The 64,465-nt window shown below is 36.5% G+C and overlaps 4 protein-coding genes and 1 long non-coding RNA gene across 5 annotated transcripts; 4 read left to right on the forward strand and 1 right to left on the reverse strand.

Annotated features, from left to right (window-relative positions):
• Nucleotides 1-5,739: 5,739 nt before the first annotated feature.
• LOC128558796 (migration and invasion enhancer 1-like) lies at nucleotides 5,740-9,239 on the forward strand. The gene is made up of 4 exons (XM_053549011.1): nucleotides 5,740-6,357; nucleotides 7,249-7,346; nucleotides 7,693-7,769; nucleotides 8,459-9,239. The coding sequence occupies exons 1-4, from the start codon at nucleotides 6,164-6,166 to the stop codon at nucleotides 8,546-8,548; spliced, it is 459 nt and encodes a 152-aa protein (XP_053404986.1). The 5' UTR covers nucleotides 5,740-6,163; the 3' UTR covers nucleotides 8,549-9,239.
• Nucleotides 9,240-14,317: 5,078 nt separating this feature from the next.
• LOC128558797 (uncharacterized) lies at nucleotides 14,318-17,388 on the forward strand. Its single transcript, XR_008371926.1, has 4 exons — nucleotides 14,318-14,799; nucleotides 15,206-15,309; nucleotides 16,013-16,089; nucleotides 16,582-17,388. It is a non-coding gene; the product is annotated as an uncharacterized LOC128558797 (long non-coding RNA).
• Nucleotides 17,389-20,421: 3,033 nt separating this feature from the next.
• On the reverse strand, nucleotides 20,422-29,317 carry LOC123555466 (uncharacterized). Its single transcript, XM_045346079.2, has 6 exons — nucleotides 29,157-29,317; nucleotides 25,200-25,506; nucleotides 24,219-24,372; nucleotides 23,404-23,583; nucleotides 22,332-22,532; nucleotides 20,422-21,486 (listed from the first exon to the last, which is right to left on the reverse strand). Exons 2-6 carry the CDS (start codon nucleotides 25,494-25,496, stop codon nucleotides 21,311-21,313), a joined length of 1,008 nt encoding a protein of 335 aa, XP_045202014.2. The 5' UTR covers nucleotides 25,497-25,506; nucleotides 29,157-29,317; the 3' UTR covers nucleotides 20,422-21,310.
• Nucleotides 29,318-30,297: 980 nt separating this feature from the next.
• Nucleotides 30,298-45,755, forward strand: LOC128558535 (uncharacterized protein DDB_G0283697-like). The gene is made up of 2 exons (XM_053548147.1): nucleotides 30,298-30,359; nucleotides 43,504-45,755. Exon 2 carries the CDS (start codon nucleotides 43,510-43,512, stop codon nucleotides 45,538-45,540), a length of 2,031 nt encoding a protein of 676 aa, XP_053404122.1. The 5' UTR covers nucleotides 30,298-30,359; nucleotides 43,504-43,509; the 3' UTR covers nucleotides 45,541-45,755.
• On the forward strand, nucleotides 32,312-33,700 carry LOC128558536 (zinc finger X-chromosomal protein-like). Its single transcript, XM_053548148.1, has one exon. It carries the CDS (start codon nucleotides 32,319-32,321, stop codon nucleotides 33,687-33,689), a length of 1,371 nt encoding a protein of 456 aa, XP_053404123.1. The 5' UTR covers nucleotides 32,312-32,318; the 3' UTR covers nucleotides 33,690-33,700.
• Nucleotides 45,756-64,465: the final 18,710 nt, after the last annotated feature.

Below are 64,465 nucleotides of genomic sequence, written 5' to 3' on the forward strand. Positions count from 1 at the left end.
TTAAAATTTGCAAAGTTACTGATTTCAAGTTGCAGCTCACTGAACGGCCAACGGGATCAAGGTAAATCAAGGTATATCTTGCTATGGTTTATGTCATATGTTAGCTTTTTAAATGTTGCTTGCATTTTTGATTATAATAATAAGAAGAAGTAGAATAAACTCGTTACTTTAAGATTATAACTCGTCAAGACAATACACTAAGAGCTCCCAAGTTCCCTTGTGCAATATGCAACAAAGCATGCAAATGGACGACACCTTGTGTTTGTTGTGACACATGTGACTGGTGGTACCACCAGGAATGCATGGGGATGAATGATGCAGTCTTTAAGGCCCTTGCCAACTACACCTGGGAATGTGTCCAATGTGGTCGGCCAAACTTCTCTACCGGTATATTCGACACTTCCATCTTTGATACCAGCAACAGCTTCATCAACCTAAGAAACGCTACTGATACAGATAGTGAGATCAGCTTCAGCTGCCCAAACGCTATATCCTCGCCACAACGTCGGCACTACAGCTCAACCACTGACGGCCAACCGGAAAGACGACATGACCTTCCATTGAGAGTACTTGTAGTCAATTGCCTGGCCACCAAAAGCCCCGGGAAGAAGGCACAACTGGAGAATATGGTAACTTCAATCCAAGCCGACATTGTTGTCGGAACTGAATCCTGGCTTGATGACAGTATCAAATCATCCGAGGTATTTCCCCGGAATTTCAAGTCATACTGTCGAGACCGTAGGGTTAGTCAAGGAGGAAGAGTTTTTATACTCGTAGCAGACAATTAAGTACGCTAGTGAAAAGCCAGAAGAACTGATACCAGATGGGGACTGTGAGCTCGTATGGAGCAGAATCAGAGTAAAGGGTGCTCAAGACCTGTACGTCGGCTCCTTCTACAAGCCTCCATCTAGGACAGAAACTGAATACCTTGAACAGCTTCAGACAATCCTCTCCAGAATACCAAGAGGCGCGCACTTGTGGTTAGGTGGAGACTTCAATCTTGCTGACATTGATTGGGAGAGTGAATGTCCACATACCCAGGCTACACACAGGAAGCAATGTCAACTGCTCATTGATGTATGCCAAGATACGTTCTTAGACCAGATAGTCAACTCACCACCCGAGTCACAGAATATACCAGTAACCTGCTCGACCTTTTCCTCACGAACAACAAGACCCTCATCAACAAGTGTGAAGTCTTACCGGGAATAGCAGAGTCTAGCCTCCGACTAATGAGAGTGAAGAAACCAGCCAGGAAGGTCTATATCTACAGGAAGGCAGACTATAGCAAGATGCGAGATGAACTCTCTTCATACTTCGATGAATTTTCTGACATCACACGAGATATGAATGCCAACAACTAGTGGGTAACCTTCGAGCAGAAGCTGAAAAACCGGATAAACACGTATATTCCATCTAAGACGGTCTCGGGCAACAAAGAAAAGAAACCATGGATCGACAAAACTATCAAAGACACAGGCACAGGAACAAACTATACATCAAGAAGAAGAAATCCCGGTCCGCCAAAGACCGACAGCGATACGTACAAGCACGTAGCTCATCACAGAAACTGGAGCGTCGAGCATACTGGAAGTATGTTGAAAAACTTATAGAGTTTGGAGACCCAGATGTAGAACACCGGCCAAGTAAACAAAAGAGGTTTTGGAACTACATCAAGTCCCTGAGGAAAGACAGCTGCGGTGCGGCACCATTGAAAGATAAGGGAAAATTGCACAGCGATCCAGTAGACAAGGCCAATATCCTCAACCGACAATATCAATCGGTCTTCACTCAGGAAAGCACTACATCAGTACCAACACCAGATGGCGGCCCCTCCCCCATTATGCCAGGCATCGACATCTCTACAGAAGGCATCCTCAAACTACTCAGGAAGCTCAACCCGCATAAAGCAACAGGACCTGATATGATGCTTGCAAGAGTCCTCAAGGAACTAGCAGATGAGTGTGTCCCATACCTCTGCAGCATATACAGGAAGTGTCTGTCTAGCGGTGGGATACCTGATGTCTGGACCAAAGCAAACGTTTCGGCCATTTTCAAGAAGGGAGAGCGTTTCAAGGCCAGCAACTACAGGCCGGTGTCCCTTACATGTATGTTGCAAGATGCTCGAGCGCATTGTAGTCAGCAACATCATGCGGCATTTCGACAAGTACCAAATCCTGACTGACTTTCAGCACGGTTTCAGGAGGAAGCGAAGCTGCGAGACACAGCTACTGACTTTGGTGGATGAGCTCATCAAGGCTCTAGACAAGGGTAAACAGCACGACCTTGCAGTTCTAGATTTCTCCAAAGCTTTCGACCGGGCACCACACAGGCGTCTCCTAGCCAAACTCAGCCATTACGGGATCAGAGGGAAGACATGGATTCAGGCCTTCTTAACAGGCAGAACGCAGCGTGTGATCGTTAATGGGGTATCATCCGAGCCGGTACCCGTTACTAACGGCGTACTCCAGGGAAGTGTTCTCGGCCCCATTCTCTTTCTTGCTTTCATCAACGACTTACCCCTATCCAAGTCACGACTCTTCGCCGATGACTGTGTGGTATACCGCGAGATCAACACTGAAGCCGATTGCAAAATACTACAGCAAGATCTACATAACCTTGCGGACTGGGAGAAGCAATGGGATATGTCATTCCACCCCGAAAAGTGCAGTGTCTTACGAGTACACCAGAAGAGGTCCCCAGTCATGTTTGACTACACTCTCAAGGGCCATACACTCAATTCTGAGACATGCACCAAGTACCTGGGAGTACACTTGACACAGAGCCTCCCCTGGAACACCCACATTGGTAAGATCACCAAGAAGGGGAACAGTACCTTGGGTTTTCTCCATCGGAACCTCAGGATTAGCAATGAGAAAGCCAAGACCACAGCTTACATCTCACTTGTGCGTCCAAACCCAGAGTACTGTTCCACCGTATGGAACCCCTACACTAAGGACCAGACTAAAAAGTTGGAGATGGTGCAGAGGAGAGCAGCACGCTATGTCACATATAGGCACCACAACACCAGTAGCGTCGCCACCATGCTGGACAACTTACAATGGGATACAGAAGAACTAAAGCCCAGCCTACCATGCTACACAGGATTGTCAACGACCTGGTAGACATCCCAGCCCAACAGCATCTTACTCCTTCTTCAAGCCGTACTAGATCTACAAACAGCAGAAAGTACAGGCAGCCATCATCATCTACATCCTACTACAGGAACTCCTTCTTTCCCCGGACCCTCACCATATGGAACAGCCTACCGTCGGCGACCGCTGACGCCCCTGACTTGGTATCCTTCAAGCAGGGGCTATCATCACTAAAGTTCTAAATAGGACCGTCCCAGTTACAAGTACCGCCTGATGATTCCTCGGGCTGTGCCGGCCGCGGCCACCGTAACCGGAGAGGCTTGGGTTAAAGGGGCGAAAACGTAGCTGGGTAACACTTTTTCTACTTCTCTTTTTTTACCTGTCCCACTTTTCTAACTATCTATCCTTTCCATCTTTTCTCTAGACCAAACCACCCGTCGCGTGATAGTCAAGTGATTGAGTCGACGTACGATGTAGATGTAGACTATGCATATAATAATACGACTTAGTTGGGCCTGCTTGCCATACAGTGCCCGAAGGATTTGGACCTGCGGCCTTTATGACTTTAGGTTTACCATCAGCATGGCTAGGAGTCACACCAGCCGTTTATTGGCTGTTTTTTTTGTTGTTGTTTTTTTTAAATATTATTCACTATCTCTTTATTTTATTCTTTCATGGGTTTTCGCAAACTTACATGTATCAATAATTGCATTGCTTTTTCGTCGATAATGTCATCAATATTTTTGAAACGAACTAAAACGGCTCGTAAAAATGTAGTCCTATGTGATACCATGACAACGGCTGATGAAACTGGTCGGTTACACGGCGCATAATATTCTGTCCGTGCTAGTACACAGCTAACAACAAGAACTTATATTGTCTTGTGTACGTTTATCTTGGCGAAATGTGAAAATTTTGGAATATGTATTACATTTTGTATTACGTTTACAGCGGTTACATCGGCGAAAAAGTAAAATATAATTGCCGTGTAGTCACAGTCCAATAAAAATTGAAATACTCTATGGGAAAGTAACAATTTTTTTTCAAGTTGAAAGCGGTCAAGGGGAAGTAATTAGATCGATTGTAGTTAATCTTGGATTGATTAATCTCCCTTGTCACTAGTAATGTCTAACGTAAAAAGCCCAACTTTTCTACACTGATATTTTGCCTTCATTCTGCTGCTTGTGGTAATATTATAGTCGGAAATAAAATCTAAACAAGCGGGCCATGATAGCCCTTGATGGTATAACAAGCGGGCCGTGGTTTTACAAGCGGGCCATCATAGCCTTTGATGGTGTATTTAAACTGAGTTTTACAGCTTTACAGAGATAAAACGCATATGGAACTAGCTCCGCACTCTAGCAGCCATTTTGCTTGAACAGTTGCCTTAAATAATTTTGAAGTAGGCGACATACTAAGAGATTTTCACAGTATTAAGAGAAATCAAGTCAAGAGGGCAATGGATGTCCTATCCTTTTTCTTGATGAAAAAGGAAAAATCCATGTACGTATGAATCGGATGGTGAAATTACGAGAGTCGAACGTAGAACAACGATGCTGAAAACAATGTTTAAAGTTGAAAGTAGAAACCACAATGGTCAAAACACGAAATTATAATTGAGCCGTGCCATGGGAAAACCAACATAGTGGCTTTGCGACCAGCATGGATCCAGACCAGCCTGCGCATCCGTGCAGTCCGGTCAGGATCCATGCTGTTCGCTAACAGTTTCTCTAATAGCAATAGGCTTTGAAAGCGAACAGCATGGATCCTGACCAGACTACGCGGATGCGCAAGCTGGTCTGGATCCATGCTGGTCGCAAAGCCACTGTGTTGGTTTTCACTTGGCACGGCTCATATCGCATTTTCATCATCGCGGTTTACCACCATCGCCGTTTCGTCTATTCACCATTGTGATTTCGACTTTCATAAACGTGAATTCGACTGAACATTGTTGTTTGGGGTCAAAAATAGAAAGAAATAAAAACGCGATGGCATTTTCATATTTCTTCTGTATTGCCACTACAATACTTGTTTGTATTTGTATTTGTTTTTCATCATGTCATCAATATAGTTGGCACTGGCCTCTAGGTCGCACGACAACAAAAAGAAGAGAAAATATTTAGATATCAGGAAATTATTGCTATATTTCTTAAGAAGGCTTTGAAATCTAGTAACTGACAGATTGTATGCAAAGAAGTACAATGTATATTTCTTATAGCTCTTTGTTGTATGTTATGGAAACACATGAGAATTAGTTGTTTTTACTAATTTTTACATTTAAAATTGAAAAGCGTTTGCAACGGGATCGAGAAGGGAAAGTGCGTAAATCATCAATATTTATATTTAACAACCGTACTCCGTGGTGTATTTGTCAAGATCGCGGTACAAATTTTTTGTCGAGGCGGTCCAGGTTCGACTTCCGACTCATATTTTCCCCCTGCTTTTGCATTTTAAAGATAGTTTAGAAATTTCATGTTCTCATGTTCATAATACGAACAAACTCGATAATATTTAGCCGAAATCTGGAGGTCACTGCCTTTAAAATGACTTACATTATTGCTGACCTTTACCTCTGCTGTCTTTTTATCCTTTTCTGCTTTCATACAGCACCTTAAGTTGTAAAGAACGTTTAAACATCAAATACTAGACAAATCTATCAATTGATGAAATCGATATTTCTTTTTGAAAGCGTTAAATATGTTTGTCAATAAAAAATCGGAAAACATCTGAATAATGCATGAAAAATAAATATTTTAACCTTTATGTTTAAAGATTTAGATCAAGTCGCTTTGAACATTAATTAAAATCTGGACCAGTTTGTGGATTTTATGTAAACTTATGTTAATATGTGAATTTCTTTAAAAAGAAAAGATAGGATCTTGAAATATGAACAAGATATTTTCGAAGACTTTTAAATAGTTTTACGAAGTACATTTGGAGTATAACAGTGAATAATTATAAGGGAAAAAAGAGAAGTTTATTACACATGGCGGTAAAATTTAGATGATTTATAGACATGTCACAAAATATATAACCGATTATGTCTACTCGCTCAAAGAGACATAATTATGTCATATGAAAAGACGAGATACGTCACAGGTATTGGGGACTATGAGGATTATGACGCTATTAGAGACGCCAAAGAGAAGTTCTACCGTAGTCCAGAAAAATACACCACAGAAAGAAGTTACCGTAGCAGCCGTAACAGCGAATATAGCCGACGTCAAGCCAATGAGAGAGTTCAAGTCGTAGTTGAGCACTGGTAAATAATTCGAAATATAAACAAAGAAATTCATAATTATTTAAACAATAAATAAGTGTTAGGGACGGATCTGTGGACCAGTGACGAGACGCCGGAGTACAAAAGCATGATTGTGAATTTTAGAGCTTACGCACCTCCGACTAGAATAATCAACATTCGTGAACAGATCTATGTATTGTCCGTCGTTGAGAATTAGTTCGATATACCAGAAATTCCGATATTTACCTATGAAATTATTTTGTGGAATCAATATTATTTGCTTTCTGTTGAAGGCTGCTTCTGTTACCGGCAACTGAATGAAAGAAAACGGACTTAAATAGATTTCTGCGGACTTGCATTTATAGTAGCATCATAATGAAAACTAAAAATAGGTTTGTTTCACAATATCATTCACTACTTAACAAATAATCAAGGCCTTCGAGTGGTTTATCGTCTGATTTACCACGGTTCAGAGTTCAGATGCGTAGGAATTGAACCCGAGTGGTTAAACGCTGAAGCATCTGAACGATGAACCGTGGTAAATTAGACGATAAATCACAAGAAGGCCTTGATTGTTTTCATTCTGACATGCTCATTGATATATTTTGATAAATATTATGCTGGGCTTCATTTACGCGAGGAGTAATGTATCGGACGTCATGCGGCAATTTGACGTCATAATGCTCTCGCGCGTCAACCGTTGTTTATCGCAGAATATACAGAGCTTGATTTTCTTCTTTGTTTAACTGGAAATCAATTCGAGCCATGTTAGAATCTTCTTTAAATGGTTTGTGAGAAACAATGAGCATACAGCAGTAGACGAAGAAACACGGATATCATGTTTTCTGCGACGGGCTACATATATTTGTAAAAGTTCAGTAGAAATAACACGATATTGTTTGTTTATTTCAGGGCAGGGTGCACAGGCGAGCGATTGACAAACGATATAAGATTTGCATTAGAAGATTATTATCCTGATGTGAAGTTTAAAGACTTCTACGGCAGAGAACGTAAGGGAATATCTTTGTTTAAGAGACTAGGTATAGGTAGATTTATGCAAGTCTTTTGAGAGAGATTTATGCAAGTCTTTTGAGAAGACTTTTGAGAGAGATTTATGCAAGTCGTTTGAGAGAGATTATGCAAGTCTTTTGAGAAGTCCTTTGAGAGAGATTTATGCTAGTCTTTTGAGAGAAAGAAGGCGTGTCTGTGGGGTGGGGGGGGGGGGGGCTGAGGTGGGGTTTGTATAGCATGTAAATAGACAAATAATATTTCAAAACATTTTGGCAATACTGTATGTTCTTTCAAGTTTCTACCTAAATATTATGACGTTGACGTTATTTTTGTCATTGTTTACAGATTCTTACGAGGTATTTGTCAATGGAAAACTTCTGTATTCCAGAATCATGCATGGGGGATATCCTTATGTTGACGAGGTATGTATCCCTTGTTATTACACGGTAACAACAAAATCTTTCATATCCGATGATATCGTATGGCGGTCTTTACTTGTAGGTGCATTATCATACAGGCGTCAGTATTGCCCGCAAAATAACACGAGTTATAGTTTCATGTATAGCCTGGGCAATACAGTTTACGGCACCATAAAATACCGTATCAGTTACTCTGCTGGCTGGCGTGTGATAATGCAACTATATATGAGACAAAATGTTGGCAAATAAGAAGTAGTTTTCTTTTAAAGTGATCATGTAATAATTATCCATAAACGTGTTTTCATAGACACAAGATATGACATTCTGGCGTTCATTCTGCGGTCTCAACCTCGAAGTCGATAAAAAAAACCACGTTTTTAAACATATTGTTCATATTTTTGTTTTCTAAATCGCGTTAGTTTGTAGTCTTTTTTTTTTCGTCATTAGTGCAGTCTGAATGTATTGCTAATAACAAAGTACTATCTCATTGAATACAACTTCAGCATCAATTCGAGTCAACCGCAATATACACATCACTAAATATTACATATACATGTAATTAAACATTTAGAGAATACTTAGAAATGTTGATTTTTTTTGCGCTGAAATGTTAACTAAAAGCAGTTGACATTTTGTCTTTTGTAAACGCTTTTAGATTTACAACCAACGGTCATTTAATTTGTTTTTTATAGGTTCTGGACGCTGTGTGGAGAGCAAAGCGCGGGAAAGAAATATATCAAATAGAGAGATACGGTGGATCTGACTTTTGTAACATTTTGTGATGTCAAAATACATTCGATTACAAAGTTTACGTCATTACGTCATTAGTTAAATAACGTCCGAGTAATTACAAAAGTGGCAAATTTTGAAAGACACAAAATTAGGGTACTTGTAAGTGAAAAAAGTGCCATTATGTATGCTCAGCATCATTCAATTGAAGTTCTATGTGGCACCGTGTTGCATGGTGATAATATTGACCTCAGTAGGTCTGCATCTCGTTTACATGCAGACGACATGAACAGACACACTTCTTTTCTCTTCAGCACAATGATGGCACATCTACCGGCTAACGTTTGCTCAACCTTTGATGTTAATGCTTTAAAGCAATAATATTTTTTTTATACTGCGTACACATGTTTGGTCATAAATTCAACCAGCCTGGAAAATTTGAAACAATGGTCTGTTGCATGAAGTGGTTAAATGTGCAAGTATATATGAGTAAGAGAATTTTCAAGTCTACGTTTGACCAAGTAGAGATTTTCGCAACACCGCTTGCAATGTGTTGTTGTTTTTTTTTTTTTCGCTTTTTGAGTGTAAATATTTATGTGTTACTATGCCATGTACATAAAGGACTATGGTACTTCTCCGAAAGGAGTAGTAAGTTATAATTATATTTTTTCTATTAAAATGTAGTACAACCTTTGACGAGCACGGCGTTACATGTACAAAATGTATATACTGTAGTTACTATTTATTAAAAATGCGATTGTTGTTAAGGATTAGTTGAAATTGATATTAAACCAAAGACATAAATTTTGTGTGTATATTTTGTATGGATGGAATGCAAAAAAAAAAAAACAAAAAAAAAAACACGTATATTTTCATGTAAACGACATCAAACGACCATTTCTGCGAAATTGCCCGCGGAATCCGACGTCATTTACAAAAAAAAAAACACAAAAAAAAAACAACAAAAAAAAAAACGATTTTATTTTCAAAAAAGAACTATAATTTTATAGATAAAACTAATTCTTCAGGACTATATGATGTTTCACTGGATTAATAAAAAACCAGGAACTGTATTTTCATATGACGTGGGCGGGTCTTTTCGGCTGTTCTATTTAGACATTTCCTGACACGTATTTGTAATCGTAAAGAGCAAACGACTTATTTTTATAGCAAGCTACTTAAAATGTAAATATAGGAATTGAATGCTATTTCGTGCGTTTATAAGAATATAAACCACACTTTGACTTCTTGCAAATCATCCAAGAATTACCAGCGCGATTCACTCCCAATGAGGAGTATACCCGTATAAACGCGCAAAAATAGCAATTTGATTATTAAATGTGTGCATAGGACACGAATGCCCCGGACAAGTGTGTGTCAGCTAGTCATTGCTCGTCGGTCTCAACCTTGGGGCTGTCGATATAGTTCCTGCACGCAAAACATCGTCTTGATAAAGGTTATCATTTGTGCCAAGGCATTTTGAAATTCAGTCAAGCACGAAACAGTTTCAAGCATCCTTGACATTGAACATTGAACTGGCAGCATGGTTTTCACACATTGAAGATTTATTGTGTCAATTTGTTACAAGGACGCCTGTATTCACTATTAATTATAAAATAAAAATAAAAAAAAAATGATCTAAACATGATTGTGTGACCATGATCTTTAGCTGATTCTTGCAAGTGGTAAATATTACGTGGATGTTTTACTAATTTATTTCAATATTCGCCCATAGGCCTACATACACAAACTACGAATACCTATATAGACCATTGATCTCTGAATGTGACATTGCTCTTTAGATTATGAATCTTGGTCTTTCACGTGTCACAGTCTTGTTTAGATGGATGTTTGTGCCAACTCATTTGAATATCGACCAACTCATATACAACTGATTACAGAGCGGACAAAAATGACGTTCAATATTTCATATGACACACTGACCTCTGAGCTTAGGGTACGGTGTTCCGTTTGGACAATCGTGACTTTTTATTTAATACTAAACCGCGATGCACGATGGTACGATGACGAAAACGAGATGGCACGATGATGAAACAACGATGGTACGATGGTGAAAACGCGATGGCACGATGATGAAATCGCGATGGTGCGATGGTACAATGGTGAAATGTCATCATCGTACCATCGCGTTTTTCACCATTGTATCATCGTACCATCGCGTTTTCATCATCGTACCATTGCGTTTTCACCATCGTGTCATCGCGTTATCATCATCGTACCATCGTGGTTTCACCATCGTACCATCGCGTTTTCACCATCGTACCATCGCCTTCCGGTTAGAAATGTGTAGTCACGTACACTTGTATTTTTGTCAACAATAGATAGAATAGAATGTATCTCAATGCATTTTGTGAGACGAAATTTACCATTTAGATTCTGCTGTTTTGCAAAATGTTTTACAAAATGTTCAGTGCTCAGTTCATTAAAACTGTAAAATCTTCAAGGCCACGTCCTTTGTATTTTATGTATGCATAAAAGTAAATAAAAAAGCTGGATGTAATAGTCACATGGTATTATTCAAACTCAGCTTATTCTTGTTAGGATGTAGAAGGTACATAGTGCAATGTGAATATGAGATTGTATCAAGCCTGTATTTTACTGACAAATAGACTGTACCACTGCGCATGACCACCGGAAGGCGAAGGTACGATGGTGAAAATGCTATGGTACGATGGTGATAACGCGATGGTACGATGATGAAAACGCGATGACACGATGGTGAAAACGCAATGGTACGATGATGAAAACGCGATGGTACGATGATACGATGGTGAAAAACGCGATGGTACGATGATGAAAACGCGATATTACATCGACATTTCACCATCGCACCATCGCGATTTCATCATCGTGACATCGCGTTTTCACCATCGTACCATCGTTATTTCATCATCGTGCCATCGCGTTTTCGTCATCGTGCCATCGTGCATCGCGGTTTAGTAATAAATAAAATGTCACGATTGTCCAAACGGAACACTACGTTTGGACAATCGTGACTTTTTATTTAATACTGTGTTCCGTTTGGACAATCGTGACATTTTATTTAATACTAAACCGCGATGCACGAAGGTACGATGACGAAAACGCAATGGCGCGATGATGAAACAACGATGGTACGATGGTGAAAACGCGATGGCACGATGATGAAACAGCGATGGTACGATGGTGAAATATCGATGTAATATCGCGTTTTGATCATCGTATCATCGCGTTTTCACCATCGCGCCATCGCATTTTCATCATCGTACCATCGCGTTTTCACCATCGTACCATCGCGTTTTCATCATCGTGCCATCGCGTTATCATCATCGTACCATCGTGGTTTCACCATCGTACCATCGCGTTTTCACCATCGTACCATCGCGTTTTCACCATCGTGCCATCGCGTTATCATTCATCGTACCATCGCGGTTTCACCATCGTACCATCGCGTTTTCACCATCGTACCATCGCCTTCCGGTTAGAAATTCGTAGTCCCGTGCGCTTGTATTTTTGTCAACAATAGATGAATGTATCTCAATATATTTTGTGAGAAGAAATTTACCATTTAGATTCTGCTGTTTTGTAAAATGTTTTACAAAATGTTTAGTGCTCAGTTCATTAAAACTATAAAATCTTCAAGGTCACATCCTTATTATTTTATGCATGCATGAAAGTAAATAAAAAACTGGATGTAATAGTAACATGGTATTATTCAAACTCAGCTTATTTTTGTTAGGATGTAGAAGGTACATAGTGCAATATGAAAATGAGATTGTATCAAGCCTGTATTTTACTGACACATATCATCACCTCAATGCAACAAAGTCGTACCTTATGATAAATTTATAATAAGTTAAGACTTTGTTGCGTTGAGGTGACGATATACTGTACCACTGCGCATGACCACCGGAAGGCAATGGTACGATGGTGAAAACGCGATGGTACGATGGTGATAACGCGATGGTACGATGGTGAAAATGCGATGGTACGATGATGAAAACGCGATGACACGATGGTGAAAACGCGATGGTAGATGATGAAAACGCGATGGTACGATGATACGATGGTGAAAACGCGATACGATGATGAAAACGTGATATTACATCGATATTTCACCATCGTACCATCGCGATTTCATCATCGTGCCATCGCGTTTTCACCATCGTACCATCGTTGTTTCATCATCGTGCCATCGCGCCATCGCGTTTTCGTCGTCGTACCATCGTGCATCGCGGTTAAGTTTTAAATAAAAAGTCACGATTGTCCAAACGGAACACCGTATTAGGGTCTTGTATTGCACTCGATGTGTCGATGAAACATTGGTTATTTTCAAGTAGGGCGGTGATTTCAAGTAAGACGGGCGATTTCAAGTTGGACGGAAGATTTCAAACAGGACGGCTGAGTAAGACGCGTGATTCCAAGTAGGACGGGTGATTTCGAGTAAGACGGGCGATTTCAAGCAAGACGGCTGAATTCAAGTAGGACGGGTGATTCAAGTAAGACGGGTTATTTCAAGTAAGATGGATGATTTCAAGTAAGGCGGGTGATTTCAAGCTGGACGAATGATTTCGAGTAAGACGGGCGATTTCAAGCTGGCCGGTCGATTCCAAGTAGAACGGGTGAATTCAAACAGGACGGGTGATTTCAACTAAGTCGGGTTATTTCGAACAGGACGGGTGATTTCAAGTAGGAGAGGTGATTTCAAACACTACGGGTGATTTCAGTTAAGACGAGGCTGAGTGATTTCAAACAAGACGGGTGATTTCAGTTAAGACGAGGCTGAGTGAATTCAAACAAACGGGTGATTTCAATTAAGACGAGGCTGAGTGATTTCAAACAAGACGGGTGATTTTAAACAAGACGGATGCTTTCAAGTAAGACGAGGTATTTTAAGGTTATAACGGGTGATTTCAAGTCGGACGGGTTATTTCAAGTAAGACGAGTTTTAAGCTCATGACGGGTGATTTCAAGTCGGACGGACGGGTGATTTCAAGTAAGACGGCTGATTCCAAGTAGGACGAGTGAATTCAAATAAGACGGGTGGTTTTAAGTAACACGGGTTATAAGGTCATGACGGGTGATTTCAAGCTGGACGGATGATTTCTAGTAGAAGTGATGATTTCAAACAGGACGGGCGATTTAAAGTAAGACGGGTTATTTCAAATAGGACGAGTGATTCCAGTAGGACGGTTGATTTCAAACAGGACGAGTGATTGTATACAAGTAGGACGGGTGATTTCAAACAGGACGAGTGATTGTATACAAGTAGGGAGGGTGATTTCAAACAGGACGGGTGATATTACAAGTAGGACGAGTGATTTTAAGCAGGACGGGTGATTTCAAGTTAGACCGGTGACTTCAAGTTCAAGCAGGCCGACAATAGTAAAGTTAATTGTTGGTTAAAGGTTGCTGATAATCTTAATGCAGAGATCTCTTTTAACCGTCTAAAGATATATCAAATTTACCAACCTCTTAAAGTTTTGATCGATGAGCTGAAAGTTGATTTGAAGCTTTTTTAATTTTTAGTCGTCAATACATATACAATATTGATCACAGATTATGTTTACATTTAAGTTTGCCTATAGAAATAAACCATATTGCTTCTTTTTCATCTATTTAGATTCAATAAAAACTTTGACGCAAATACAAATCACAGTAGATCTTGCTTTGAAATATTCTGTATTCATCTTTACAAAGTTAAGAATTTTTCTTTTCAAAACCTTAATAGAAACTTTTACACTATGTTAACGACTTATGAGACGATATTAAGTATATTGTGGAAAAGAACATCATACTTCGACATGTGTAATATAATTTTATATCTAAAAGTAAAGAAGTTTCAAAGGCGTACTTATTCAAAAGAATAGAGAATTATAAACAGAAAGGTTAATGAAGCTGAAAACAATTTCCTTTGGTGTTCTTTCGTTAATTCGGGGTATTCATCATGTGAAGGTTCGTCTTATTCCAGTATACTTAAAAATACATCAACATTAACGGTGACATTAAAAGAACAGGAAACGTTTCTAAATTATTTAGAAAACAAGAACCAAATCAAGATGGACTATTACAAGTATTCAAACAGATCTCGTTATACTGACAAGAATTATTATTTCACAAGACATGACGAAAGCAGGCACGGGGACTATGATATATTGCGAATAAACCACGACGAGACTGCAAGACAGCGTGGGGAATACATTGAAGACTCGGATGATTATGAAGATTATGGGAGGGATCGAAAACCTCGTACACGTGCTTCGCGTGAAAGAAAACAACACGTGCGGGTATTAATAACGCATTGGTGAGTTGTTGTTTTTTATGAGACAAACTAGTTATTGTTTACAAGTAATTTTTAGAATAACAGCTTATATCCAACGTAGAAGTCAACTTATTTATTTTCTATGCTTTTGCGGGGATTTGTCCTGCTGTAAACTTTTAAGTTGCTAGTTTCTGTAATATTGAATATTTAGTTTCATTTATGGAGTGCTCGTGGTACTTAGATATCAACAATATTGCTGTGCTTAAACATGACAGATGTCCAGTTTTGATGAGCGTGTGAGTTTACTTCATAAAAATGCCACTTCCTCTTTTTACTATATTAAAAGAAAGGAAACACGCTTCGAGAATGTATAGTTATATCAAATCTCGAACCTTTTTCTTCGGATTTGTTTTTGCTAACTTATTTCAATTTATTTTATATAAAAAAGGTCTGGATGAATAGGACAGGGCGTCTGTGACAATCTACGTCTGGCAGTACAAGACAACTATGAAGAATCCGATGTGTCGTTTGAGCAGAGGAAAGGCGAACTGAGTATGTACTTGAAAGTCTGTGAAAAGAGTTGTTTGAGCGTAATGATGGTCAGCAAATAATAGCAGTGCTCCTTAATGCAACTTAAAATTTCTAATTTGTTTTCCACTTGCAAAGTTTCTATTTATAGCGGACAAATGTCTTTTTACGTAAGAACAGTAATTACTAGCTACAGAGCTAAGCCCGGAGACAAACGTAATAGAAATCCCGTTCAGACCACTGATTGATTTTAAATATATTTTCATTTATTGGTTGTTTGCCTGGCTTTAAGTTAATGAAAACATGATTTTCAAGACGTTTTGATGCTTAACTCTTGAAGAAGACAATGTCATGAACAAATGTGCTCTGGATCACAGGTAATCTACATTTGAGCCGCACCATGAGAAAACCATCATAGTGTCTTTGCGACCAGCATGGATCCAGAGCAGCCGCGCAGTCTGGTCAGGATTTATACTGTTCGCTTTCAAAGCCTATTGCAATTAAAGAAACCGTTAGTGAACAGCATGGATCCTGACCAGATGCACAGTCTGGTCTGGATCCATGCTGGTTACAAATGCACTATGTTGGTTTTCTCACGGCGCGGCTCATTTGTAGTTCAGTCGCTTTCAATGTTTTCTTCATTTTTGAAACACGCCATGTTAATTGAGCCGCTTCTGAACGGGTTCCTTCAAATTTATTGAAGTTGTTGCCATCTTTTTAATTTCAGACTCTTTTGAAGTGTATATTAATGAAAGCTTGTTGTATTCAAGACTTCGTGATGGAGGATATCCATACGAAGATGATGTAAGTTGATTTATAATAAAAGTTACAACTGGTACTTTTCGATACTGAAGTGGTGACTTGTTTGCTATATAGCGGGCTTATCTATTTTATATGCAATTTGATCATAACAGAATATCTACATTCATTTTGTATTACTACTGAAACTGAATAGCCGAACTGACTTACATGCATTTTCCGTTTGCTTTTACGAATGAGCTGCTGAAAGAAAAACAATCAAAATTCCGATAGAAATATTTCAAACTGAAGCTGATATACGATCATTTGTGACTTTCTTTGTGTATTTTTAACATGTGGAAATATTCAAAACAATAAATTCAGAAGTTCAATAAAGTCCAGCATATAGAATTGCACACAGGGGTGCATACATGCACGCACGCATAATACATTTCTATCACTATGTATATAGTTGAAAGTGTTTGGCATAAAATGTTTTAGCAAAGAGAAGCACGCGGCTCTCTCAGGCTGACACTTCGTATACTTTGGTCATTTCAGATGTTGCTAGCAATCGAAAAGGCCAGACGTGGACATGCAATCAAACAAGTCCGGCACGGAAAGACTATTTTCTGCACGATTTTATAGGATTAATGATGTCACAGATGTCCAGAGTGAAAACTTAAAACGGTTAAGGTTGCGGATTGTTTTAACACAGTCCTGGAAAAATCTAGGACACATTTCAAATTAACAAATGATCGCTATTTCCTTCTAAAACATCAGTCAGTGTGTACATGCTTAAGAATGGCGATACCTGCGTTTTTAAAAAGGGGCCGTCTTAAAGAACAACGTCTCGGCTTTACAGTATAAGAAGATCCGTTATAGATAATTTTACTAAAACAGAAAACAATATACCTCATATATATATTTTATCAATTTGCAGTTAAAATAAAGATGGGACCAGACGACTCCCGTGTGTCAGTAACAACCTACATGTATAGAATAGAACCTGTTACTCATTCTTTTACACTTTGAATATAAAACTTTGGTAAATGCAGGCTCGAGACATTGTGTGAACGTGTTTTAAAACATGAAAGGGTGATATATGATAGCATGATAATAAGTTTGCATGGCTTTTAATGACGTTTTACGTCTAAATTTCCAAGGACGTGAGACAGATATGTGCTAATGTAAAACTTATGCTAATGTTATGTATATAATTCCACACATCTTTTCTATAACATTTGCATTTTTATTGTAAATAAACCCTATTCAATGCATCTATATCTGGCATATGTTTATAATCTTTTAAATGTACTATCTTGTTATATCTTGATCTGAAAATTAATAAAAGCTGAAACAAGTTAACGACATTAAACCTCTTTTAAAACCAGTGCTTAAAATACTGACGTTCTTTTTGCTTGTAACGTTAAATAAAAAATCAGCCAAACTTTTTCAATCTCGGAAGCAAACAGATTTTTCGATCACTTTCAGCAGATATTTATGATTTACTGCACGCACACGTACGCGCACACGTACAATTATTGAAATCGCAACCGTTCTAAGATAATCGAGGTCCTTTCTTGTATCTTTTCCATAACACATTTTCAAGATAGTTTAAGATACATTACGACAAATTTCGAGATTATCAGTCACAATTTAAACAAGAGCTGTCCGTAAGATAGCCGAGCTCGATTATTCGAAATATTGTCCCAGAAGCAGGAAAATTTACCCAAAATGTTAAAATATCAAAAGACTTTTAAGTTCAAAAGGGGGCATAATTTGCCCATTATACATGTCAGAGTTATGGGACTTGACCCAGTGAGGTTGGTAATTGATCTAGAAAATGAAAAAAATAAGTTTCAAATCTGTATGCCTTGAAGTAATAGCTGTATGTACTTGCACGCAAAACTTAAACCAGGATTTTCTAAGTCCAAAGGGAGCATTATTTGGCCATAATGCTGATCAGAGTTATGGGACTTGATGCTATCAACTAGTTTTATAACCCCGAAGACACATGTGAAGTTTCAATTCAATGTCTGCATTAGTTTTGGAGATAGTAACTTGCATGTAAAACTTTAAGCAGAATTTTCTAAGTCAAAAAGGGGGCACAGTTTGCCCAAAGTGCATGTCAGAGTTATGGGACTTGACCCAATGAGGTTGGTATTTGATCCAGAAAACAAAAAAAAAATAAGTTTCAAATCTATATGCCTTCTAGTAATAGCTATATGTTCTTGCACGCAAAATTTTAACCAGGATTTTCTAAGTCCAAAAGGGTACATAATTTGGCTAAAATGCAGGTTAGAGTTATGGGACTTGATGCTATCAATTAGTTTTATAACCCCGAAGACACATGTGAAGTTTCAATTCAATATCTGCATTAGTTTTGGAGATAGTAACTTGCATGTAAAACTTTAACCAGGATTTTCTTAGTCCAAAGGGGGACATAATTTGCTCAAAATACATGTCATAGTTATGGAACTTGGTCCATTTAGGTTGGTAATAGACCTAGAAAAAGAAAAAAATAAGTATGTACTTGCATGCAAAACTTTAACCAAGGTGTGACGCCGACGCCGACGCCGACGCCAGGGTGAGCTTAAAATGAAAATAGATTCTATAATATTAATTCTGTCGGTATTATTTTTCAAAATGACATAACACCACTTTATATTATTTTTTTTTCATGGTGCGGTTCATGTAATGCACAGCTTAATCGGACATAAAAAAACAAGAGCTGTCCGTAAGACAGCCAAGCTCGACTATTCGAAATATTGTCACAGAAGCAGGAAATTATTACCCAAAATGTTAAATATCAAAAGAGTTTTAAGTTCGACTGACTTACTGACTGAAAAATACATATCAGATTTATGGGACTTGATGTTATCAACTAGTTTTATAACCCCGAAGAAACATGTTAAGTTTCAATTCAATATCTGCATTAGTTTTGGGGATAGTAACTTGCATGTTAAACTTTAACCAGAATTTTCTAAGTCCAAAAGGGGGCATAATTTGCTCAAAATACATGTTAAGAGTTATGGAACTTGACCCAGTGAGGTTGGTAATTGACCTTGAAAAAGAATAAATAAGTTTCAAAGCTATATGCCTTTTGGTAATAGCTGTATGTACTTGCACGCAAAACTTTAACCAGGATTTTCTAAGTCCAAAGGGGGCATAATTTGTCCAAAATACATGTCAAAGTTATGGGACTTGGTGCTATCAACTAGTTTTATAACCCCGAAGACACATGTGAAGTTTCAATTTAATATCTGTAGTAGTTTTGGAGATAGTTACTTGCATGTAAAACTTTAACCAGAATTTTCTAAGTCCAAAAGGGGGTATAATTTGCCCAAAATACGTGTCAGAGTTATGGGACTTGACCCAGTGAGGTAGGTAATTGACCTAGAAAAAGAAAAAATAAGTTTCAAATCTATATGCCTTTTAGTAATAGCTGTATGTACTTGCACGCAAAACTTTAACCAGAATTTTCTAAGTCCAAAAGGGGGCATAATTTGGCCAAAATACATGTCAGAGTTATGGGGCTTGACCCAGTGAGGTAGGTAATTGATCTAGAAAAAGAAAAAATAAGTTTCAAATCTATATGCCTTTTAGTAATAGCTGTATGTACTTGCACGCAAAACTTTAACCAGAATTTTCTAAGTCCAAAAGGGGGCATAATTTGGCCAAAATGAAGGTCAGAGTTATGGGACTTGGTGCTATCAACTAGTTTTATAACCCCGAAGACACATGTGAAGTTTCAATTCAATATCTGCATTAGTTTTGGAGATAGTAACTTGCATGTAAAACTTTAACCAGAATTTTCTAAGTCCAAAAGGGGGCATAATTTGCTCAAAATACATGTCAGAGTTATGGGACTTGACCCAGTGAGGTAGGTAATTGATCTAGAAAAAGAAAAAATAAGTTTCAAATCTATATGCCTTTTAGTAATAGCTGTATGTACTTGCACGCAAAACTTTAACCAGAATTTTCTAAGTCCAAAAGGGGGCATAATTTGGCCAAAATGAAGGTCAGAGTTATGGGACTTGGTGCTATCAACTAGTTTTATAACCCCGAAGACACATGTGAAGTTTCAATTCAATATCTGCATTAGTTTTGGAGATAGTAACTTGCATGTAAAACTTGAACCAAAATTTTCTAAGTCCAAAAGGGGGCATAATTTGCTCAAAATACATGTCAGAGTTATGGGACTTGACCCAGAGAGGTTGGTAATTGACCTAGAAAAAGAATAAATAAGTTTCAAAGCTATATGCCTTTAAATGATAGCTGTATGTACTTGCATGCAAAAACTTAACCAAGGTGTGACGCCGACGCCGACGCCGACGCCAGGGTGAGTAGAATAGCTAGACTATTCTTCGAATAGTCGAGCTAATAAAAATACAAGCATACAATACAAGTTTAATTTGGTAAGACACTTCAAAAGACAACAACAAAGACACGTTTCAAAAAATTATGATAATTATATAATAAATTCTACAATGAACCATCAAATATTTTGCAAGAACTGCTATTTAGACATTAGGTATAAACTGACATCAATTTACTTAATCCATCACATATCTATCACTAGTTCACTACCTAAAAGTCGTATTTCTAGAAATCTTGTTAGGGATATATGTATTAACAACATTCTCAAATGTTTGTTATGTCAAAGTCCCTTTTTTAACTACCTGTATGATGAACACAATCTAACTGATATGTCCTTATGTTTTTATACACCGACGTTCATCTGTTTTCATACACCGACGTTCATCTGTTTTCATACACCGACGTTCATCTGTTTTCATACACCGACGTTCATCAAGAATATACTTATTCCAGCAGAACCTCGTTACCACCAAAACGTTTAACCTTAACCTGAGATTTCCATCTGCATATAGGGGACCTACAACCAGAGTCTAACATGTAAGACATTTAGTTTCTGGTCACATCGTTGATGTATTACTGTATTTTTACAGTCACAGACGTTTTTCGTTGGTAGTTAAAAGTTTTGTGGTTATTGTGTTCTTTTTTCAGATGAAAATTTGCGTAAATCATTACTTCTCTTGCAAGTCCAAGACCGCCATTCTCGCAAACAAGAGGTCCACCATGGTCTCCTAGTTGTTCGTAACGCGATTTTGACGAACCTCTGATGAATGAGATCGCCGGATAATGCCGATAAACAAAAACAGACAAACAAGGCTTTCATCCCTTAGGAATTAATAGATCCAAAATATTTTAGAAATGTAAATAACCATACTCATTGTTCATAGCGTTGGCGCAACTCTGACTTTTGTTACCACTCACAGATGGAGGTGTCAGCGTTTACATACTCTCTTTTATTGTTATATACATAATTCAGTATGTTGTACAATTTCAGGTCTTTCTGTTTTATGAATTGCCTTTGTCCAAATTCATCCGAACACAGCCTGATACCGTTGTTTCCAAATATGTTCAAACACGCCATACCCTCTGAAAATAGAAATAGAATATTTTTGAAATGTCAATATTGACAGGATGTATAGGGCGGTATATCTCGCTTCCGCGGTGTAGTGAAGTGCAGTCGAAAAAAGCCCTCCCCCACACCACCACACCCTCCCCCACCCCCCAAAAAAACAACACAAAAACCAAAAAAAAAAACAGCAGCAGCAGCAAACAAAAACTAGTGGTATTTTTTTTTCACTTCATCTGTGCATACTGGGTTTGGTACCTGGGTTGTGGCGGGTTAGAATAAAATAGTTTGGAAATGTCTTTTTTTTTTCTTTGTCCACTTTACTACACCGGACTTGCATTTCACTGTATGAAAATCAATCCCGTTGACAAGTTTCGATGCATATAGATATTTAGCCGTGGCGGAATACAGCTCAACAACTTATCGACAACCCTAAAAAACCTAGAATGACTGAATTTTAAGAACAGGTATATTTACTGAGGAATAGTGAACACTTAAGACGAAGCAAAAGAAATGAAGATGGTACGTATTAATTCTTGAAAAATATAGAAGAAATGAAAATACCAATATATGAAGTAAAGATAAGGTATATAAAAATGTCAATAAATGGTTGTAGGGGTGTCCAGTTATATGACACACCTAGTTCCATAATGGCTCTCAGGCGGTGGTCTAGTGCTTAAAGTGTCGGCCGCTAATCCCAGGGTCGTGGATTCAAGCCCCACTAGGTTCACGTCCACACTTAATATCACACCAGTATTTTTTCCAGGAAGCGGACTCGAGAGTGGTTCAAATTAGCCTGAAACTTTTATCATAACCGAGCTTAAATAACTAATTATTGTAAAAGCGAAAAGAAACAAAAACATACTTAACGTATTGGTGCTTCCAACGCCATTGAACCATGCCAATGTTCCAACAATGAAATATTCGTATTCGTTCTTCATTGTCTCCCACGTGGCATTCCCTACAGCAGATGTATAAGCATCCCGGATGTCTGTCACTGTCTGATTGTCTAAAATTCTCGCCATCATCATAAACCCAAACTCTCTTATTAGTAAATTTTCAGACCCTGAAATTATACAAATTATTGCTTGATATAAAAAAGAGCCGCAGAATGAGAACACCAACATAGTGCATTTACGACCAGCATAGATCCAGACCAGCCTGCGCATCCCCTCAGTCCATGCTGTTCGCCAACGGTTTCTCTAGTTGCAAAAAGCTTTGAAAGCAAACAGCAGGCTGGTCTGGATCCATGCTGGTCGCAAAATGCACTATGTTGGTTTTCTCATGGTGCGGCTCAAATTTCATTTGGTCTTGACAGTTTCGGCAAATTATGATCAAACTAAATTTGTGGTGAGAATTCTTCGATTAAAATTTTTCAGTGAGAACATCACTCATCTCTGCTAAAGCAAACTTTTAGTTAGAAGTATAGTTCAATTTATTATCGTTCAAGAAATTCTGGATTATCTAGGTTGCTGACAATGTACTAACGTTATGCACTTATTTAGCACTGTTTCAAACAGTTTACCGTCATAAATTACAAGATAGCCCTAGTGCTAAAAATGCAATCTAAGGGAAATAAATCATATCATGTGTGTTGAAAGTCTTCTGAAAGTTATCCCACATCGGGATTCTTGAAGCACTATGAATAGCGTAATCTTTGATTGCACGCCTATACCTATATCTTGCAATACAGCACAATACTGTCAATTTCGTAGACTGTGTGACGGCATCCTATATCTGACCTGATGATGATATTAACGTTTTACAAACAGATACAATCATACGGGCAACATTCTAGCGTGGAAAGGAGTGCCCATTTAGGTAGAACTACGGACATTCCCAAGGTCAGTTTTGTAACTTTCACCGAACCCTACACATAATCCTCAAAGCTATGAAGGAGTGTAGTAATTTGAAGAAGAAGAAGAAGAAAGACTTACCTGAAGGATTGAACCCTAGGCAAATGACGTTGGTCTCTACGACAAACAATCTAGAAAAATTCCCGTAAGCCCAAAGATAGTTAATAGAGTATTTTAAAGATTGGTAAGGATAGTCTGGTGTGGTACACCATTGATCACAGTCAACTTCTTCACCCCCTTGTCGCTGAATTCCACACCTTCCTGAAACAGAAATCCGGATATGCATACCACCACTTTTTTTATTTTACTAGTAACTTCACTTATTCATTACGTTACGAATATCACACAAGGACCGGATTTCTATCTATCTTGATTTCTGTCAGTTCGTATTTATTTGTGAAATATAAACCGTGCTTTTAAAGAATATTTACTGTTATTTAATAAAGAAATTGATATTCCTTAACCGAGATGTAAAAATCTATATAGACTGAAGATAATTCACAGAAATATGAAGAGCACGCACGTACTACAAGATATCAAGCCGAGGAAAAATAAACGGTAATATTGCTGGGCTATTGACCGGTGTCTTAAGCGTACCACAGTCGCACTTGCTTTGTTCACATACATTTAGCATACATTTCATGCCAGGCTTTAGGCAGGTAGGCAATCGGTAACTATTCTTGAACTAGTCATAGCCCCTACTCCGTCTAAACACCTGAATTCGGAGCTCTGTGTTTAGATCTATTCTTGACTGGCTGAACATATCAGAATTGCTTCAAGTGGGATTCGAAGCTTCGACTTCTCTAGTCGGATATGTTAACCACTAGGACATGATGTAAGGTTATATACTCTGGAATTGCACTGAATACGATCTGTTCATTTAATTGTAATATTACCTCCACAAATTGACGGCATGTTGTCTGTGAAGTCTGTAAATAGATTTGCTGGTAGTTGAATTGTAGGAAATATGCCCACCGTGTTTTTCTCGACAATCTTCAGATAGAGCGTACGTGGCATAAATCTAACCAGGAGATGTAGAAGTTTTGCAGCCTGCAACAGGTAACAGATATATAGTCAAATCATATGTCGATTCGTTTTATAAATATATTATTACATGAGTCCTTACATAAATTGCCAGTCCTTAGTTTGTACTGTTGACCAGTATATGTTCTATATTATGAAAATTATTTCTCATGGCATGTAACAAAACATTTACTAAATGACATGCCGGTCAATAGCCAAAACTATTGCCCGAGGTCTGAATGACCTGCTGGTCAAATGTCTAAAGGGTTTCATTTCTGTCCTCCGGACCCCAGGCAACAGTTTTGACTACTAACCGGAAAGCCATTCAATAAATGTTAAATAAATTATCTCCATTCAGATGATTAGCTCAGGAGCAAATAGTTTTACTTGTCAAGGGATCTCACGGGGGGAGTGGGGGAGGGGGGGGGGGATGTTCTCCGTGACAATCTTACGATCCCGCCGCTGATTCATGTGTGGATGTTGTCAGTTACTTGTGGAGAATAATTAAGTGCAAGTACCTCACCCGGAAACGCTGTGTACGTTACTTACTGATCAACGTTAATAAAATGAAGCAATATTTAAAACAAACGCAATAATTCGTTTGAAATAACTAACAAATTACATCCACTTACTGCTGCAGACGAGACGAAAAGTTATAACGATAATGTTTGATGAATTTGAGTTACACTATACTTTCTTACTACTAGGTTTATATTTCACTGTTTGCTGATGTCTGTGAAGTCAATTTTCTTCCAAGTTAGGTGAACGGACATGTTTCCCTTTATAACATAAAACCTCAATCTTTTGCTCATATTGACCTTATGTAAGAGAACATGCACTAAAGTATAACTTACCACCAGTGTCGCTCCGGGGAATTGCAGAGAAACTCCAAGAACCTGGACGCTTGGACCGTCTGGTTGCTGTACGTTGTCATAGCCACATTGCGTAACATAATATTCCTCATCAGCTGCGGTGGAGCTTGTCGTCTGCTTCTTTCGATTATTCCTATATCTGTTTCTAGGTCCAAGTTTGTTTACTGCACGTGAATATTTATCATATTCAATTGATCCTTCATTGTGGAGGTGGGAGATGTCGTCTGCTACAAGCACGTGTAGAAACAGGAAGAGCAAAACCGGTTGCAATGTACTCATGCTTAGCTATCTGAAATATTAAAACAAACAGTAAGTATCTGTGCAAATATATTGATACATTTTATATATGTAAAGGTCACTGTTAGCAAAACTAATTATATTTTGTGCAAATATATTGATACATTTTATATATGCAATTGTCATTGTTAGCAAAATCAATTCTATCCGTATTACACCTTTGACATCAAGGGACTGGGCGATAAAATTGTTGAAAAGTGGTTATAGCCGCAAAATGAATTATTAATACTATCAGAATTATTAATACTATCAGTCAATATGAAGGACTTGTACAGAAATTGCACAAGGTCCTCTGTAATTTAACCAATATTCAGGAGATAAAATTCAATGCAATGGAGGTAACGTTATACTGTACAATATTTAGGTAAAATATTATTTAATTTGCTCAAGCATTCAGTCAGATTTTGTAATATACGAATGTGGGCGAAAATAAATCATGCTAATAATGATTTGTTAAAGAGAAACTTGAATCTACCCACTCAAGTTCACACAACACAGAAAGTGGCTATTATAAATATTTTTGGTAAATCAGTTGAGATGGCAATCTTATTTTCTAATGCATTCTCTCACGCAGAGAAACTTTATAAAATATGAAATGAAAAGTTTGCTCTACCATAAAGATATCAATTGCAGGTAGGTTTTGCGATATTAAAGCATGTATTTAAATCTGTATATATACACCGTACATAGGTGAGCGAAAAGTACATCTTCTATTATATAGCTGAAATGAAACTAAACTATTAGTCTTTATAATTAGATGGCCTCTGGTCACATTTGGTATCTAAGGCAGATATGATTGTAATTAATGAGCGATTTTGGGTGTCGGTCACACGAAGAAATGGTTTCGGACGAACCCTAGTAACGGGTTTCTGACTGGCAAAGTGTCATGGTTTTCAGCGTGATTTCGGTGTTACTTATCATCATCGAAAACGAATGTAGGTTGGCATTTCACAGAACCTGGACACAAGTGATATGTTAATTCAATATTTGATACATTTTTATAATATACAACATATGTATAATGTTGTGTACAGTTGGTTAATTAGATTTATAATTATTATAAATGATATTTATCCGAATGCACTTATAAAATTCAAAAATAAATTCCGTCGGTTGTTGCTACATTAGGCATACTACGGCATCTAAATTTATTAACTCTTAGCCTGCTGCAGGCGAATTTAACAGCCTTTGCAAACAGCTTGGAACCAGATCAGACGCCGATTAAATCGGCGTCTGATCAGGTTCCAAGCTGTTTGCTACTCTGACAATATTTCTTCCAATTTTGGAGCAAATTGAATGAACTTAACAATTTTAGCAGACGACATTTCCAGCAGACGACAATTTACCTAGCATGCTAAAGGTTAAAACAAACAGCCTTGGATGTTTTAATAAGTTTTAGGATTATCGTTTTTGTTGAGATGGGTCAAGAATACGGATATGAAACCAAAATTACTTGAATAAACAAATGAGCCACGCCATGAGAAAACCAACATAATGGCTTTGCGACCAGCATGGATCCAGAAGCGAACAGGTTAGATCCTGACAAGACTGTGCGGATGCGCAAGCTGGTCTGGATCCATGCTGGTCGCAAAGCCACTATGTTGGTTTTCTCATGGCGCGTCTCAAATTGTTTCTACAAATCGCTACTTATAAAATGTCTTTGTCCATTTCGTTTTTGACCACCCGAAAGAATAACCTCCGATGAAACAGTTTCTCACGATTCCGAAAGAAATTTAGTACAAACTGGTAATTCGGGTTTTTTGTTAAAGGTATCAAAAATGGCCCCGGGTATTGAAACTTTCAATTCTTTTTCTTTCGCTTTCAGTAAAAACCGATTAAATACTTGATAATATAAATACCTGAACACATGTAAAAGAGAGTAAACAAGTAGAAAAATGAATAATGTGTATGTTTACATTTTCATATTAAAACTTCGTAAAAATAATTCTAGTCTATTCTGCAGAAGCTTCAAACCCTAAAAGAAAAGGTAGGATATCTATATGAAATATATAGACGTTCAGGAAATCCAGGTAGATTATGTTTTCCGTTTTCAAAAGACGCACCATGAAGAAGAAGTCTATTAGACTTGTCTTCCATTATTGGTATCTTTGATTACTGTATACAGGTGTATTAATGTATGAACTTTATTTTGGGAATAAATATATTAAAACTAAACATATTAATGTCACCGATTTTTATGCCCCCGAAGGGAGGCATATAGTTTTTGAACCGTCTGTCTGTCGGTCTGTCGGTCTGTCCACAATTTTCGTGTCCGGTCCATATCTTTGTCATCGATGGATGGATTTTCAAATAACTTGGCATGAATGTGTACCACAGTAAGACGACGTGTCGCGCGCAAGACCCAGGTCCGTAGCTCAAAGGTCAAGGTCACACTTAGACGTTAAAGGTCATTTTTCATGATAGTTGGGCGTGTCCGGTCCATATCTTTGTCATCGATGGATGGATTTTCAAATAACTTGGCATGAATGTGTACCACAGTAAGACGACGTGTCGCGCGCAAGACCCAGGTCCGTAGCTCAAAGGTCAAGGTCACACTTAGACGTTAAAGGTCATTTTTCATGATAGTTGGGCGTGTCCGGTCCATATCTTTGTCATCGATGGATGGATTTTCAAATAACTTGGCATGAATGTGTACCACAGTAAGACGACGTGTCGCGCGCAAGACCCAGGTCCGTAGCTCAAAGGTCAAGGTCACACTTAGACGTTAAAGGTCATTTTTCATGATAGTTGGGCGTGTCCACTCCATATCTTTGTCATCGATGGATGGATTTTCAAATAACTTGGCATGAATGTGTACCACAGTAAGACGGACGTGTCGCGCGCAGACCCAGGTCCGTAGCTTAAAGTTCAAGGTCACACTTAGACGTTAAAGGTCATTTTTCATGATAGTTGGGCGTGTCCGGTCCATATCTTTGTCATCCATGGATGGATTTTCAAATAACTATGCATGAATGTGTGGCACAGTAAGACGACGTGTCGCGTGCAAGACCCAGGTCTGTAGCTCAAAGGTCAAGGTCACACTTAGACGTTAAAGGTCATATTTCATGATAGTGCATTGATGGGCGTGTCAGGTCCATATCTTTGTCATTCATGCATGGATTTTAAAATAACTACGCATGAATGTGTGGCACAGTAAGACCACGTGTCGCGCGCAAGACCCAGGTCCGTAGGTCAAACGTCCTAAACTCTAACATCGGCCATAACTATTCATTCAAAGTGCCATCGGGGGCATGTGTCATCCTATGGAGACAGCTCTTGTTTTCTATGTTAACATAAACAGTATAAAACTTTAGAAATAACTGAGCGTTGATATAGTTGACAAGGCAGGGCTCACTCCTTACGAAGGTCTCGGAATCAAGTCATATTGGAATTACAGCCTTGTAGCCTCATTCAGCAGTATCAGTAATTTATGAAATTGCGCAATTCACGCTGTTTATATCCGTAATGTCGAAAAGGTTCTTTTATTTGTATTATACCACAGAACATAACACGGTCAGCCTTTGTCCAATAAATATATATATAGTATTATCTGATTATACTAAGCGTTGATTTTTGAACTTTGTATTAGTCATGTACATTTCACTCATCCACTGATAATTAAATACACTATAACAGGCTTACCTTTGGAAATTATTCCGTTTTCATCCAGTAAATTGAATGATATGTCCAAATAAAATAGAATCCAAATACAACTGAACTCGACGTGACACGCCAAGGCCACCAAACAGATCGCGATTAATTGGGAGTGTATAATTTGGTATAAAGAATCATTGTACTTTTCTCACTTGACTGACGCTCTGCTTTTATAGAATACGGGTAAAAGTAAATACCTATTGGAAAAAACGATTATTTGGTCAGTACTTGAAATAGTATACCGAGTAAATAAAATGCTCTTGGAGGCGATTATATCGATTTTAACCTACATAATCAGTCAGTGAATCAGAAATAACAGTGCACCGCTGGGTAGCGGTCAAACTGACCACTGAATGTCAAAACAATGAAGTTGCAATGTTTTTAGAGAAACACTAAACAAGGAAATAGAAACAAATAAATAAATACATAAATAAACAGTAGTAAATGTATAACTAAATAGAAAGACGATTGAATAATATACAATGCAATGCGATTTTTGCGGCATTGGAATTAATAAGATTATCAAACTATTAACATCTATATTGTTACTAACATAACATAACATAGCATAACATCACTTTATTTTACTCTGGTTACATGTTACAGTAACATAAGAGTACATACACAAAGTTCAGTTGTAAATGATTTTTTCACATGACATGGTAGGCCTACCTTTTTACAAGTAAATACGTAACAACATATTTGTTTTGTTAGTGGAGAAAGGGAGACAGAGGTCCTCACCAGACATTCTGTCTTGCATACAATGTCACGAGTCTCAGTTAAATATATGTATGATTTTCCTTAAGTATATTACAGAAAGTAGAAAGTATATTACAGAAAGTAGCTCGCAGTATTGGAAACAAGTAAAACATTGCATTGTAGTGTTTTCTTCAATGTTCAATATATTGCTATTCAGTTTAAGTTAAGTATGATAAACTTATCTTTTGAGTGCAATTTATAGTTCTAGTCAGTGTTACAAAAGAAACAATGTTGAGGTTCTTTGCTGTATTAATTTAATTGTTTTAATCATTCCATAGCGACACGAAATGGACTAGCGCCATGGACTAGCGCCATTTTGTACGTAACTGACGTCATCTTACGTCACTTCCGTAAAATTCTTCACGTAAGGGAACGTACCAAAATTTTAGGATGGAACTCCCTATCTGTACAGGACTTTCCCGATTATTTTAGGTAAGAAAATTGAATTAAATGAATTTAACAATTTATATATTATATATTCAGAATCTTTAGTAGGTAATTTGGTCAAGTAGATGTGTAATCAGTTTATTGATTTTGTTATTTTTATTAGATTTAATTCTTGTTTTCATAATGAGTGCATAGCACGTACTTTATAAACAGTTACAGAAAATATCCGTAATGCAGACCCTAACATAACAGGAGTTTAAAATGTCTTAAAAATTAAAAGTTATACGGGGTAACTTTATTTTTAGATTTTAATCCTGCCAAGTTTAATAAGCATTGATTTTACGGCAGTTTAAAGTTGAAGTTGAAGTTGGGACTGTTGCCCCCTCCCCCCTCCCCTCCAATTTACCCCACAACCCAACTAGCTGTGCACGTGCATTATAAACTTCCGGGGACCTCTAAAGTGCATTCTACCTGATCTGGATATATGTTGTGCCTTTTGCACAAAATCCAAAATAATGTAATCATTCATTTAAATAACTTCATAATACGATTCTAATTTATCTATATTTTCGGTACGTCTTGCTTCCTTTGTGCATTTTTCATGCTTTTCTTTAAATATTGCTTGATTCATTTTTTTTTTTGCAAAAGCGTTTTCCGTGGATTTCTGGAATTTTTAGCTTCAAATGCAAACTCTTTATCATTCCACATATCCCTAACAGTGACATGTTTGAATCTGCTATGAGAACACATTTGATCTTAACACCTATATTGAAGTAAACATTAATGAGAAAATACCAAAGTCCCTGCAGGGGACCGAACCTCATACATTTTTCTCCGTAGGAGGACACTTTAACCACGTCGTTAAAAGGCTCACCCAAACCCAATGCTGTAAAAAGTGACCTATAAACTTAATCTCATTACAAATTTAATAACGAACTTTAAAAAAAGCAAGACAGAAATCAGAGGAAAGTTAGGCCTTAACTTAAAAAAACCCCATAACAACTAGCTAGCACATATAACAGAACATTGCTCAAAACGTGTCTCTACACAGTCTTTGTATAAATGGGACATAATCGGAGTATGATATACTAGTATATTTAATTATGTCTTGATTTACTCCTGTCTGTGTGTGTGTCTGCTTTACTCCTGTCTGTGTGTGTGTCTGCGGTGTGTCTGTCACAAATCTTGTCCACGCTCTAAGTCAAACATTTCTTATCCGATCTTCACCAAACTTCGGAATAATGGCCCTTGAATTTCCGAAAATCGGCCATTTTATTCTTGTCGGCGCTCTAAGTTGAACAGTTCTCATTTGATCTTCGCCAAACTTGAACAAATGTGTTTGCCAATAAGTCCTTGGCCAAGTTCGATTACTAGCCAAATCGCCAAAGAATAATGACCCTTGAATTGCCGAAAATCGGCCTTTTTACTCTTGTCCGTGCTCTCAATCGAACAGTTCTCATACGATCTTTACCAAATGTTTTTGACCATAACTCCTCGGCTAAGTTCATTAACTAGCCAAATCATCGCCCCAGCAGGTACTTCAGAATTATGATCCTTGAATTACCCAAAATCAGCCTTTTTACTCTTCAAAGGTATATTTATAGTGAGTAAACAGTATATAAAGACGGACTTCATGGACTTACTATTTAGATGATTATGCAGAAGACAGCTCTAGTTATACTTTTAATTTTTGCTTCTCGGGTACATTTCAGATAAAAAATCTAAAATATAATTTTGCCATAAAAATATTAAGAACATGTAAACTTACTGATATATCTTTATTGTGCCACACATTTTAATTATAAAGAAATAGTATTTTATGTGTACTTTTTCCGTACAAATCTTTGCTACCGGTATTTAGAATTGTTAGGACAAACAGCTAGATATATTATACCTTCGGATAATTTTTATATGTCGACAGCCTCTTTTGAGTACGTATGACTGGAATATTCCACTTACAGTAGACATCTGTTACTTTGAAAACACTCTGCATTGCAGCTAAAAATGGAACTTGATCCTACGTCACCCATGTCCATAGCTTCGGCGACTGAAATGGATGATCCATTTATTCAGTACCTGACGAAAGGGAGCATAAATAGATTAGAAGCGGATAAACAACAAGATTTGAACAATAGGACTATTTCTGGAAAAAAGTCCAGAAAGAAAACAAAGAAATCTAAAGTTGATACAAATAAAATCTATAAATGTAGCCAATGTCCGTTCTCAACTTTATACAGATGCGATTTTCGACGACACCTAGAGAGACACAAGAAGAAAAGCTTCGCCTGCTCCGAATGCAATATGCCTTTCATGACATTAGGACATTTAAACGGGCATAAAGAATCAGCACATGGGATAAAACGCCCATCTGATAAGATTGTGTGGAGAAATTGCGAGAAATGCGAATATAAAACTAGGCACAGCTCGGATATGGCGAGACACAGGAGAAGGCATGATTCGGCACTAGACAGTTGTAAATATTGCCACCGACCTTTTTGTCACTTGGGCAGATTAAAGGAGCATATAAAACGCGAGCATGGTGATACTGATGTACAGTCAGCAAATTCAAATGAAAAGCGAAGTGTGGAAACATGTAAAGAAGCAGAAAGTGTTACAGAAACAAACGATGTGACAAAGTACAGAGTCAACGATAACACTACGGATAGGGAATGTAAAGATTCCTATTCAGAAGAGGAATGTAAGATATCAAACCAAATGCAGGCATTGAAACAATGTGTCCTCTATGAGGACGGAAGCTCAAGGCAAAAAAGTGTAAATAATAAACGCGGTAGGGACAAAGTAACATTTAAGAAGAAAAACAAACCATCGCAAACAGGAAAAGATTCAGCTGACCTCTATACAGAAAACGCTGACAAGACAGGAAAAGATATTCGTTCAGTTATTGGAAAGACAAATAAAATGATATGTCAACACGACCTCACCTGTCAAGAAGAAAAAAATTCTAAAAGAGTAGATCCGAGACAAATGAAAAAGTGTGCATTCTGTGGCTTTAGTACGTCGTTTTATAATGATCTGAAACAGCATCTAGACGAACATGATATTGTTGAATTATCCGATGAAAGTGACACAGACATTGAACGAGTGAGCAGGGAAAATGACCTTGATAACGTAAATGTAGACTATGTTGAAAATAGTAATCTTTCTGGAAGAAGCATAACTATAATCGATGATGAAGTTAACATGATGTTACATGAAGTAGAAGACAGTACTCGATCTGCATCGGAAAGTGATGAGGCGTTTATTCAAGACGTAGAAACTTCAAACACGAATAATGACTTGCAACAAAGCGATACAGATAGCGATACAGATGTAGACGACGAAATGGAAACTGAAGACGATGTTCCAATCAGTTAAAAACGCTACAAACAACGGTGTGGAACAAATATTCGAGAAAACAGAACTAAAAAACAATAAACCTGATGGTAAGGTGCAAAATGATACATATTCAACTGACATAATAAAAAATGACGATTGTTTAGATGCTGAAAGTGTTGTTGATATAGACACAGATGAGTTTGTTGATGCGGTCACAATTTTGAATGGTTGTGTTGCTAAATTTGAGTCTCAATCCAGTGACTTATTTCCGATGAAACCATTTGCATGTTCTAAATGTTTCTTTATGACAAGTAATTTAGAGTATCTGAAAATTCATGTTGAGGCTCATCTCTTCGAAACAAGATGGGAACAGTGTCAGAAATGAAATGTAACCTGATTTTAAAGTTAAAGTACCATGTCTAAAGGACGGACGGACACATGCAATGCAATTTTCTAAAACATATTGCATGAACATACAGTCATAGAAACGGTCAAATTTTAAGACTGAAGGTTTGTAATATATTGAAGGTTTGTAATATATAAATCTGGAAGACACAAGGAAAAGTAAATCTTTAAGAAGAGCCATGCGATAATGTCGAATTACAACCACCTGAGCTGTAATATTACTGACACATATATGTTTTACGTGTAAATCAATATGTATTCATAATAGGTGTAGATTCTATGTGTTCTCAATGCTTAAGAAAAACTACGAGAAGCAGTATCTGTAAAATGAACCACAGTTATTAGAGAAATATGATTTGAAATATTTTGGTTTGTAGTGTATAAATCGATATAGTTTTTGTGTATTAAAGGTAAATTTTATTTACCGTCGCTTTGTGAAACAATATGTAGAGCTTTTGAGTGACCCTATTTTAAGAACAGTAAAACCAGTTATACCTTACACACAGCAATTTGCTGGTACCCATTTACACGCCATGTACCCGGATAATCTTAACTCTGTTCAGCGACCCTAACTCAGTGCCAACATGGCGGATATAAAGCCGATACAACTTTGTTTTCTGTGTAATTACGATGTATAAAGGAATGTTTCTGTAGTTATATCTATCTCCATTGATCAAGTGTATATTTATTTCAAAATGCATCATGTTAAATATATCAACCCTTGTGTTTTCAGGTGGAAAAACGACGAACAAGGCAACTTTTTCAATGAAAACTTTTACAAAAAATCCTTAAAAATACTTCTATGCTTTTGATGCCTCGAGTATTTTGTTGTTTGAAAGCAAAGATATACTGCTTTATAGGACCGTTTACACTATGTTGTTAACCCACTACATGTTGACACAATACATGTTCAAATGTACTGACAGCGAGAAAAGGGATAAAAACCTAACTTTGAGTTGATAAAAACCGAACTCAGTTTACATGAGGAATGGATAAAAACCTAACTTACACGAAATTGCGTGACGGATAAACACCTAACTGACATGTATTCTATAGAAATGAATGAGTTGACATGTACATGGTGTGATTATTGTAAACATTACTTTATAAGCGGTATTGTCGGTTTAAGTTCCGTGGACAAGTGAAAAATGTAAGGATAAAAATCTTCATTAATTGTTTGTCATTAATTTTACAAGATGTTATATGTATGCCCACTACAGTCAAATATTTTTTCATAATTTTAATATTATGCAAATAGCAATGTTTGGAAAAATCTGGATAAACCCTCAAAAATAACCCAGTATAAAAGTCAAAATTATTATATTTATATAAGAAATTATTTAATACCACCGATGTTCGAAGCTCACACACACACACACACACACACACACACAGACACGCACGCACGCACGCACGCACGCACACACACACACACGCACACACTGTTTCAGAAGAATTGTGTTTGTTTCAAATCTTGTATATCGTGTAGTGTAAGAGATTTTTATAGAGGTGCTAATGGAATATTTTTGAAATTGTTTAAATGGGATTAGATTTATGATCAATTATTAAATATGATATTTTTCAGACGGTAAATAGGGAAGAAAAGTGTGTGTGTGGTGTGGTGTGGTGGGGTGGGGGAGTGATGCATGGACTGACGGGACAGGGGTGTGGGTATCCTTACATTTTTCACTTGTCCACGAAACTTAAAAATCCACTTGTCCATAGTCAAATTTCACTTGCTCTGATTTGTAATATCAAACCTTCATGAAAGCGCAAATAGACTGGAGATCGAGTTCTTTATTTAGGGCAATGAAAAGAAAAGCATATCACAGTAACTGTGGTAAAAATAAACTGTTGAAATATTTGCCTTTTAACATTTATAAAAGTCTGAAATCGCGTAAGCAGTGTTCGGGATCTTTTGAGGTCATGCCCGAAACACTGCCCACGCAATGGTGCAAAGCCAGATGAATTCAGAGAAAGACTCTTAAAACGTTCCGACTTGTTTTAGTCATACTTGCGATCTCTGTGTGCTTTTGATTTTAATTTGGCTGACTACTGGCTCAAATATTTCCTTTGACAGTGACTTATTGTCTCAGCTGTTGGAATTCTACTTACAAACTTGTCATAATACTTTTTTTAAGTTGTTTACATTTCTGATGTCTTTAAATGTCCTTTTAGTTCTCTGTGTGTAACCCTTGTTTTCCTTTTTTAGTTTTAGTTACAGTATGCCATATGCTGATGATGTAAATATTTTTCTTCAGCTACTTTAAGTAGTTCTTATGTTCCCTTTAGCATGTATATGATTTCTTCTTTTATGTTTTTTTTAAATGCATGTTGTAAAATGTGACTCTTCCTATTTTTGTGTAGTGTCAGCTAATCTTTTTTATGTTGCTTTAAATGTGCTAAATCTGTATGTGGTAAATTACTTTTTCCTTTTATTTGCTAGTACCTATGTGCTATTTTGTTTTAATGCGCTGTAACATGTATGTGATAATTTGTGATTTGTTTCTTATCTACTTAGAACCAGATGCTTTATTTGCTTTAATGTGCTTTAACATATTTGCATTTTATTACAGCTGATGTACTTATGTCGAGCTTATTTACATGTGATGTGTTTTCCGGAAAATAGCTTTAAGCTAGTGTTATATGTTTATACTTATCCGACGTTAAATAAATCTTCTTGTATCTAAATCTTCTCTGATATTTTATCATAGTCACCGAGTTACAGTGTGCGCGAGACCTAGTCAAAGAACCCATTATCTTTATCACCTCCATACACTTGAAGCAACACACAATCTAAATGATATTTTATGTTTTCTCATTTTATACCTGAAAAATTTTGCTTGTCCGCGGACACACAGAATGAAAAATGCACTTGTCCGCCGGCAAAAAAAATCACGAGTCGGATAAGTTGGACATAGGAATCCCACATCCCTGCAGGGGTGGGTAGATCAAAGAACTTCGAGCATCAACAGTCCATAAAAAAGCACAGACGAACAGCCGTTTTCGTTTGGTTAGGTGTTTATCCATTCTAAGTTCGTATTTATCCAGCACTGTTTCCTATACCAGTTAGGAATTATCCGCAAATTTAAACCCACCCCATAATCAATACAATTTTTAAGCTATAAAAATCAATTTCAAACTTTGATACTGTTAAACATTGTCAAAGAGATATTTATGGAACTAATACATTTAATAAGTAAGGTCTTACTGCAATTTCTGGTACTTTAAAACAGTTAGAAACATAAAACATGTTCATTTTGAAGACTTTTTTGAGTACATTTTAATGAATTCCAGCCACATAATGTGACATTTCGATTGAAATATTTAGTACACAAAACATGTTATCAATACAGGATATTATGACTATCAAAAGTTTTAAGCTAACATTGCATACTCACATAAAAACATGAAAAAAGACAAGGAAATTAACTACATACATTGTCTTTCTGTCAGCCATGTTGGCACTGAGTTAGGGTCGCTGAACAGAGTTAGGATTATCCGGGTACATGGCGTGAAAATGCTAGATTTTCTTTTTACAAGATGTCATTGTTATAATTTTTAGCAAGAGAGTAGGCTAATATAACTTAACATAAAGTAACAGACAGCTTTGCAAAATTTCATTATATTTCTAATATGGGTATGCTATAAACAATGTTATGACAGCTAGACATTGCCATTCTTAGTCTAAATCCAACATTCAGACTAAACATTGATGAATACGGACCTAAATTTTGTAGTTTCACGCTTTGTCATCGTGATCTCGTGCTTCGTCATCGTGATCTCGCGCTTCGTCGTCGTGATCTTACGCTTCGTCATCGTGATCTCTCGCTTCGTCATCGTGATCTCGCGCGCATCGTCATCGTGATCTCGCGCTTCGTCTTCGTGATCTCGCACGCTTCGTCATCGTGATCTCGCGCGCTTTATCATGATCTCGCGCTTCGTCATCGTGATCTCGCGCGCTTCGTCATCGTGATCTCGCGCTTCGTCATCGTGACCTTACGCTTCGTCATCGTGATCTCGCGCTTTGTCATCGTGATCTCGCGCTTCGTCATCGTGATCTCACGCCTCGTCATCGTGATCTCGCGCTTTGTCGTCGTGATCTTACGCTTCGTCATCGTGATCTCGCGCTTCGCACTCAAGCTTTGTACCACAGGTGGACAATCTCATTTATTGATGTGGTATACAAAAATTTAATTGGTTTATTTCTGTTTTAGCTGATATGTAGTCCCTTCAAGTTTTTTTTTTCATTTTTCATTTCATCCAGGTTTAAAATAGATGGTCCTGTAAAGATATTGTATTCAGATTAGAAGGAAATCATGGATATCTAACACTTTTAAACAAACATTGTATTTCGTTCTTTGTCTTAAGCGTAGAAGTATACAGAGCTGATAATTATATTCATGTATGTATAAGCTTTCTAATATAAGAATAAAAGATATGAGCCGCACCATGAGAAAACCAACATAGTGGGTTTGCGACCAGCATGGATCCGGACCAGCCTGCGCATCCGCGCAGTCTGGTCAGGATCCATGCTGTTCGCTTTCAAAGCCTGTTGTAATTAGAGAAACTGTTAGCGAACAGCAAGGATCCTGACCAGACTGCGCGGATGCGCAGGCTGGTCTGGATCCATGCTGGTCGCAAAGCCACTATGTTGGTTTTCCCATGGCACGGCTCATATATGTTTCGGGACCCGTGTTTCCACGCTATCCCATTTTTCATCTACCATTTTTAAGCAAGAAGTTTCCGACAGCTTCAGAGATCTGGTTAATTTATAGACAGAATATCAAACAGTGTAACCTAACATTTCACCCTACTGTGTCTCTACGTTTTTAGCAATCATAGAAACATCATATAGTAAGCCTTTATTCAAGATTTAAAAAAAAATCCTACTACGATTTTATTTGGCTTCGTAACATTGATAATTCAAAAGTAAAGTATGTTTGTTATATTTTGTTTCATTCAATTAAACATATGAGCTGCACCATGAGAAAACCAACATAGTGCATTTGCGACCAACATGGATCCAGACCAGTTTGCGCATACGGTTTCTCTAATTGCAATAGGCTGAAAGCGAACAGTATGGATCCTGACCAGACTGCGCGGATGGTCTGGATCCATGCTGGTCGCAAATGCAGGATGCTGGTTTTCTCATGTTGCGGCTCATATATCAAAACTTAAAATACTTAGGCCTACAGTAGTACTACTCATCTGACGTTTCTCACGAACAAATCAAATTTGCTGGCAATTATAAATCTTATCTCATTATAAACCATTTTGAAATACAATTAACATGGTGAGCATTTGCATCCTTTCTCATAAAATCATTTTGTGACATTTTGCTGAACCTTGCTATAACAGCATCTAAAAGCTGTAACACTTTGGAGGAACCATGATTTTTTTTTACAATAACCACAATTTTAAAGTGTTTCTCAGAATCATGTAATTACCACATAATGAGAAATGATATTTTTTTCGGAGTTCATGCGAAATGAACGGCAGAGAAAGGATCGGCAAATCCATGAATCGCGCTAGCTATATTCTTATCTTATTTTTACATTGTATTTCTTTTCCATTCAGTGTACGGTAAACATTTTTTTTATAAACTGTACATATTTTGTTTTATCACGTTTCACGTCGTGGGAGTGAAATAAATCCATTAAATAAATTTGATAATACATTAGTGTAATAAAGCTTTGACGTAAAAGGAGTTCATCACAATATTTTGTGCGCAACTCAATCGCGCAGCAAGTGATAACCGCTGTAAGCAAATTTAACGATTCGCCGCCGAAGGTGCATTATTGTCGGATATGCAGCGCACTTGCGCAAAAAATATCATATATACCGACAATATGGGTCGTGCATATTTTACCTTTAAAAGTGATGGTGTTTTATGAGAGAAGTAGTTGTAGGAAGTTCGTGTTCAAGAAATCATCTTGCTCGAATGGAATACTTTGTGGACAGCCAAGTTTAACTATTTCGTCGAGTAATGATTCAGCCGACTCTAAGTCACAAAAAGTTCCAGAACATCTTTACGTATTTATCTCCTTCAAGTTCAAATGTGACTTGCAAAAAAAAAAAAGTCGTTATACTTTTGTGCCTCATCCCGGATTTCACGTAGTAAGACCAGAGTTATGGCCCTTGACAGTCAAAATGTACATAAAGAGCCTAAAAATTTGTGTCGCATGTACCTTAAAAAGTATAGCCTAGAGTCATAAACCATACAAGAATTAAATTCAGCATGCGAAGTTGTGCACCTGCGCTTTTATTTGTTGTGTAAGAAAAAACAAGTACTTTTGTGGGTGGAGTGAACAATTTTTAGTTTTTCTTGAAAACAAGCACGGGGTGATATATTTTTTTGATTTAGTATTTTTAGTCCTAGGTCTAGCTTACATAATACAAATATTGGTAAAATTCTGTCAGCTGGATTTTTTCATATCTTTAGGAAATACTTTGTGTTTTTCTCACTGAGCTTCAGATACTTTCGACATCTGTCAAAAGTATTTAATATATCTATATGTTGACATTTTATGCATAGTTATAGTGGTTTCATTAAACGTGATGCAAAAACAGTAACATCAGAGTGAATTTTTAAGTAAATATCTGTTTGCACTTGTTTTATTATGACATGTACTGTATGTATTGTTTCTTCAGACAAAAATACCAATTTGAACTTTGAATATTGAAAAAAGAAGCACGGGTACCTATTATTTTTATTTTTTATTTTTACTTGTGATATATCAATCTATAAATATGCGAGGTTATAGAAAAATCTGTCCGCTAGAAATAATTGTGAAAAGCATCTTTAATTATAGTCGTTTTTTGTATAGGAGATTGGTCGAATTGACTTGGTTTATGATTAGTAAAGAAAGAAGAAAGTTTGATGTTTCACCAGGAAAAGTTGCATGTGATAAAAAGAATGTTACATTTGTGTCGCTTCACATTGAATTTATTAAACTCGTTGAATAAAATTAACATAATGTTCGGCAGAGCCTCGCATTTTATCATGTTATAATTTTATTCAAGGCTCGTTTAATCAATACAGTATGGAAAAAAAAAACGCTCTATGTATTTAACATAATCATCTTGACGGTCATTCTATTGACAGTACAACTATGACGTCATCTTAGTCTAAGGAACGTTCTCCTAGACTACACGTGGACGTCGTCAAAACAGTAGCAAATTACCACTTAGCAACGTTTGGTGCATTTCCTTTTGCGCGCAATAGTTTTCAATAGAACGGATTGGGAGTATGTAGATATAAGCAATTAATCTTGCGCGGCTGTCATGACGTCTATGTCGTCATATTTGTCGCAATAAAGTTTTATAGGGTTTCTGTGGTAATTTTATCCCTTATTTCAGTATAAGCTCACCTGAAGCATCACACCGAAGTCACGTTAATTAACAATATAATTATCCAAAAGGATAAATATGCAAAGACGTTTCTCAACATCTGCTTCCGGATGGACATGCGCACATTCAAATTCCAGAGAATACCACATCCTTTGGCACCATTAATGACAATTTCCCCCTTAATCAAAAGTATCGTCACTATACTATGAGTTCAAATGAAAGTTTACAAATTTACAAGTTTTTCACGGATCACTTTTAGGATCTGCATTGAACATTAGAATAACCCCCACCCCAGGTCATTATTCCATTCTTCGGGCATAATCGCTCTGAAGCCCGTCCGCTTAGCTCAGTGGGGAGAGCGTTGGTCTACGGATCGCGGAGTTGCGAGTTCGATCCCCGGTTTTAAAAAGACTAAAATCATTCGTCCTCCACCTCTGATAATTCATGTGGGGAAGTTGGTAGTTACTTGCGGAGAACAGGTTTGTACTGTTAAAAATTCAGGAACACTGGTTAGGTAAGCTGCCCGCCGTTACATAACTGACCTGTTGAAAAACGGCGCTAAACCTAAAACAAACAAACAAATAATTGCTCTGGGAAATCAAGCATCATACCCCAACTAACAGACTGAGTACTCAACGGTTTTCTTTCGCGCATGAATATTTCTTGTGTTTTACTCAAATAATAAGCAAGATATACAATGTTTACTAGTATGAAATGTGTATGGCACGCAAATTGTCAAATAATTACGTGAACCCAGGCTCACTGTCGAAAAACTAGAATTAACGATCTATAAACTAGGTTTTTCAAATACTACTAGTAATCTACATTTCCGAGCGAAAATATAAGATAACGGGCGTAAACTATAGTATACGCTCGTGAACCCAGGTTTACGTTCGATACACTAGGTTTCTCGATTAAACTATGAATTTCGGTCGTAAACATAGGTTCGTGAGCGTGAACCTATATGTTTACGGGCGTAAACCTGGGTTCACGAGCGTAAAGCATAGTTTTAGATGTTAACGACCATGAACTTTGATTTACGACCGTGAACATGGGTTTACGACCCAAGTTAACGGTCGTAAACATAGGTTCACGCTCGTATACATAGGTTCACGTCTGTAAACTATGGTTCACAGCAAACCTATGTTTACGACCGGAAATTTTATCTTATGTTTACGAGCGTGAGCGGGAACCATACTTTACGAATGTCAACCTATTTTTACGACCGTAAACTTGAGTTTACAAACGTGAACCTACATTTACAAGCGTGAACTATAGTTAATATGCTTTTACGTTCGAAAATGCTAGTATATCGATATTTCGACCGTTAACCTGGGTTCACGTAATTATTGGACAATTTAAACTGTGGTTTACGGTCATAAACCTAGGCTCACGGTCGTAAACATAGGTTCACGCTCGTAAACATAGGTTCATGGCTGTAAACACATGTTCACGCCCGAAATTCATAGTTGATTTTATAATCCTTATATACGAACCGTAAACTATGGTTTACGTTTGATAAACTTTCTCGATTGAACTACGAATTTCGGTCGTTATCCTATGTTTATGGTCGTTATCCTATGTTTACGCTCGTGAACCCCAGTTCACGCTCGTAAGCCATAGTTTACGAACGTGAACTTAGTTTACGACCATGAACTTGGGTTTGTAAGCGTGAACCTACGTTTACCAGCATGAACTATGGTTTACGGCGTTCGCTGGAAAATATAGATTAGTATTCGAAAAACCTGGTTTATCGATCGTTAATCCTAGTTTTTCGACCATGAACATAGGTTCACGTAATTATTGGACAATTGGCGTCTCATATACATGGTGACAGTGTCTACTATACCAATAAGGTGAAGTAATTTTGTGTTAGAATTTTGTGCTCTGTTTGCAATATATCTTATAACATTTGAAACCGTGCACATTGTAATCATACCTGAACATGGATGTTATTGTTTAGGTATAAAAAAAAACCCTGATATAACCAGGAAGTTGATATTGTTGTAAACTTTTTAGATAGATGGACACAGGAATAAAGGATTAAAAATATATAATATTTAGACGTATTAATGTTTTTCTTTCCTCTTTTTAGTGCAAGATGGTACAGAGGTATTTATGTAGGTCACCAGCCTCACGTAGTGTAGACCCGTTCATACAGTACTTGACAAACGGAAGCAACGAGTTTATTGTCAATGGTGAATCACATTCAGCAAGCCGAAACGAGAAGTCTAGGAGAAGCACCAGTAAAACAAGTCCCAAAAATGCCGAAAGAAAAAGTACCTCAAAATCTGCTCATTGGAGAAAACGTAATGAGCAGAACAGATTCCAGTGTGATAAATGTCCGTATTCAACACTGCATAGGGATCTTGGTCGACACATGAAAAGACACGAAGATGTCCGATTCCCATGTGATATTTGTAACATGCCATTTATGTTACGCGCTTATCTCAACAGTCATAAAGAGGCGGTCCATGGAATCCAACGGAAAAATGCCCGGAAGATACACAAGTGTCCGGAGTGTGATTACACGACCAGACACGATTCGGATATATCTCGGCATAGGAGGAGACATAGGAATGCTGTTGATAGCTGTATTTACTGCTTCCGGCCATTTTATAACGTTGGAAATTTAGTGACACACATGAAACGTGAGCACAGGCATGCCGAACGGAAAGGAAAAGTGGAGGATTCTAAATTCAGAAATCAAAAATTGTCCGGATGTTGTAAAGAAAACAGAGAACGGTACATGACCGATATTAAACAACAAGATGAAGATAAACATATTACTCTCAATGACAAAGAATCGATCACCGATATTAGTTACCAAAGAGCTAAAAGGAGAAAAACAAACAATAAATGTTTAGTAATGGATGTAGATGACACATATAGCAAATCAGATTATAAAGATGATATGAATGAAGATGAGCTCTATGAAGATAAACTTCAAGATGAGTTTGAAAACACTGAAGATGAGCTCAGTAATGATACAGTAGAAAATGAGGTTGAAAACAAAGACATTTACTGTGCTCTTGAGCAAGAAGTATACACTTATTGTAACAGTGATAATAACGAGTCTGACAATTATATAGACAACACAACGAGCGAAAACAGAAGTAAAGAACAGAGAGAAGAAATAGATGAAGAAGGGATAATGAAAAACATGCACACCGAGAACAACGCTGATGGATATAATGAAACGGCAACATCAACTGAGAAAGATTCCAAAGACTCCGACAGATATTTAAGAAACCTAATGAACTGTGCTTTCTGTGAATTCAGTGCTAGAAATTTAAAAGAATTACAAAAACACTTAGATGATCATGACAATGATATAAATATCCCAGAATGTACTGATGACGACAATTTACCTGAGCATTCTTATACCAGCCTTATAGACAGCACATCTCTGTCCGAAACAAGTATAATTATGGACAATGAGAATAACATGTTTTTATGCATGCAAAGTATTGGAACCGGAAGCAACAACACAGATGAAGAAACCAGTCTTCTGAAAACAACAGACTCGGGCGACAAAGTGTTAAGAATTGTAGATGACGCTGAAAGTATATGCGGAAGCAAAAGGTCGACAGACTCACATTCTGTCCAATACCCTGAAGAATCAAGTGGTGCTTTAAATATATTCAGTGTATGTGCGTCCAAGATTGAAAATGATGATGAATTCAAAAAGAGGCCATTTGCCTGCTCCAAGTGCTTTTTTAAAACAGGTAACCTGGAACACTTAAAAATCCACGTAGAAGCCCATTTGTATGACACTATAAGAACAGCACATAAAGTTAAACGAAGAAATTTGTCTCACGGGACAGTAGCGCAGCATCCAGGAAATAACAAATTAAACGATGCAACGATTCAACAGAAGGATTTACGGTATTCAGAAAGTGATGAAAACTGTCTTATTGGAAGGCTCAGTAAGAAAGATTTTAAGAAACATAGAAAGTGTTACACAGAGCATCAAACTGGTGAAGAGGCAACCTTTGAATGTTTGGTTTGTGTGATAGGTACTCATTTTGAAACCAGGGAAGAAATACAGGAACATTTTTCAAAGAAACATAAAAAACTTAGAGAAAAAATTTGTGAAACATGTTCACATTGTTCAAAACCGTTTCCGTAATAACTAAAAATCGTATTTCAGTTGCTGTGTTACAGCCTTTTACATTTACATTTACGTGAAATGAAATGTTGATGAAATATCCTCCTTGTAAACGTGTGTAGAACTTTTTCTTATGACTTAATTGTTACTGCAGTGTTGCACGAAAATACATTTGTCGTACTCTATTACGTCAGTATATATGAAATACATTGACCTACGTTTTAGTTTTACATATCTACCTGATGACAGTAATTGATTCTTCATAATTCAAACAGGATTTTTTTTTTCAATTAAAAAATAATGTATATATAGCAGAACCATGTATTAACATATGGTTGTACGCCTGTGGAATTATTCTCAAGGGCTAATTTGTTTTTTTTATGTAAACAGGTTGATGAAATATTTCATGGCGCATGTATGGCGCTAAAATTTAGAAGGTCGACGTGACCGTGCCTTAACAATGTTAAAATACGGGAAGTAACACGCGGAAGTGACGTCTGGTGAGTTATTAAACAGAGTGTGTGAATTAAGTTTATTGCCGTTGTGTATATCATTTCGATTTCGAACCATAATAGATCACACGTGGTAGAGCTCTTTCACCATGCGCCTGGATGGCGCCAAATAATAATGCTGATATGACGTTAATATTGCTTTGTTTTAACGGAAATGTGCATGAATTTTTCAAATAAGAATATAGGGATAACGCATGTTTTTTCGTGTTATAACGTCTGCAGAATCTCGAGGGATTGGTTGGTGCCCGAGCCCGTAGGGCGAGGGTACCAACGTATCCCGAGGGATTCTGAAGATGTTATAACACGAAAATAACATGCGCTAACGCTATTCTAGCATAAAACGTGAAAAAACGAATAAATGAATACATTATCCCTCAACGTCATTAAATTTCCATGAAATGCGCGGGAATATCCGAGTTGTTTTTTCACGTTGACGTCATTTCAATTTGAATTATCCGTTTTGGGGCCGTAATGCGTTAACGCTCTGCCACGGAACGCGCATATATAAAAAGGTGTTATAACAGCACGTGAGCGCGAGAATCTCTCTGTTAACACACGTTTTCTCTCCTGTTAAAACACCCCCAAAAAGTGACAAGAACAGCAGTTTTATGCTAGAATAAGAAATGATATAAAGCAGGACTATGTTTTAACATATCGAAATAATATGAAGAGTATATACACCTGCGGGAAATTATTACTCCCGATATATAACCGCCCATCGTGTATTAATAGTGTTAAAACACAGTTTTACTATAAATTATTTCTTAATTCTAACATGACTCAGTTTGATTTCCAGATAAACAAAAAAAAAGAAACCAAGCTCTGTATATTTAACAAATAATCAAGGCCTCCGAGTTGTTTATCGTCTGATTAACCACGGTAGGAATTGTGAATACTGAAGCATCTGAACGATGAACCGTGATAAATTAGACGATAAATAACAAGAAGGCCTTGATTGTTTTCATTCTGACATGCTCATTGATATATTTAAATAAATTATACTGGACCTCATTTACGCGATGAGTAATGTATCGGACGTCATGCGGCAATATGACGTCATAATTGACGTCATAATGCTCTCTTAAAACCGGTCCGCGCGTCAACCGTTGTTTATCGCAGAATATACATAGCTTGATTTTCTTCTTTGTTTAACTGGAAATCAAATCGAGCCATGTTAGAATTAACAAATAATCAAGGCCTTCGAGTTGTTTATCGTCTAATTTACAACGGTTCAGAGCTCAGATGCGTAGGAATTGAACCACGATGGCGTTAGCCAGAGTGGTTAAATACTGAAGCATCTGAAGATTTCTAACTCTACCCCTTCTGTTTCAGAGGTAAATTCACTTTGAACAACAAGAAATCGCTTATTAAATGAAAAAAAAAGTTTCCGCTTTTGTACAATACATCAATAATAAGTCTTAAACCTATGCCGCCCCCACCCACCTGAAAATTGCAGTCAAAGTAGGTTTATAGTAGGAATTGAATACTCTTCAAAAAGGAGGTACTCTATTATGGGTCCAATACCTTTATACGTTACTCCGAGGTCCAGCATGATATTTATCAAAACATGTCAATGAGCATGTCAGAATGAAAACAATCAAGGTCTTATTGTGTTTTGTCGTCTAATTTACCACGGTTCATCGTTCAGATGCTTTAGTATTTAACCACACGGGCTAGCGCACTCGTGGTTCTAGTTGTAGTGCATGATGGGGTGCATGATGGGGTGCATGATTCTTCCTTGAGAAGAGAAGAGATTCAGTTTTGTTAAGATTAAAGTCTACAAGCCAGGTTTTAGCATAGATTTATTTTTGTCGAGATCGCTGTTCATTACAATTGCTGAATCAAGAGGTTTGTCAACGATTTTCTAGAGGCTTTTGTCGTCTGCAAATAAACTTATTTTGGGTTGAATATTAATCTGACAAAATCGTCGATGTAGATCAGAAAAAGTAAATGGCCCGTAACTGAATCCTGTGGGACTCCGGCAGTTATATGTATATATATCTTTTCCCGGAAGAATTTAGACGACTGGTGAGTTATTAAACGGAGTGTGTGAATTAAGTTTATTGCCGTTGTGTAATATCATTTCAATTTTGAAGCATAATAGATCACATGTGATAGCGCTCCTTCACTGCGCCTGGATGGCGCCAAATAATAATGCTGATATGATTTATTATTGCTTTGTTTTAACGGTAATATGTATGAATTTTTCAAATAAGAATGAAAAACGATATAAAGCAGGACTATGTTTTGTGGGACTCCGGCAGTTATATGTATATATATCTTTTCCCGATTCAAATGGGAGCTATTTAGGAAAACGTGCTGTTGTCGATTGGCTAGATCAAATGAAAACCTCTCTTACAGTAGTAACGAATATCCTATTCCAACAGAGTCAAGTTTCAACAAGAGAACCTATGCCAGACACTACCGAATGCTCCAAGGAGATGTCGATAAATACTATTATTATTTCTTTAACCTCGTCAAGAACTTTGCATATGTCATATATATAATATTAGCGTAAAACTGCTGTTCTTGTCACTTTTCGGGGGGTGTTTTAACAGGAGAGAAAACGTGTGTTAACAGAGAGATTCTCGCGCTCGCGTGCTGTTATAACACCTTTACTATATATGCACGTTCCATGGCAAAGCGTAAACGTATTACGGCCCAAAAACGGATAATTCAAATGGAAATGACGTCAACGTGAAAAAAAAAACAAAAAAAAAACAAAACAAAAAACAACGCAGACGTTCCAGTACGTTTCTTGGAAATTTAATGACTTTGGGTGACAATGTATCAATTTATTAGTGTTTTTTTCCGCATTTTATGCTAGAATAGCGTTAGCGCATGTTGATTTCGTGTTATAGGCCTAACATCTTTAGAATCCCTCGGGATACGTTGGTAGGGCTCAGGCACCAACAAATCCTTCGGGATTCTGCAGACGTTATAACACGAAAAAACATGCGTTATCCCTACATGATATATTAAAGAAATAATATGTCTCATCCAGTGATTTGTCGTTGAATAAATCATTGTTTGGAGTTCAGATGCGAAGGAATTATATTTACGAGGGCGCAGCCCGAGTGATATAATAATAGATCTACGCATCTGAACGACAAACAATGATTTATTCAAGAGCAAATCACTAAATGAGATATATTATTTCGATTCTAACACTTACCAAGGATTTTTAAGTACATCCTTGACGACATTCATTAAATATTTGCCCGTTTTCAGTCGGTTTCTTTTCCAGCGCGCCGCTATGCCGTTAGACGCCATGACGTAATAATTGTGACGTCATTTTTTGTATAATAATTCACTGTTTTCTGCCTTTTTGTTTAATAGGAAAATGAATCGGATCGTGTTAGAATAATTGGTTTGTCGTTGAGTCACCACGGATGAAAGCTGATTGAAAAGGACGTGAAAATGTTATGTTCTTTTTACAGGAATAAGTATGGGACCTGGGACAAAAAATATGACCAGACTGATAATATGAGGTTATTTAACAGTGTTGAGTACAATACTGAATTTTATTGGACGAGTACACAGCAGTAATAATCCATATCCATATTTGGACGAGGCGAATGCCGAGTCCAAATATGGGTTTAATATTACTGCTGTGTACGCCAATTGAATTAAGTATTGTAGATCTACTCAACACTGTTAAATTACCTCTTTATTTCACACCATAAAAAGACAGATGTAGGAAACAAAACTTCATAAATTTTAACTCGCAAACAACATTTATGATAACACATAGACTCTATACATTTAGATCTAGATCTAGCTCTACTCTCGGTGCCAAAAATTTCGAAAACAACTTTTCGTAAAATTTTAAACCGAAACCATGATAATTGGATAGGAAACGTTCTAACTAAGAAATTGAGTCCTTACACTAACATGTTTCGTTCAAAAATAAGAAAGTTATCGTATCTTTTCAAAAAATAAATACTGCTCTCGCTATTAGTCATAGCCTCTATGCCGTCTAAACAGCTCATCGCATGTATTGACATGCTGCCTTTGGCCATTTACATTCATAAAAAAATTATGGCAAAGACACACTGTAATATAGTCATACAATAGACTATAAAACAGACACAGTATATAATACAATTACAAGATTATTCAACAACAAATAACACAAGTGCATAATATTAAGAAACAAATAAACTTTCAATGTAGTTTTTCCTTAAAGACATAGACTCTTTGACAAATTTTGCTATATTCAGTATTTTCCTTTTACTTTTCGTTGACATTAAATTATTAAATTTCTGTATACTAGGCCAGGTAATGGTTCCCAAATATTTCTTTCTTAATTGTTCATATCTATTACAGCACAACATAAAATGGTACTCAGTTTCAATAACATTTTGGTTACATAGTTTACATAATCTATTTTCTCTATCAATTCCGTTAAATCTTCCACGTTCTATTTCCAGATGGTGAGAGCTTAATCTAAAACAAGTGTAACTTTTTCTCAGATTATTATTGACAATAGTGTTGAGATATTCTTCAAATTCGAACTCCTTTTTAAATTTACATTAATAATATAATTTAGGCATAGTAGTAATAGCATGATTCCATTCTTGAATGTATTGGTCCCGAAGCCTCCTTTTAAACATATGTATGTAATTTACATTTCTATCATAAATAAGACGTACATTTGTAAAGCCAAGATGATCAATAATTGAATGAATTCTAGATGCCCAACAATTGGTATTTACATGATTGCAAAGATCTCGATACATCCTATACATTGGAGTATCAGAATTTTTCATAATTTTTAACCAAAATTTTATAGATCTTTCTTTACAAATAATTGATAGTGGGAGTCGTCCGAGTTCACCATAAATTGCACAGCTTGGGGTTTGCTGTTTTACACCTAATACATATTTACAAAATCTAATGTGCAGTTTATCAACATCTTTGTAGTTATAAATACCCCATACCTCTGATCCATATAGAAGAATTGGGGCAACCATGGTATCAAATAGCAATAATTTTGTCTTCACATCTAATTTTATTTTATCAAACAAAGACAGCAGATTGTTGTAAGCTCTTAAAGCTTGATCATACAATGATTTAACAGCACCTGACATATTTCCTGTATACATAAACTTGACACCCAAATATGTAAAATTATCTACAATTTCAATCTTTTAACCATTAATAAAGAACTCTTCAGACCTGTTTTGTTTACGTTTTTCAAAGACACATATTTTTGTTTTATCAACATTAATTTTTAGGCCCCACTTTTCTGAATACTGGTATAAACTGTCTATTTGAGATTGTAAGCTCTTTGGGTCTGTTGTAAATAAAACTATATCATCTGCAAATAATATCAAATACATCGATAAAAGCTCAAAATCTTTTTCTGTCATAGAGTTGAAGTTCAGGTTTTCAGTAATATCATTGATGAATAAAATAAACAGAAGGGGAGATAATGGTTCCCCTTGTTTTAATCCAATTGTGACATCGAAAAAGTTAGATAACTCCATAGTGCTTGACATTTTAACACAGGACTGTACATTATGATATATACTTTTGATCATGTTGGTCATTTTACAGCTGATACCGGCTTGAATTAACTTTATCCAGAGCGCATCTCTGTTAACAGTATCAAAAGCTCTTTGGTAATCGATAAAAATACACCATAACTTTGATTTCTTTGCTAACACTTTTTGTATGATAGTATGTAAAAGAAAAATAGCATCAGCTGTAGAGCGGCCATCGCGAAAACCAAATTGAGAGTCATTAAAAACATTTTCGGATTCACACCACGTATTTATACGATTTCTCAATATAAGTGAAAATATTTTTCCTACAACATTCACTAGTGTAATCCCCCGGTAATTGGCAGGATTAGCCTTATCGCCCTTTTTATAAATAGGAACTATAACTCCTTTGGACCATGCCTCAGGATACACGTTATTGTCAAATATATGATTGAACATTGTACAGAGAAATGGCGATATAAAGCTGTTGGCATCAATAAAGAAATCGGCTACATTATTATAATAATCACCGCTTTTATAACGGTTTAACATAGATATAGTTTTCTGTATTTCCTCAATAGTTATCGGACGATCTAATTCTTCAACATTATGTAATACTTCATTTTCATCATTATAATCACTTTGATCAAACTGACTGTATGATTTATTTGACATATTTGAAAAATATTTTGCAAAATCATTTAAACTAACATCACTATACATATTATTGGAATTTTTAAACTTCTTAATGTACTTCCAAAATTTTCTTGGAGACTTCTTACTCATTTCTGACAGTTTTAATATAATACAGGTTAGCCAGTTAATCCATTTATATTTTAGGCAGTGGCTAGAGAACCGGAATCGGTTCCCTAGACAGCGAACTTATTCGCCCGGAACCGGTTCTCTAGACAAATTACCGTGCATATGCTAGGGAACCGGAATTTTATTTCTATGCATAAAGCTGTCGAAATTCACTTTGTTTCTTTTGGAAAGTGTCATGCATGTTATTATCTTAATTATTTTCACCATTTCAGCAAGCTAGCTATGCCCTTTCATTTATCTGTGTTTACTATGTCTCCAAAAGTGTACTCTATTCAAACAGAGAAGCCTCAATACAACATGCAAGATTACGCATGCACTGTAGCTCTCTTAAACAACACCTTTTCTCTAAAAACATCATTGATAGCTCTTTATGTGATTGTGGAGTCATCGAGGATACAAACCACTTTCTTCTGTCCTGTCCTCTATATACAAATCAAAGAACTGCCCTTTTAAACAAACTAGCAAACATAACACCAATCACTACATATATTCTACTTTTTGGAAATGACACTCTTGACAACAACACAAACACGATTATATTTCAACATGTACATGACTACATCACCCAAACCCAACGTTTCAAACACTAAACCCACACTTGCTTCTACCTGGAACTTGACCCTCCTTTCTCTTTCTCTACATCTTTCATCTTCCACTCTTTTCTATTTAACTTAACATTACATATGCGATACCTGATATCATTGCAACTATTATCATTGTACGTATGCTGATCATGCTTGCTAAGCTATTCATTCCAAGTTTTCATTTATTTCTTATTATCAACCTTCACTTTACATATTTATATTTTGTTTCACGTAGGTTTAAACCCATATAACTGAAATGATTGAACACCGTAAGTGCAGCATTATACGACCTTCAGAAGCGAGGCATTAGTATAAGCTCCAAGCTTTCTCCTCAATTCTGTGAGCAATCATTAACACCTTTTGAAATTTGTTATGTTATATTGTATAGCTATATCTTTGTAGTGTGTATATTGTAGGAATTGCATGTAATTCATTTGAAAAAATAAATATTGTTTAAACCAAAAGTGTACTCGCCGCATACTGTCCACCATATTGGAAGATAAACTTATACGAATGAATGCGGAAATCGTCGGCATTGGAGCAAGCCGAAATAAACCTGAAATTTAAACTTAAAAGGTACAATACAATAAAAGAAACAATTAAAACAAACTAAGTAATTTCTGTTAATTTGTATTGATCACATATCTTTGAACGTGTAATGCCGAGGTGTTACAAACCAGTACATAATTTTAAGGGATCAGATAATCTGCAAGAAGTTTTAATGGCAATTAAATTTGTTTGTACATCTATAAACATGTAATGACGAAAATACAAATTAATACTATTTAAAAAAAAACAATTTAAACATTGTACATGTTTTAAACAAATAACATTTAAAAACGACAAAGTAGTTTTCACGCATTCATTTCCTACTAGTTTACATCATTTCAATTAATATGTCAGACACGGAATGCGGCGAGTAGACTTTTGGAGACAGTAAACAGTAAACACAGATAAATGGAAGGGAATGGTAAAATTAATTAAGATAATAATGCATGATACTTACTTATAGAAACAGAGTGGATTTCGGCAGTGTTATAAAATTCCGGTTCCCTAGCCTATGCACGATATTATGGTTAGAGAACCGGTTCCGGACGAATAAGTTCGCTGTCTAGGGAACCGATTCCGGTTCTCTAGCCACTGCCTATATTTTAACACTTATTCCTGTCAATCAAAAGGTGTTGATTAAATCACAACACCTATGAAGAGTTTAAAATATTGATTATTTCTGTCAATCAAAAGGTGTTGATTAAACACAACACCTATGAAGAGTTTAAAATATTGACCTACAATGAAATGAATGACTTTCAAATTGTAATATTAGTTTATTTATTTATTCATATCAGTCTCATCAGCGTACATAAATAACATCACAGTACATACAAGTATTACATATAATACCATTAAACATATCGAATGCTGCCACTCAATACTGAGTTACCTGAGACTTATATATCTTGTTAAATATATAAAAACATATCATAAGAATAAATTCCACATCATATTGCACTTATAAATACCCATATTACATGTTATCACAATTAGGCTATCATTATTATACTAAAGGATAAACATATACCCTCTAATTCTAACCCCTAGTTAATATTTACATCTACTATTGTAATCTAAATCTACTCTTATTTTTCATAATTATATTACATAATTAAAACTTGAATCCATTTGAATAACATTGAAAAAAAATCAATCATTAAGAAGTCTCAACAAATTGACATTTAAAAAGATCAATTGATTAAGTTGACTACATGTATGTTACCCTAAATTCAGTGTATATTAAATAGAAATATGGTCCGTAAAGTAACAAATTATCTTCATAAATGTCCTAACAACCTATACAAAATATATATAAAAAAGATTTTAAATATCAAATAACAAAATATTTCACGATATTTTCACTATATTAAAAACTGGGGGTGAAAAGTCTAGGGTTTGTAAAATTGGGGGTGAAAAGTCTTGGGAGGAAATGTCTTGGGGGTGAAATGTCTAGGGGAGGAAAAGTCTTGGGGGTGAAACGTCTGGAATTCTCCCGTCCAATATGTAATAGTTATAGTATGTGTGAGAGTGTGTTACCAGGATATATCAGAGCTAGGGGTACATCGAGGGTATTTTTCTCTGCACATATCGTCGAGGCCGGTAGGCCGAGACAGATATGTGAAGAGAAAAATAACGAGATGTACCCCTAGCTCCGATATATCCTGGTAACACACGAGCACTACATATTATAACTGTTTTATCGCATAGTTTATCATTAAAATTTATATATCATTTTCATTTAAATTTGTTTATTATTATTTTTACTATTTTGATTCCCTTTCTGCGCCTCGCTGACTGAAACACTAAAACTTCTGTTTTAGAAAATGTGTTCCCCAGATAAAAGTACCCAACAAATTTCTGCATTGGTTTTAAATCTTTGCATTTCATTGGCCAGACATATTGTAAAACTTGTTGTTTTGTTTGTAAAAAAAATCAAAGAAAAAGAAACATTTGAGAAATCTCAGAATTTCATATATTTCATGTATTTCTGAATTTGGCAATAACTATCAATTTTTTGAAATATTCTAGTTTATTTATTCTTTTACTTTATAAATGTAGGTGTTTGTGACAATTCTTTCTCTGTGAACTATAAATTGGAGCTAAAATCATCTTTTCTTTGAAAGGAAAAAATTATACTCCCTTGATAGGACCTCAATAGAGAAAAAGTGTTCCGATATATATCGGAACAGTTTTACTGTGCTGATATATATCGGAACACTTTTTTTCTTATGAAACTCCATAGAGATTTCCGTGTTGATATATATCGCAACAGTTTTGTAAGATATCAGCACAGTTTTGTAGTAATAATGTGTGTTACTATGTATAACATGCTGCAAAGATCAAAGGAAAATTGCCGCACTATGCGATAAGAAAAAGATATGGATTTTTGGAACTGGAGTCCAATATGAAAAATAGATCTACCTGACTTCAGCTGACTTGCATTTCACCGCATATTATTCAACACCCCTTTTTCTTTTCGTTTTCTTGAAGCAAATGTATGGATATCTTGTGGAAAACAGGTCTACGACGGAGTTAAAATCTAGAAACTGTAAAAAAAAAATTGTTCTGAAGTAGCTGAATTTTATATGAAACAAAGAACAATTACTTTTATTGGTATATAGCCTCTACCTACGCAATATTAGCGTTTTCATCACGTGTCTCAGTCACGTGACCATGGTTTCACTGCATTATGGTCAACCCCATATTTTTTGGGTATATTTTGATTGCCTAAAGACAGACCTTCAAGACAAGGGTAGTCTCGCAGGAAGTGAAAGGCTAGAAATCTTGATAAAAATATGTCATAAGTTGTTAATTTTATATAGAAAATAGTAGCGGAGGCATTTAATACCTTCATACCTAAAGGTTACAAGTAAACAATTGCTGCAAGATGCAGCAAATAGATGGTAGCACGGCCCAAAAACAAAGAGTCTGTATCAGTGAAGGTATATTTCACCAAAGATGATAGTGAAATGAAATGATAAGAGAATAAAACAGAACAAGCAAAAACTGCAGCTGTTGTAGCTAGATCTGTAATTGTGGCACACTGCTACTCATCCCAGATTTAAAACCTTGTCACCTGAGAAAATTAAAAACAAGACTGCCAAGATGGTCCTAGGTCGCTCACCTATGAAACACACCATAACAGTGTAAATATGTTTGACCTAGTGATTTCATGGAAACAAATATTCCGGCCAATCTTAATTAATATTGGCCCGAAAATGTGGTCTCTTGAGTTTAAACAAATATTTTCTTAGATATGAGCTAGTGACCTAGTTTTTTACCCCAGATGACCCATATTCAAACTTGACCTAGATTTTATCAAGGCAATTATTCTGACCAAATTTCATGGAGATCAATTGAAAAATACAGTCTCTATCGCATACACAAGGTTTTTCCTTTGATTTGACCTATGACCTACTTTTTGACCCCAGATGACCAATTTTCGAACTTGGCCTAGATTTTATCAAGGTACTCATTCTGACCAAATTTCATGAAGATCAGTTGAAAAGTACAGCCTCTATTGCATACACAAGCTAACTGTTGACAGACAGACGCCGGACATCAAGTAATCACAAGTGCTAAAAAATCAAAGAGTACAAATATGCCCCCAAGAGAAACAAAATAGAGTGGAATAAATTTATTTCAAGGTAAATACTGCATTACAGCAATATAAGTAAATAAGATGCATTTTCATATTTTATAATCTGTAGATTTGCTATAAAAAACTGGAAAATGTTAACTTCACAACGCGATCGACAGTTTGCACAGCCAGACCAGGATTCGAACCTGGAACCTCCCCAAAACACAAATTACCATACGTAATTTCCTCAATTTTGGGTTGCTCTGCCAATTGAGCTATCTGGCCAGTGGAACTGCAATATCCTAGCAAGATCACTTAAGATAAATTTTCGATTTCTGGTTTTTAAAGCTAAAAGGGAGCATTAAAATGTGAAAAAAAATGGTAATGGAGATTTTAGTAATCATCCAAGTCTGTATATATGCTGATTTTAATACCACCTTTATCTACTGAACCTGCTGAAATTCTCTCAAAATATTGATTAAAATCTTCTTATAATATTTAAAACAAGCATAGTCACAAATAAATATAAAATAGGTTAGAAAAAAAGCAAGTGCTCTAAAGTGACCACTACAACCTATCTTTTCTTGTTTCTTGCTTATCTGTCCTTTCTTTCCTGTACGATCTCATAGATATGTCTTTACATTTGCTTTAAACACTAAATGAATACACGTATATTTATTTTCCTTCATTTTTATGTCTAACCGGTCTACATACAATACTGTTTATTGTGAAGTTAACATGTTACCCAAATAAAATACCAAAATACGTAAGGAGAGAGTTTCAAATAAGCTTGGCTTTCTACTCAATCCTTCATGCTGTAACTATGTAACGTTTCATGTTGTAAATATATATGAATAAAATACTGTTTAAACCAAAACAAGCATAGTCACAAATAAATATAAAATAGGTTAGAAAAAAAGTTTGTTTCCGGTATCCCAACCTACCCTAAATTTCTGGCCGGACCCTAATACTTTTTCATTGCCTTGGAGAAGGTTTTTTTTCAAATGTTTTAACAGAAAGTTGAAAAACTGCAATTTTTTATGCTTTAAACATGTTTAGTGATGTTAGAAATCAGCTTACTCAAGGATAAATTTAATTAGCAGGGGCTAAGGGTGTAACAATATATTGAAATTCATTTTATCATGATACATTAGTTTGGCGATATGCATATCGTATCATAGGCCTGTTTCACATTACAGAAACGATAAGTGAAAACTAGAAATCATATCTTTCATACAATCAATGTTAAAGATAGTAACTAAAGAAACCTATCATTTATTACAGTTTCTTAAACTTTAAAGCAAAATTTCAAGTACGTTCCATTTATTTATTTATTTATTTATGTGGGTTTTATGGCGCACCAACACAGTATAGGTTATATGGCGCCAAACAGGACTACAAATTTTGGTTCCACATCTCATTTACATCGAAATAAAAACATGAGGTATGGAATCAAAATTTGCATACCTGCTGGAATCACAGAGTTACTGCAAAACCAAGTGTTAAGACCCTATTAGTCGCCTCTTACGATCATGCAAGGGTAAGGCAGTGGTACCAATTCTTTTCATAACAGACCGTCCCAGAACCACATGGGGCTCAAGTACGTTCTAAGAGTACAGACATTGATTATTCTTCATTTTGTCACATGAATGCTTACTTACGGTACTCAATTCGTATCGCGATATGAACCGTATTGTTGCAACTGTATCACGATACAGTATTGTATTGTGAGACGTGCGTATCGTTACACCTCTACTAGAGGCTCTAGCAGGGACCAAGTATCCCATGGTTCCTAGATTTTGAATTGTTGCAGTCTGGGCCCCTAAATAAAAATAGCTAGTTTATATTCCTGTTACTGATGCTGTAACGAAATAACCCACTTATTCGTATTTTTGTACACAAAAATAGTTTCCGAAAGGTCCCACTTAATGATAAAATAAAAAATTTTTTTAAAAAAATACTGACCTACCTACCTATTTTTTTTCTTTAGCATGTTGCTGGAAACAAAAGATTTTTTAGGCCTTACAGTACATGTATACCTAAATTGTAGCCATATAGGGTATCTTAAATACCCTATATGATTTTTAAGACAGGAAAGTGTGCAGATTGGAAATCATACACTGTTTTTCAAAGTTAAAGTAGAAAGATCTATATCATGTATTTAAATGGGACTAAAATTACATTTTCATTTTTTATTGAATGGGTGCGTAATCTCTCTATAAATCTATGTCTAAAACTATGGAAATACTCCCAACAATCAATTTCTAATCATAACTGGGAGGTCGGGACAGTTGTTAAAATGTATAAAGGGAAATCTTCAAATAAATCAAATAAATGTAGCACAAAATATGCAATTAGCTGCGGCCACTTTTGCAGAAAAAATCTGAAAAATGTATTAGTGTCATAATCCAGAACATTGACTTTAATACCCTATAAATCTTTATCACTTATTTTTTAGTCAAAAGAACAATTGATTTGTCATTCATACACACAAGTGTCCACAGCCACAGTTTGACCGTCATAATATAAAACCATGGAAGTAATATAGAGATGGAAAACAAACTGTATACGTTGGATTAGTTCGGCTATCTATCTCTGTATGCCTCGCGCCTCTTATTATTAGGAAGTATCAGTGTACATATGTACAAATTCTCTCCACAAGACACCGACGCGGTCTCAATGCCCAATGTTTCAGTAACTGCATTGGGATATGTTTATAAATAGCTTCGTTTAATAATTGGAAAAACCCTTACACGGCGCCAGCTGCTAAAAGTAGTACTTGTATGTGTAGTAAATTCGCGCCAAAAGTCACGTGGTCTATTGATTACACTATTCCGTCTTCATAAACTTCACATTTATACACATTAAAAAACATTACTTCGACTGCAACTCACCGCTATAAACCTATACTTAAATGCGTAACTAAGCAAAAAGTCTTCTAAAGCATGCTATTCATTTATGTTTCCTATTGATAGTGTAAGTAGGTCATCACCTGGGGTGACTCGCTAAGAGTGGTTTATTCTACAATTTAGAACAACGCATGTGAATTGGCATCCAAAATGCAATGTTGCCAAAAACAAAATTGTTGGTAACTTACCTTGTTCTTGACAAAATCCACTTCAAAATATTTTGATTCAAACAGACGTCACACTGCAAGAATGACAAAGTTTTCACTGCGCATGCGCGAATGGCTGTGCGCGTATAACTTGAAAGGCTGAAAATGATCAAATCCGATTCAATATAATGCAAATTCTACAAATATTGCAAAATATTAACCAGAAGGAACAGTATCAAATAATATCAATTCCATTATCGTTGCGATTACACATTAGAATATTCACTTTCCGAGTACCAAACGAAAATTTAACAGAGAATATGACTCGAAGGGAAAAAATTGTCAAAACCGAACCCATGGCACATTCTTGAACCACCTCTATATGCCCGGCCCTGATGGGCCGTGCAATAATGCAGTAGTCGAAAGAAGTCCCTAATAAATAGATCCTAATTTTCCCATTTTTCGCGCATTTGCGCGTAAATCGGGTGCCAAATGGGCATTATTTCACTCGTTGAATGAATTTTACATAAAATGAGACACGTTTCATGCTAATACTCGCATTTTTTCGAGTTGTTTACTTGAAAATGAAAGTAGGGTGTTTATTCTTCGGACCGCTTTCTGAAATGCGGCATTAGAGGGTACCTGACTTCAGTTGACTTGCATTTCACTGCATACTATTCAACAACCCTTTTTCTTTTCGTTTTCTTGAAGCAAATGTATGGATATCTTGTGGAAAATAGGTCTACGACGGAGTGAAAATCTAGAAACTGTAACAAAATTGTGCTGAAATAGCTGAATTTTATATGAAACAAAGAACAATTTCTTTTATTGGTATATAGCCTAAGAACAGCTGGATTTAGTGGTGTTCGGCCTTTATACCGGAAAACGGTGCATCGTCAAATTGCCCCTACGTCGTAATTAAATGTAGAGTCAACTTTGAAAGAGGTAGTCCCAGTCGATGACTCTAGTTATCTCCCTAGCCTTATTCATTTGGCTTATCGAGATGACTTATAGTTGGGGGCCAATAATTAAGGTCTACCATGCACCCAACCCCCTAGACTTTTTTTGTGTCTAGGGGTACGGATCCGTACCTCTACCAGGTCGGAGACTTCCCCTGGATTGAGAGACATTCTCTCGATCTAAACATTGTCTCTTGTTTGAAAGACTAAATGTCTTTTGATCGAAAGACTCAAATTTACTTAAGCAATGAAAATCGATGAAAGAGTAATTAAAACTCTATTTTTAGAATGCGCAAATTTATTTCAAATATAGAAAATTATTTTTGTTTTATCAAATTTTCAAAATCAAAATTATTTGGGAATTTTGTTTAAGCATTATAATTTTTTGGTTAAAGTTTTTGATTTATTCAAATATCTCTGTTACTATCAAAGCTATGGACTTGAAACTTAAAACAGTTATTTATTATCAAAGTCTACACCAGGAAAAACAATCCCCATAACTCTGATTTGAATTTTGACAGAGTTTTGCCCCTTTTTAACTTAGAATATTTGGTTAGTTTTTGATAAAGTCCAATATCTCTCTTATTATCAAAGCTTTTGACTTGGACTTAAAATAGTTATTTACTATAAATGTCTACACCAGGAGAAACAATCCCCATAACACTGATTTGAATTTTGACAGAGTTATGCCCCTTTTTAACTTGGATTTTTTAAAAAAGGTTTATAAAGTTTTTACTTGCAAAGCATCAAATTCAGAGTCAAGCACTGAGAAAAGTCAAGTGCACTATCTTACAGACGGTTCTTGTTTTTGGTGAAACCCACAGAATATCACAAGGTTTAATGTTGAAAAACTACAGCTGGAAAGAGATCAATCTCTGCTAGCCATATACATGCGTCAAAGACTCAAAGAATGGGGAAAATATCTAGAAATATAAGAAAATATAAAAAAAATTCAAGACTATTAGATGCATGACTGCATTATCCTGTATAGAAGGTAACATAGCTTACTTTTGCATCTACATCTACATCTTTCACCCAACCGTCGATTTCCGACTATCACTGGGCGGCGCTGTCAGAGAAACAGATGTTAAAGAAATGATATGTTACAATGTTAAAATAATAAAAGCTAAAAAAGACAGTATGCTACAGTTAAAATGGGGCAGAGGCAATAGAATTACATACTGACCACCGCCAGCCTCTCTCTAAAGATACTGAGACTGGGGCTAGATTTAACATAAGTTGGTAGGGAGTTCCAGAGACGGATGGTCCTTGGGAAGTAGGAGTTAGAAAAGTACTGAGTGTGAGACATGGGGATTAAGTAATTTAGGTTTCTAGTTGGAATAAGATGAGATTGGTCGACTGCAACTGTCTGGGTCCTTATTTTATAAAACATTACTAATGAGTTGTGTAACCTTCTATATTGGAGTGTATTCCATTCTAAAGTTTTCAGCATTTGTGTAACACTACTGGTGTAACTGTAGTCGTACATGACGTACCTAATAGCTGACCTTTGGACATTTTCGACTTTGCTAGTGAGGGTTTTTTGCCAAGGATGCCAGACGCTTGAACAGTACTCAAGTTGAGGGCGGACATAGGTGTTATAGGCAGCAATTTTGACCTTTTTATTGTCAGTTTTCACATTCCGTTGTATGAAGCGAAGAGTGGAAGTTGCTTTGGAAGTGATATTGTCAATGTGTTTGGACCAGTTTAGATCTTTGGAAATGGTTATGCCTAAGTATTTAGCTGCCTCACAAGTTTTTAACTCTATGTTGTGAAGTTTGTAGGGGTAGACCACGGGATTTTTCTTTCTAAAGATTCTAAGGACTTCACACTTGTCTGGGTTGAACTCCATGGACCATGTCTTCTCCCAGGTTTCTAATTTAATGAGGTCTTGTTGCAGGGATACACTATCTGAAATGGAGTTGATGGTAAGGTATATTATGGTGTCATCTGCAAACATTCTTGCGTTACATTTGACCGAGTCTGGTAAGTCATTGATATATACCAGGAAGAGACAAGGCCCAAGAACAGACCCCTGGGGAACTCCAGACAGTACAGGAAGATCACTGGAAAAATGACCATCAACAGCGACTTTCTGGGATCGGTTGGACAGGAAAGATTTGACCCAATTGGTAATTTGTGGGTTGACACCAAGGCTTTGTAGTTTATAAATTAGTCTTATGTGATCAACCTTGTCAAACGCCTTGGAGAAGTCCATGACAATAACATAGATCTGTTTGTTGACCCTGTTCAGTGTTATTGTAAAGTTCCTGAGTGAAATTAATGAGCTGAGTCTCACAACTGTGACCTGATCTAAAGCTGTGCTGGAACTGGCTAAGTAGCTTATGCTTGTCAAAATAGGTCATAAGATTGGAAACAACAATGTGTTCAAGGAGTTTAGAAGCAATGCAAGTTAGGGAAATTGGGCGATAGTTACTAGGTTTAGACTTGAGACCTTTTTTAAATACGGGGGCTACAGTGGCTTTTTTCCAATCACTGGGTACTAGGCCAGATTCGAGAGATAACCTGTATATATGGGCAAGTACAGGAGCAATTTCATGGTGGAGTTCTTTTAGGATGTGTGGGGATAGTTCATCAGGTCCTGAGGCTTTATGTGGGGATAGGCCATGGAGCAGTTTTTCCACACCTTCAGTGGTGACCTGGATCTTATTCATCTTGGAGACTGGGGATGAAAGAACGTTGGAACATATATGCTTCAGACTAAGGGGCTGGGGAGGGGAAAAGACAGATTCAGATTGTTTGTTTAAGATAGTAGCCTTTTGGATGGGGTCCGTGTAGGTAAGACCATCTGATTTGAGGGGGGCGATGCCGACATTTTCTTTTTTGTTGTGCTTGATGAAACTGTAGAACTTTTTGTTTTTACCAGGTTGTGAGTCATGGTCAAATATGATACTTTCCATATATGACCAGTATTGGGCTCTTATCTGCTTCTGGATAGAAGACTTAAGGGATCTGAATCTTTGTTGGCGGGCTGGGGAGGGAGATTTGTGTAGTTTCTGGTACAGTTTATCACGCTTGTGTATAAGCCTGATAATTCTTGGGTTAACCATGGCAAGTCGGCACGGGGTTTAGACATTTTAGATGGAATGTGTTTTGACTGGGATTCATTAAGGCAGTCCTGAATGAATTCCACGCTACTTCAGGGTCTGAATGGTTTTCGGTGAGAAAGCTAGCACCAAAAGCCTTCATGTCAGATTTTAGCCCTTCCCAATTAGCCTTCGTATAGAGTTTTATAGGGCGTCTTGGTTGGGTTGGGCGGCCCCTATTAAGATTCAATTCATGAAAAATTATATCATGATCCGAGGTTGCTAGACTCGGTAGGGATTTGACCAAGTGGACATGGGATGGATGGTTTGTAAAGAAGAGATCAAG

This window comes from Mercenaria mercenaria, chromosome 7 (genome assembly GCF_021730395.1).
Source record: "Mercenaria mercenaria strain notata chromosome 7, MADL_Memer_1, whole genome shotgun sequence".
NCBI classification, from domain to species: Eukaryota; Metazoa; Mollusca; class Bivalvia; order Venerida; family Veneridae; genus Mercenaria; species Mercenaria mercenaria.

Coding starts and splice junctions, on each gene's coding strand:
- LOC123555466 (XM_045346079.2), bottom strand. CDS start 25,496: ATGAGTACATTGCAACCGGTTTTGCTCTTCCTGTTTCTACACGTGCTT. Junction 24,373..25,199: donor TCCCCGGAGCGACACTGGTG/GTAAGTTATACT, acceptor TACCTGTTGCAG/GCTGCAAAACTTCTACATCT. Junction 21,487..22,331: donor TGGAAGCACCAATACGTTAA/GTATGTTTTTGT, acceptor TTCTATTTTCAG/AGGGTATGGCGTGTTTGAAC.
- LOC128558535 (XM_053548147.1), top strand. CDS start 43,510: ATGGTACAGAGGTATTTATGTAGGTCACCAGCCTCACGTAGTGTAGAC.
- LOC128558536 (XM_053548148.1), top strand. CDS start 32,319: ATGGAACTTGATCCTACGTCACCCATGTCCATAGCTTCGGCGACTGAA.
- LOC128558796 (XM_053549011.1), top strand. CDS start 6,164: ATGTCATATGAAAAGACGAGATACGTCACAGGTATTGGGGACTATGAG. Junction 6,358..7,248: donor CAAGTCGTAGTTGAGCACTG/GTAAATAATTCG, acceptor TGTTTATTTCAG/GGCAGGGTGCACAGGCGAGC. Junction 7,347..7,692: donor AGACTTCTACGGCAGAGAAC/GTAAGGGAATAT, acceptor CATTGTTTACAG/ATTCTTACGAGGTATTTGTC.